General features: G+C 47.2%; 1 protein-coding gene across 2 annotated transcripts; it reads left to right on the top strand.

Annotated features, from left to right (window-relative positions):
* Positions 1–15,202: 15,202 nt before the first annotated feature.
* Positions 15,203–48,224, top strand: LOC100663203 (matrix-remodeling-associated protein 5). Of its 2 annotated transcripts, none has more exons than XM_010602099.3 (7): positions 15,203–15,275; positions 20,676–20,890; positions 27,541–27,670; positions 28,877–29,267; positions 32,275–37,215; positions 40,772–41,672; positions 44,117–48,224. In XM_010602099.3, exons 2-7 carry the CDS (start codon positions 20,703–20,705, stop codon positions 46,020–46,022), a joined length of 8,457 nt encoding a protein of 2,818 aa, XP_010600401.2. In that variant the 5' UTR covers positions 15,203–15,275; positions 20,676–20,702; the 3' UTR covers positions 46,023–48,224. The 2 variants fall into 2 exon arrangements, with proteins under 2 accessions (XP_010600401.2, XP_064133973.1); XM_064277903.1 differs by lacking the exon at positions 15,203–15,275 and adding an exon at positions 17,103–17,185.
* Positions 48,225–72,089: the final 23,865 nt, after the last annotated feature.

Genomic DNA, 72,089 nt, shown 5'->3' with positions numbered 1-72,089 from the left:
TTCCATATAGCTCACAGCTGAGAAAACCCTACGGAGAAGTTCTACTCCACAACACCCAGGGTGGCCATGAGTCATAGTCGACTTGACAGCAGCTGTTTTTTTGTTTGTTTGTTTACTTCATTACAGACATGAAAATTTGAATTTGTTAATTTGTTATGAGGTTACTTATTGCTTACACAGTCGATGTGAAAGTAGTCCACATTACCTCCTGAAAGGACAGATGGGTCACATCCAAGTTGAAAGGCTAATTAGGAATTGTTGCCAAGCCACACAGCTTTTCTGGAAGCTAAATATTTGTTTTGCTTTGTCTTCTTTTTAAGGTTCTCCAAGCAATGTTTCCGAACTTCATTTTCTCATCCATGTTGTCAGTGATTTGTCCCTTCCACTTTATTTATAAGTGAATTCTATTTATGCTTTAAAAGACCACATTCCAAAGCATCTCGGTGTTTGTCTGCCTCCAGTTTGGATGTAGGTGAATCTTGAAGCCCGTCTGCATACCAACGCACACCTGTATTTACACTTGGCTAAGTCTCAATGTTTCCCATGATATACAGGGAGAGTCCAGGTTTACTGGGGAACTTGTTTGCCCCTTGCCTGTCGCTGGAATGATTTAAACATCCTCTGTAAGTCACCTCTGGTCTACGAACCTAGGTCCCTAGGTGGTGCACATGGCTAAGCGCTTGGCTGTTAACTGAAAGGCTGGAGGTTTGAGTCCACCTGGCAATCTACTTTTGAAAAACTAGCCATGGAAAATCCTGTGGAGCACAGTTTTATTCTGACATGCATGGGGTCGCCATGAGTCAGGGTCGACAACTGATGGCAGCTGGTTTTTGGAGACCCTGGGTGATGCTATGAGTCGGAATCGACTCGATGGCACTGGGTTTGGTTTTTTGTTTTTTGGGTGATGCAAATAGTTAATATGCTCAGTTGCTAACTGAAAGGTTGGAGGTTCAAGCCCAACCAGAGGCACCTTGGAAGAAAGGCCTGGCAATCTACTTCCGAAAAATCAGCCATTGAATACCCTGTGGAGCTCAGCTCTACTCTGGCACACATGGGGGTGCCACAAGTTAGAACTGACTTCATGGCAACCGTTTTTTTTTTTTTTTTTTTAATTTAATTTTGGTTGGTTAACTGAAGCCAGTCTTCCTGAATCATGAGAGAGGCATCTTCCCAGAAAGTTTCCAGGAATTCTGAGCATGTCTGCCAGCAGGTAAGAGCAAGACTCTCCAGGATGTTTCCTTACCATGGGACACTACAGGGCACCATCTCTACCAGCTTCCACAGTTAGAAGTGTATTATAAGGAGATTTTTACATTGCTTCTCCCAGCTTCCATATGAAGCCCTCTACAAGCCTCTTTAAGAGGGACTGGCACAGTGGCTGCAATGATAGGCTCAAACATAGCAACGACTGTGAGGATGACGCTGGACAGGGCAACATTTCATTCTGTTGTGCGTGGGGTCACCATGTGCCAGAGCAAACTTGATGGCAACTCATACCCAAAACAAATTCAACGGAGACTTGGACTTGCTTACCATAGACACGGTCATCAGGAAAGACCAATCGCTAGGAAAGAACGTCAAGTTGGTGAAGCAGACAAACCAAAACTAAACCCACTGCCTTCGAGTCGATTCCGACTCATAGCAACCCTACAGGACAGAGTAGAACTGCCCTGTAGAGTTTCCAAGGAGCCCCTGGCAGATTCGAACTGCCGACCTTTTAGTTAGCACCCGTAGCACTTAACCACTACGTGAACAGGGTTTCCTGGTGAAGCAGAGGGTCAGTGAAAATGAGGAAGACGCTCCATGACACGGATTGACACAATTGCTGCAACCATGGGCTCAAACGTACCAACGATCATGAAGATGGCGCAGGACCGGGCAACGTTTCATTCTGCTGTGCGCATTTGTGCGCACGTTTCTGTGGGAGTCAGCCTGCCTTTCTTTTAGCATATGGAAGGGGGGAATGGTGGCTCAGTGGTAGAATTCTCGCCTTCCATGTAGCCATCACTGGTCTGTCGGTGAAGGTGTGCATGTGGCTATGATGCTGAACAGGTTCCAGCAGAGCTCCCAGGTAAAGATAGACTAGGAAGAAAGGCCTGCTGATCTCCTCTGAGCAATTAGTCAATGAAAACCCTGTGGATCACAACAGATCATTGCTTGACTTGCTTGCTTTCAGCACATCATCAGGAGGGATCAATCACGGGAGGACGACATTGTGTTTGGTGAAGCAGAGGGCCGGCGAGGGTGAGGGAGACGCTTGGTGAGATGGATTGAAACAATAACCACAATGATGGACTCCAACCTACCGGTGATGTTTTGTTCTGTTCTACATAAGGTCGTCATGATTTGGAGCTGACTCCATAGTCACTAACAACAGCAACAAAAAGAAGCTTCTTGGTTTCTGTTCCAAGAGGCAGGTTGTCTACATAAAATGGAGGTGGCATAAAAGCAGACCTTTACGGATTGAATTATGTCCCCCCAAAATATGCGTCAATTTGGCTACGCCTTGATCCCCAGTATTGTGTGGTTGTCCACCATTCTGTCATCTGATGTGATTTTCCTATGTGTTGTAAATCCTATCTCTATGATGTTAACGAGGCAGGATTAGAGGCAGCTGTGGAAACCCTGGTGGCACAGTGGTTAAGAGCTATGGCTGCTAACCAGATGGTCAGCAGTTCGAATCCACCAGGTCCTCCTTGGAAACTCTATGGGCCAGTTCTACTTTGTCCTATGGGGTCGCTATAAGTCGGAATTGACTCGACGGCACTGGGTTTGGGTTTTTGTATGTTAATGAGGCAGGACTCAATCCATAGGATTAGGTTTATCTTGAGTCAATCCCTTTTGAGGCATAAAAGAGAGAAGTGAGCAGAGAGGCAAGGGCACCTCATACCACCGAGAAAACAGAACTGGGAGCAGAGTGCGTCCTTTGGACCTGGGATCCCTGCACTGAGGAGCTCCTAGCCCAGGGGAAGATTGATGACGTGGACCTTTCCCCAGAGCCGATAGAGAGAGAAAGTCTTCCCGTGGAGCTGGAGCCCTGAATTTGGACTTCTAGACTGAGACACAGACCCAAATGGGTTGGGGGAGAAAATTCCTAGCAACTTCACCATGTAATTCTGAATATTTGTCCTGTATAGGACATTTTTATGAAGGGAATACATTCATATGGAAATAAGATCATTTACAATTGGTATTTTGGGAAAAGCGAGCCCAATGTTGTTTTTGGCTGACTTGGCGTTCAGAGGTGGGGTCTTTGAAGGGATAAAGCAGTCATTGCTGACATCCCTTGGCCTGGCCCTGTCTGCATGTCATTGGCCTATGTGGTCTGGGGACAGAAGAGTAAATTCCATGACCTCATCCTTCAGCTGGTTTTCCACCAAGAGAAACGTGGAGACTGAGAGTGGAGAAGCCCACGTCTGTGACTTTCTTCATTGCCGATGCTGCTAGCCCTGATAAGGAGCGGTTGTTGTTCGCTGCTGTCACGTTAGCCCTCGACTCATGGTGACCCTGTGCACAATGGAACAAAACGCTGCCCAGTCCTGTGCCATCACTATGATCAGTTGTGAATTGGACCCTTGAGATCCAGAGGGTTTTCACTGGCTGTCTTTGGAAGCGGATCACCAGGCCTTTCTTCCTTGTTCACCTTAGCCAGGAAGCTCTGCTGAAGCTGGTTGAGCGTCACAGCAACACGCAAGCCCCACTGACAGATGAGTGGTGGCTGCGCATGAGGTGAACCAGCCAGGAATTGAACCCGGGTCTCTGGCTCGGAAGGCCAAGAACTCTACCACTGGACCACCACTGTTCCATTAAGGAGCAGGTCCCCGAGTGGCACAAATGATTTGCGCTCCATTATGGAATCGACTTGACGGCACCGGGTTACGAACCCAAAGGTTGGCAGTGGGAACTTACCCAGCACCACGGCGGAAGAAAGGCCTGGAAACCTGCTTCTGAAAAGATCACAGCCAGGAAAAACCGATGGGGCTCAGTTCTGCTCTGAACACATGGGGTCACCATGAGTCGAAGTCAACCTGATGGCAGAGGATTTTTGTTTGTTTGTTTTTTTGAGTGGAGGTTAAACCACTCCCATTTTACCCAGAAATTCCTGGCTGCAACTTCCCTGTGATTGGTCAGACCAAATTCTGTTCTACAGTGAGACCTGTGAGACCGGAAAATTAAATAACATCACATTTATCCAAAATCACAAGTTACCTTGAAGTTTTAGCAAGAAAAGCAAGTGATACAGTGAAAACTCTGAGAGCTGGAACTCGACAGGACTGCCTGGTTTTTCCGTCTCACAAGTTTTCCGCCTTTGACGGGGTGCTGCCTTATCACTTTTGTATTGCTCGTTGGAGTAGAAAATATTTGAGTTTTCCTTCTCCAACAGGTTCCTGCCCTGCTCAGGTTCTGGCTTTCGCAGGTTTTACTGTATATCATATATGCCACAGGCTGCCTGTACCTCACTCTCCAGCTACTTGGGAGGAAGGAATTTCCTTGACGCTATCTTGCAGACACGATGCAACTGTGCTTGGCAGAACTGGGGAGTGTCTTTGATTGTGTACCTTTTTTTTTTAATTCATGGTGCTCTATTTTTAAAATGCAGTGGAGAAAATCTGGAAGCATTTTAGTGAAGGCAACTGAGCAGAATTTTTCTCCCGCGTGGGCTGTGCAGGAAGAAAGCAAAACAAAAACACCCTTCATTTCCAGCGACGTTGCCAGTAGCCTGTATTATCATTTAAGGCTTACCCTCGACCAGGCTGGGGTTGCTTTCACATAGAACATTCCTGAAAATCTGTTTCTGCTCAAATAAAGATCCTGCCCCCACGAGCTATGAGCCTACCCCTGGGATTTCCCAGCTATGCAAGCCCACAACGCTGAAGAGAAATTTCCTGTGCAGACTTTGTTTCTTTGTCCTTTCAGTCATCCCAGACTACTCAGGGGTCAGCATTTCCCTGCTTAAAAAGGCTGAGAAGCCGTGGGGTGTGCAGCCGTGTGCTTCAGACAGCGTATTTGCAGTTAGATGAAGCAAAGACCCACGGGCTACACAGTGGTCCACGTTTATGATATTAAATTCTCCCGTTAAAGTCACAGCCCTGAAGTGTGGCAACTGCTCCAGGAAATAGCCACACAAACCTCCAGTGGCGAGCTTTGGTGTGAAGAGTTGGATACGAGGGTGAAAGACAGAGCGTAAGAACCAACGTCGCGGAACTTTGCCTGAAAGTGTTTATTAAGCACAGATGTGGTACAGGCTCTGTGCTCGTTTCTTTCTGTCCACAATCGCATTGTAGGGGGTCACAAGAACTGCCACTAAAGGGTGGCTGTTACTGGCCTCATTGTACCCACAAGAAGGCTGACCTTAGGGAGGTAGAATAGCATCTTCTAGGCCACCCTGGAGAGAGCCCTGGTAGCTCAGTGGTTAAGCGCTCAGGCTGCTAACCAAAAAGTTCACAGTTCGAATCCTCCAGCCGCTCCTTGGAAACCCTATGGGGCAGTTCTACTCTGTCCTGTAGGGTCACTATGAGTCAGAAACAACTCGATGGCACCTAACAACAACAAGAAGGCCATCCTGGCGGCACAATGGTTGAAGTGCTTGGCTGTTAACCAAAAAGGCAGCAGTTCAAACCCACCCAGCAGCTCCATGGGAGAAAGACCTGGTGATTGGTTCCTGTTAAGATTAACCAAAAAATAAACACAAAAAACTCATTGCCTTCGAGTCGATTCCAACTCAGAGACCCTGCAGGACACAGTAGAACTGCCCCATAGGGCTTTAAAGTCTGTAATCTTTATGGGAGCAGATCACCAGGTCTCTCCCCTGTGGGGCAGCTGTTGGATTCAAATCACCCAGCTTTTTGGTTAGCAGCTGAGCGCTTACCCACTGTGCCACCAGGGCTCCTCAGTGAAGATGAAAACTAAACCAAATCCTTTGCTGTGGAGTCGATTCCAACTCATAGGGGCCCTATAGGACAAGGTAGAATTGCCAAGGAGTGGCTGGTGGATTTGAACAGCCCATCTTTCATTCAGAAGCCAAGTTCTTAACTGCAGTCTAGAAAACCCTATGGGGCAGCTCTACTCTGTCCTACACCCAAGAATAAGAGGCCACCTGCCAGGAAATGGTAAGGAGGGCATGTTGGGCTCAGCCGTTGGACTGCATTACCTATTGGTTTGGGGGTGCTTCCAGGGGCCCCTACACCCGCCATAAGGACAGTAGATTGGAAACATTTTCTGATGGTACAGAGTCCTCCCTGGGTGATGCAAATGGTTAAGTGCTCAGCAGTTAACTGAAAGGTTGGTGGTTCGAGTCTACCCAGATGTGCCTCAGAAGAAAGTCCTGGCAATCTACTTCCTGAAAATCAGCCCTTGGAAAACCCCAGGGAGCACAGCTCTACTCCGTGGCAACCGGCGGTCAATGGTGTAGACGAAGGTGAATGACGATTCCCCCTCTTGTCCCCGCGGGCAAGGTCTGCAGGGACTTCAGAGCTTCGAGTTTTTACTCTTCTGCAGATTTCTAAAAGGAAACATGGTCAAGGGCCACCGGTGTTGGAGGAGAGGAGCTGCCAGGCAAACTGCTAGGATTTCCTTCCGGACAAATGCGTCGAGGTGGCTGAACTGAAAGAGGACAAGCTTCTCGGCTATGCCTTTACCACCTATCTCCCGCCTTAAAAAAGCAGCAAGCTCCCAGCCTGCTCCAGGGCGTTTCAGCAGACACGGTTGACCGCAAACATAAATGGAGCCATTGGGCTTGTAAAAAAAATAATAATAATAGTAATAAAATAGGCTTCCATACTCACAGATATCTTTCGTAGATCAAAGAGCACAATAGGCAAACGTTAACGATGGAGTACACGTTGTTAAAATTCTGGTACAAGCAGAGACATGCTAAAAACAGAAAGATCGAAAATTAATACCTTATAAAACTCCTTGGTACACCAAGCAACAGGCTTGCTCTCAACGGATCAAATTACCTGGTCAGGCTAGCTACCAAGAGGTTAATCATTGCAGTCAACGTTTTTCCTTTGCTCAAGGTAAGTGCTACAATGTAGCCACTCGGGCTGCCTGCACTGCATTTTCTCACCCCTCCGCACATTCCACAGAGTGTGATCCTCGGCTGGTGGGTGAATTTAATGCAACCAATATGGCTTCGAAATCCCCTATCTTCAAAGAGCTGTGTTGGGGCTCCTAAACCAGTTGCTGTTGAGTGGATTCCAACTCATGGCACCCCCATGTGTGTCAGAGTAGAACTGCACTCCATGGACTTTTCCGGGGCTGATTTTTTGAAAGCAGATCACCAGGCCTTTCTTCCAAGGTGCCTCTGAGTGGACTTTGAACCACCAACTTTTCGGTTAGCAGCTGAGCATATTAACTATTTGCACCACCCACCGAAACCAAGACCCAAACCAACCCCATTGCCGTCAAGTAGATTCTGACTCATAGCAACCCTATAGGACAGAGTAAAATTGCCCCATAGGGTTTCCAAGGAGCACCTGGTGGGTTCAAACTGCTGATCTTTTGGTTAGCAGCCATAGCTCTTAACCACTGTGCCAACAGGGCCCCATGGTTTTCCACCCAGGAATTCCTGAAAACCAGTTACCATCAAGTTGACTCTGATTCATGGCAAGCCCACGTGTGTCAGAGTAGAACTGAGCTCCAGGGGCTGATTTCTCAGGAGTTGATCACCAGGATTGTCTTCTGAGGCACCTCTGGGTGGACTTGAACCTCCAAACTTTTGCTTAGCAGCTGGTTGTGTTCACCATTTGTGACACCACCTACAAGCCACATCAGAACGTGTTCACCCTTTGTACCACCCAGGGACCCCACTGGTACTTCTAGGAATTAAATAAATAAATAAATAAACCATGATCCCTATCCAAGGAACTAACCACCTGGGAAGCAGACAAGGCTGGTAAGATACATGTCAAAACAAAAGGACTCCGTACATCAATATATTCATTAAAAAAAATTGAGAATCAGTAATGCATTTTCCACGTAATTTGTCTCATGGTATCTAGTATGACTTTTTTATTCTACACATTTCTTTCTCTTTTTTTTTTTTAATTGTGCTTTAGGTGAAAGGTTACAGCTCAAGTTAATTTCTCATACGAAAATTTATAGACATATTGCTATGTGTCCCTAGCTTCAATCCCTATAGTGTGACAGCACACTCCCCCTTTCCACCCCCAGTTCCCTTGTTTTACACATTTGTTTTCCTAATTAATACTTAATTTTATTTTTGGGTGAATATATAAATGGCAAAACCGACTCCCATTCCAGGGTTTCCGAATATAATGTTCAGTGACATTGGTTACGTTCTCCACGTTGTGTCAGTGTTCTTGTTATTTTTAGTCTAATTGTTTCACTCGGGTTTGCTTTAACTCCCTGCCCCCCAACCTCCTCATCTACGCTTTATAACAGCTGCTGTCCACTTGTTCTTAAACAATGTTTTTAAAAGAACACAATATTCAAGGGTGACAGTCTTTATTCTTTGAGCTAAACTGTTACTCAGCTTAAAGGTGACTTCGGGGGATAGTTTTGATTCAAGGTTTGAAGAATAACTAGAATTGAGCCTCATTCACTCATTCATTCACTCTACTGAACACCACTCGTCGGCTCAGCTCTGTGATAGTTTCTAAGTCTCAAGAAGCCCCCACGATCGATATTGAAGGGGGGAAGTGATTAGCCACAATACAGAAGGAAGAGGACCACATTAGCCATAGGCACCGATGTCGGAGGGCTTTGTGTGATGAAGGTCTAGGAGATTGTCCAGCGAGTGGACCAAAACAAGCACCAGGAGATAAAAGAGTGCAAAAACATTAAAAGGTCTTAAAGGTTTGCAAGCAGCCATCTAAGATATATCTATTGGTCCAGTCCCATCTGGAGCAAAGGAGAACAGAGAAAACCAAAGACCGAAGGAAAAGATTAGCCCAAAGGACTAAAGGGCCACATGAACCACAGCCTCTACCAGTCTGAGTCCAGAAGAATGTGCCCAGCGTCTACTACAGACCGCTCTGACAAGGATCACAACAGAAAGTCCCAGACAGAATGGGAGAAAAATGTAGAACAGAGCTCAAATTCATGAAAAAAGACCAGACTTACTGGTCTGACAGCAACTGGAGGAACCCCCAAGAGTATGGCCCCCAGACATTCTGCTAACTCAGAACTGAAACCACACTTGAAGTCCACTTTTCAGGCAAAGATTAGACAGGCCTGTAAAACAAACAATAACATACGTGAGGAACGTGCTTCTTAGTTCAATCAAATATATGAGACCAAGTAGTAAACTCCTGTCCAAAAGCCACACAAGAAGGCAGGAAGGGACAGGAAAACTGGACGAATGGATACAGGGAACCCTGGGTAGAAAGGAGGCTTCTGCTGTCATATTGTGGGGATTGCAACCAATGTCACGAAACAATATGTGTGTACATTTTTGAATGAGGATTTAACTTGAGCTGCAAACTTTCACCTAAAACACAATAAAAAACAAAACAAAAACGGCAGAGATTTGCCCACCACCCTTCAGAGCAGGGTGTATCAGCAGATGAGAGGTTCCTGGAGTGTGATGGGGAGACCATGACATATAGTATACCAGCAACGGCAAAGTTCAGACTCTGCATTGATAACACTGGCAGCCCCTGAGTTTTAGTGATGGGCTGGGGGTCGTGGCCAGAATCGGTGGAGGAACAGGCTGGCAGAAGCTAAGACAGGATGAGAACGTGTACTAAGGCGGTGAGATTGGGGTGGGAGGAAGACATGGAACCCAAAGATCCTTAGGCGTCAGAATCCACTAGACCTATGGAACAATTGCCCATGGGTTACTCAAGGAGAAGCAAGGATGGCTGCAATTTCTAGTTTGGATGGCTAGGTGGATGCTGCTGCCATTAACAAGGATTAGGAGATTCTAGGAAATGGCAGCATAAATAGACCATTATTCTGACCCTCCTCCACAAATACAACAAAGAAACAGTTCTTGGCTTTGAGGGACTCTGTAACAGGGGGCAGAGGAAAGTAGCAGGGAACTGCAGCCAGGCAAGAATTAGTGAATCAACAAGTTGAATACAGTAGGAAAATTGCTTCTTGCACCATCCCTGCCCCTCACTCCAGCCATGCTGGCTGCTAGCTAAAGTGAACTGGGGTAGTGGCCCCAGAAAAGGAGACTCCTTTCTTAACCACCACAGTCCCTGTCTATACAAAGAGATAGGACCCCAAGCTTCTGCTCTAAAATCAGCCAGGCAGACCTCCCTAGAGATCCGTTTCAAGTGTGCCAGCACCTCCCCCACCAGGACACTGTTGGCTGCAAGCCTACGGTGAATTTTTACAGAAAGCCCATACACTGGAGTCTGCTCTCATAGTCAACACTCTTACCTGCTTCCCCGTGCACCCCATAGCTCAGGCCTCGGAAACCACTAGGACAGGTCTCCTGGGGAGTCAGTTCTGGTCTGTCTGCTCCCCCTTACTGTCAGTGCTGAGGGCTGCTGATTGAGACTGCTGTATGCTAAGAAGCAGGCATCTTTAGTGGAGGCTATACCACAGGGTCAATTTATCAAGAAGATTTAACAATCATAAATATATATGCACCCAACTTTGGGGCACCTAAATATATAAAGCAAACAGTGATAGAATCGAAGGGAGAAATAGGTAGTACTAAAGTAATAGTTGTAGACTTCAATATACCACTTTCAATATTGGAAGGAACATCTAGAAAGAAGATCAACAAGGAAACACAGGACACTATAAACCAAACAGATTTAATAGATATATATAAAACGCTCCACCCCAAAATGGCACAATATACATTCTACTCCACTGCACATGGATCATTCTCCAGGAAAGACCACATGTTAGGTCACAAAGCAAGTCTTGATAGATTTTAAAACATTGCAATCATACAAAGTATTTTCTCTGACCACAACAGAGTGAAGCTAGAAATCAATAACAGAAAAAAAAAAAAACCTGAAAAATACACAGATGTATGGAAATGAAACAACACAGTATTAAACTACCAATGGGTCAAGAAAGAAATCAAAAGAGAAATCACAAATATCGTAGACTCAAAAACGTAACGGGATCCATGCCTCGCACCATACACAAAAACAAATTCAAAATGGATAAAGGACCCAAAGGGGCAAACTAAAACAATAAAATTCTTAGAAGAAAAAGCAGGGGCAATGCTGTCAGACCTAGCTTTTAACAGTGGATTATCTAACATTATAACAAAAGCATATATAGTGAAAAACAAAATAAAGAAATGGGACCTCATAAAAATTAAAATTTTGTTCACCAAAAGACTTTACCAAAAAAGTGAAAAGACAAGCTACAAGCGGGAGAATATCTTTGGTGAAACCATATATTTGACAAGAATCTAATAACGAAAATATATATAAAACTTTGACAATTTAACAACAAAAAGACAAATAACCCAACCATAAAGTAGACAAAGGGACCTGAATAAACATTTCACCAGAGAGGACATTCAAACAGCCACCAAATATGTGAAAAGAAGCTCAGTCGTCATTACCCGTTGTTATTATTGTTTTTAGGTGCTGTCAAGTCGGTTCAACTCATAGCAACCCTATGGCCCTATTAGCCATCAGAGAGATGCAAATCAAAATCACAATGGGATACCTTTACACTCCTACCAGACAGCTAAGATAAAAAACAAAAAAACAAAACAAAACAGAAAATAACAAATGCTGGCGAGGATGTGGGGAAATTGAAACCGTTATCCATTGCTAGCGAGAATGCAAACTGGTACAGCCATTGTGGAAAACAGTGTGGCGCTTCCTCCAAAAACAAAAACAGAACTACCATGTGACCCAACAACTCCTCTCCTAGGTATATACCCAAAAGATTTCAAAGCAGAAACTCAAACAGAAACTTGTACACCGATGTTCACGCAACACTATTCGAAATAGACAAAAGTTGGAAACAACCTAAATAAATCCCCATCAGCAGAGGGATGGGTAAACAAAATATGGCACATACATACAATGAAACACTACTCAGCCAGCAGGAGAAATGAAGTCTTGATTCATGTCACAATATGAATGGAGATGGAAAACATTATGCTGAGCAAAATAAGTCAATCAGGAAAGGACAAATATTGTATGACCTCAATTTTTTGTATAAAAAGGCAAGAAAAGGCAAACGTATAGAGAAAAAAGCTTATTAGTGGTTACCAGGAGCAGGTGGAAGGGGAAAAGGGTGGTTGATGGTGATAGAAATATCCCATTGATTAAGGGTAGGGTTACACAGCCGATTACTGTAATTGCTGTCAGTTAATTGTACACCTGTAAAAAGTTGAGTTGGCAAAAGTTGTGTGATAGACATATTTACAATGATGAGAAAAAAGGGGGGAGAGGTAGCTGCTTCTGTATAACCAAAATCCTTACGGGATGTCTGGTTTCTTGGTTTGGAGGTTTAGGGTCACAGTTTCATGGGACATCCCAGTTAACTGGCCTAGTGACTGATTTCGTGCTTCTGTTCTACCTCTTTTCATTTGTTGCATAGGGCCCGGGGTTTTAAAAGCTTGCAAGTGGCCATCCAAGGCACAACAATGGTTTCCTTTCGCCTGCAGCAACAGAGGAAGAAGGAGACTCAGGAATAGGAGGATACGGAATGTGTGGGTGATTCCCTCCATGAACAGCTGCCTCCTTTGCCATGAGACCAGAACTGGATGGTGCCCGGCTACCATTACTGAACATCTTGATCAAAGAGTCTGTAGAAGAATTCTAATCAAAAGGGGGGAAATGCAGAACAGGATTTCAATTTCTCATTGACTCCAGACTTCCTGGAGCTATGAAGGTTGGATGAACCCCTGAAACTAGTGCCCTGAGATAATCTTCAAATCATAAACAAAAAATAGTCCTCGAAGTCTTCTTAAAACAATAGTTTAGCTTAACTAATACAGAATATCTGCCTTGAGCATCGTGCTCTTTCAAGATCTATCTATATGGGATCAAACTGACAACAGCAACTTGAAAGATTAGATAGGAACCTTAGGGGCCAGTTAATTTATGTTAATGAGGGAGGAACAACTCGGAAAAGGCCCGTGAGAATGGTTCACAACTCAAAGAATGTAATCAGTGTCACTAAATGGTATATGTATAAATGCGGCACAGTGGTTAAGAACTCAGCTGCTAAACAAAAGGCTGGCAGTTCAAATCCACCAGATGCTCCTTGGAAACCCTATGAAGCAGTTCTACTCTGTCCTATAGGCTCACTATGAGTTGGAATTGACTCTATGGTGAATAGGTTTGGTTTTTTATAAACTGTAGAATTGGTGTATGTTTTGCTGTGTATATTCAACAAACTAAATAAAAATAAAAAAAAAAGTTTCACAATATTAAAAAAGAAGGAGGATCAGGAGAAGTTCTGAGGAGTAGTTTTTTGTTTTCTTTTGTTTTAATCAATGGATTTTGGACATGCTGAGAAATACATACCATAATGCATTGTTTGACTAGTTCCTGGAAATTTTATGTCAACACACATTATTAAAAAATAAAGCTACAGACCCTCGTGTCTGCCAGTGTGTGTGCTGTAGTGGCTTGCATGTTCCTGGGATGCTGGAAGCTATGCCAACGGTATTTCAAATACCAGCACGCTCTCCCATGGTGGACAGGTTTCAGCAAAGCTTCCAGGCTATGACAGACTAGGAAGAAAGGCCCGGCAATCTACTTCTGAAAATCAGCCAAGGAAAACCCTATGGATCACAAGAGCACATTGTCCGATATTGTGCTTGAGACAAGCCTCCTAGGTTGGAATAACCAGTTGCCCTTGAGTCGAATCCAACTCATAGCGACCCCACAGTACAGAGTAGAACTGCCCCATAGAGTTTCCAAGGAGTGCCTGGTGGATTCGAACTGTCGACCTCTTGGTTAGCAGCTGTAACTCTTAACCACCAGCCACCACGGCTTCCTCAAAGGTACTCAAAATACACAGTAGTCCTAACAGTGGACTGGGGCATACCAACAATCCTGAAGATGAGGCAGGACCCGGCAACGTTTCATTCTGTTCTATGAGCGGTTGCCGCGAGTGGAATGACACTACGGCAACAAGAGCTAAGCTGTAGAAGTGAATCAGCACCCTTATCAACAGTGTGTATTGGTGATCTTCTCTGTGGAAGCCACGTGTAGGTGCAGCCAGGAATTCTGCAATTCCTAGAGACCATGTTCCTTAAGAGAAACTCCAGGACGACAAGAAATTAGCGCGGAGTGGACTTCAGCTCGTGGCAACACCACGAATGTCAGAGCAGGACTGGGCTCCCTAGGATTTTCAATGGCTGATTTTTGGGAGTAGATCACCAGGTCTTTCTTCCGCGGAGCCTCTGGGTGGACTCAAACCTCCAACCTTTTGACTGGCAGCCAAGTGCAATCACCATTTGCGCCACCCAGGGACTCCCTTGGAGAAGTTAAGGCATTCATCAGAAGGGACTGTCAGGCTCATTTCTTGTTAGGTCCTGGCGGTCCCTGGTCACGGGCCGTTGCACAGCCAGCTCCATCAGGACCGCTGGACTGGGGAGTGTCCTGCGCGCTGCCGTTCTTCCTCCCATGGAAACCTCTGCTTCTCCCCTTCCCAGTGGGGGCCCCATGGGGTCTTTGGCTCTGCCGTTTCAACTGCCCACATCATCCTTTCCAGCCCGTCTCAGGTCCTTTTCTCCTGGAAGCCAGTCCACTAACTCCTCCTACCTCCGCCCCAGAGCAGAGACACACGGTCCTCTCCAGCCTCCCTTTGGTACCCCTCCCCAGGTCATCCCCACGCCCCGGCTGTACCACCGGGCTACCCATGTTCCCACTCCGGGAGCCGCCGGGCGAAAGGAGGCAAGGCTTCCACCTTGGGCCACGGGGCCGGGCGGGGGGCGTGGCTGGCTCACGGGGCCGGGGGCGCAGCCAGCTCCCCTGCACACCGGAGCGCAGCCTGGTTCCCGCCGTCGTCCACGAGAAGAGCAAGGCTTCTCGCTCGGCCGGGCAGGGTGCCCGGCGCCGATTTGCAGAGACCTGAACGCTCCCGCGGCGCCCCCTTCGCCCTGGGTCCCCCTACTTTCACCGGCTCCGCGCGCCCCGCCCCGGCCGCCTGCGCTCGGCCCCGCGGGAGCGGACGAGGATGCCCGCCCGGGCCGGGTCCCGTGGCCGCCCGCCGGCTCCCGGGGTGGGGCGGGGGTGGGCCGAGGCGTGGACTCGGGGATAAAAGGGCGCCGCGCGGGCCCGCTGGAGCCACGCTCTGCCCGCCCGGGAAGGGCATGGCGCCCCGGCCGTGACGCGCCCGTGCCTGGAGGCTCCGAAGAACAGGTGAGGACCGGACGGCCGGGGCTCTGCCCCCGCAGGGGTTGGGCGCGGGGAGCCAGAGGGACAGGCAGGGCGAGGGCAGAGGTGCGCACAGACAGTCTCCAGGGGCAATTTCAGGTCGCAAAGGGGTCCGCTGCCACCCAGGAGAGCAGCGGGTAGAGTCTGGAGGCCGAGGGCGGCTGCTGGGAGCCGGACTGCCGGCGCCGGGACTCTCTCCTCCTTCGCGTATCCATCCCAGCCTCTTGAGCTCTCCAGCCGCCTCCCCTCTGTCCACCCGGTCCTCCAGCGCTGCCAACCGGCTTCCCAAGCGCAGCGTCCTGTCTGCTCTTGGACGCGGTGGGGAAGAACAGTGCGTGGCCGCCTCCCAAGTCCCGGCTCCAGTATCAAGTCTCCTCCCGCCCAGACTCCCCTGGAAGGGGCGGCGAACGCCCAGCCGGGGCTGCAGCGCGCAAGCTGGGGAAGCCATCACCGGGAGAGACGGGCTCGGTGGCCGGGTCACAGGCGGCGGGGGCTCGCAGGCAACACAAGCCGCGCTCTGGGACCCTGCCGAAGCCCCTGAGCCGCCGCCCGGCGCGGCCGAGCAGCAGCTGGAAGTCGGCCAGGGCGCAGAACCGCCCGCCCGCAGCGCCAGGTCGTCTGCCCCGGCGGGGAGGGTAGAGGGCGGCCTCGCGCCCTGGCGCCGCTTGCATCCAGGGTTCGCGGACCGTCCCGAGAGGGCGGGGGTTTGCAGGCACAGAGCGCCTTCCCCGGCCGGGTGTGCCCGGAGCTAGGGTTCCCTGGGGGGACGGGGTCTCCTGGGAGGACCACGGGGAGAGGGAGGAGGGAGCGCCAAGGCTGGGGACGCATAGAGGGCATAGGGCTCAGGGCTGGGCCTGAGATGCCCTGGAGGATACCCAGTAGGGCCCAGGGTAAACGCGCAGCCAGGGGCGGGGAAAGCCCGGCTGGGGCAAGCTAGGGGACTCCTCCCCGCAAGCTGTTGGAGCAAGTTCTTTCCAGCGCTGAGAGGTGGAGCGCCGACTTGGTTTTTGCAAAGCTCTCTGCACCGTCAGCACTTCGTGGGTAACTGAAAGGGGGAGACGCACAGGGGTTCAGGAAAATGCATACTTCCAGGTCTTTTAAAAGGTGGAAAAGCGACGGATTTTGGGTGCCCAACCCTGGTGGCTTAGTCGTTAAGAGCTACAGCTGCTAACCACAAGGGCGACAGTTCGAATCCATCAGGCACTCCTTGGAAACCCTATGGGGGCGGTTCTACTCTGCCCTCTAGGGTCGCTATGTTTCCTATGGCAACAAGTTCCCCTGGATGGGAGTCCCTGGGTGGGGCAAACAGTTAAGGAGCTCGGCTGCTAGCGGCAAGATTGGCGTTTCATAGTCCACCCAGAGTCAACTCAGAAGAAACGCCTGGCGATCTGCTTCTGAAAAATCAGCCATTGAAAACCCATGAAGCACAGTTCTACTCTGACACACATGGGGCCGCCATGAGCCAGAGTCACTAGGACAACTTCCCCCCAGCTGGGAAGGCTGGCTAGAGCAGAGGATAAACGGGGCCCTCAGTGGTGCTCTGTCGAGTGGTTTACCTTCCGCGTGTATGGCTATTTTTACGCACACGTCCTTTAAGAGAAGACAAAATACATGATGATGAAGGTACGGCCAATGGGCGAAAAATAAATTAACCTCTGACATTCCAGACCACGCAGCTGGTGTAAGCTAATTAAGAATGTCCAATATTTCTGTGACCTCACTGATTTTTTTTTTCTCTTTGCCTGAACATATCTTATGGAGCAATTCTTTTACTCTTTATTTATAGATTGTGCAGTGGCTCCCCCCACCCCCACCCCATCCACACATTTCCTCTGAGAAACCATGGCATTGAACCATCAAAACCCTTTGGCTGTTCCAAGAGAAGAATAAAGATGGTAAACAAACAACTCACTCAGAATGGATGGAGAAGCCTCTAGGGAGGGCTTCCTCAAGCCCTTTAAGGAGTTATAGCTAAACTTTGATGACTATCACTAAAGAAAGGAAACACTCCTGATAACAATGACTTTCCTGAGAAATATTTTTGATTCAAATATATTCAGTATATAATGACCCAGTCTTATCATTTGCAGGCAGAAATCTTAGCATTTATTATGGGATGAGCCTTATCTGCACAGTGGTTAAGCGCTCTCCTGCGAACCAAAAGGTCAATGGTTTGAACCCACCAGCCACTCCTGGGGAGAAAGATGTGGCAGCCTGCTTCCATAAGGATTATAGCCCTGGAAACCATAGGGCAGTTGTACTCTCTCCTGCAGGGTTTCTATGCATAGGAATTGACTTGATGGCAGTGGGTTTTTTTATATAATTAAAATTAAACCTCATGCAATCTCTTTCTATATGCATATATATAGTTTTAGTTATCTAGTGCTGCTATAACAGAAATACCGCAAATGGCTAGCTTTCACAAACAGAAATCTATTTTCCTAGAGGCTAGAAATCCAAATTCAGGGTGCTGGGTCTAGGGGAAGTCTTTCTTTCTGTTGGCTCTGAATGAAGGTCTTTGTTTCTTTGAGCTTCTGCTCTTGAGCAGTCTTCATGCAGCTTGCCATCTCTCTTCCCCCATTTCTGCCTCTCCTGATTGCTTGTCTAATTTCTTTTATATCTCCAAGGACACTAACTTAAGACACACTCTACACTAATCCTATTTTATTAACACAACAAAGACAACCCATTCTGAAATGGGATTATAATCACAGATACAGGGGTTAAGATTTACAAGACATATTTTTGGGGGACACAACCGAATCGATAATATTCGACCCTTTGGCACTCCAAAATTTGTGTCCTTCCCACATGCAAAACACATTCACCCCATCATATCATCCCAAAAGACTTAAATCAATTCCCAAAATCTCATCTTCTGAATCCTGTAAATCAAATATGGGTGAGACATTAGGTGTGTCACATCCTGGGGCAAAATTTTCTTTTATCTGTGAACCAGTGAAATCTAGAATACAAGTTATCTCTTTCCAAAGTACAATGGTGGAACAGGCATTTCCATTACAAATGGAAGAAATTGGAGGGAAAGAAGGGATAACAGACATCAAGCAAATCTAAAACCCAGCAGAACAATTTACATTAGCTCTCAAGGCTTGAAAATAACCCTCTCTGTTTTTTTTTTCTGGGTGGAGGCCTCCTCAATCCTGGGCTTCAGCTCTGCCTTCTAGGCCCACGGGGATGGCAACTCTGCTCTCTCAGCTTTGGGCAGCCCCATTTTCTAGCCAATCTAAGCAGTGACCTCACCCCCTTGGTCCCAGCAGTCCCCATTCTTCTGGCCCTTGGGCATGGTAGCCCTACTTCCTCAGTTTGGGCCATGGCACCATTCCCCTGGCATACCTTAATAGCAGCTCCAGCGCTGAGTTGGTGAAGATATGATTCTATTAAGCCTAAGAGGCTGTGGCCCCACCCTTTGAAATCCAGGAGACCGTGGTCCCACCCTTTGAAACCGATACAGCCCTGCTTCCTGTATTCCTTCCAACAGTTCTTCTGATCCCTGAGCTGCTCCGGGGATGGTTCTTTTCTTTTCTTAGAGGACAACAGATATAGCCCCTTTGGCCTGTTTCCTGTCTATATAACCCCAAGAGGCAGACAGTGTTCTCGCCTTTTGTTTTTTCTTCATTCCGGTCAGTCTAAGCTGATGAGTTTTCTGCTATAGTGGTTGGTTAGATTCATCAGTCACTGGCTTAATCTTCAACAAAAGATTGTGTAGCCATGTCCTTGGTGAACATCCTAGGACAAATGTCCTCAGTTTGTAGAGCAGAATTTTCCAAATCTTTAAGTTTTGTTTTCATTTTGCATAGTTCATTTTTAAGTCCGTCTCTTTCCTCTCCCATTTTACTACAAGTGGCAAGGAGAAATCATGCAGACTCTTTAAGATCTTGCTTAGAATTCTCCTCAGCGAGATATCCAAGTTCATCATTTACAAGTTCTACCTTCCACCAAACATTCAAAGGTAATTCAAACAAGTTCTTTGCCACTGCATAAAAAGCATCGCCCTTCCTCCAATCACACGTTCATCATTTTGTTTTAAAGCCTCACCAGAAGCACGTTTAATGTTAACATTTCTAGCAACTTTCTGTTGCTGACACCATATGTATTCTCTAAGATGATAGAGACTTTCTCTGTAGCTCTCCTCACTCCCTTCTGAGCCCTCACCTGAGTTGCCTTCGATGTCCATAATTCTGCCAACAAGTCTCTTCAAGGCAATCCAGGCTTTTACTATTAGGCACCTTAAAACTCTTCCAGCCTCTACCCATTACCCAATTCCAAAACCACTTCCATATTTTAGGCATCTGTTAGAGTAGCACCCCACTCTCAGTACAAAATGGCTTAGGCTAGGTTCCACAGAGGAGCAAAACCAGTGAAGCAGATATATGTAAATATATACAGAGAGAGATTTATTTCAAGGAAATGGCTCATGCCGTTGCGGAGGCTGGCAAGTCTCAGATTCATGGGTCTGGCATCAGGCTGGAGGCTTCTCCTCACTCACGTGGTTGCAGGGACTGACAAACCCCAAATCAGCAGGTCAGGCAGCAGGCTCCTGGTTCATGTCCCAAGAATGGGAGGTCAGAGGATGACAAGTTAGTTGCAGGATTGAGAGAGAGAGACCGAGCTTTGCCAGAGCATCCATATATATTGGAAGCAGGCCACACCCTTAAGGAAACTCCCTTTTCAACTGATTGGCTGCTCACATTAGATCACAAAATGGAGGACGATTACATCAGATCACAAAATGGAGGATGATTACACATCATACCTGCCAAGCCTCTGAGAATCATGGCCTAGCCAAGTTGAGACAGAACCTTGACCATCATAATGTTGTTGTCAAGTTGCTATTGAGTCAACTCTGATTCATGGTGACCCCGTGTGTGCAGAGTAGAACTGCTCCATAAGATTTTCAAGGGTGTGACCTTTCAGAGGTGGATCACTAGGCCTGTCTTCCGAAGCACCTCTGGGTGGATTAGAACCACTAACGTTTCAGCTAGTAATCAAGTGCTTAACTGTTTTGCCCAGGGACTTATGATATATCTATATATCTCTATATAGATATATAAAAATATATATATATGCACACACACACACGTGTGTCTTATTCCAAATCCACAGCTTCTAGAGAAAAACAGAGTGAACTATCCAAATAATAATATCGAAGTCGAGAATTAAGAATCTGTTCCATAGTTATGATTAATGGAAGAAGATAAAAAAATACGTTTCGTGTATCTTTACCCAAATATTTTAAGTGTCACTACAATGTATCATTTGGAGGCTTAGGAAGCTTGAAACCATACGTAATTTAAAGGCAGAATTACTAAGAACGAGTAACGCAACCTGGCAACAACCGCGTCTCCTTTCCTCGTTCCACTCCAGGTAGCCAGAGCAAGCGCACCGGACAAGATGCCCACGCGTGCGCGCTGGGGGGCGCTCTCCGTGGTGCTGATCCTACTCTGGGGACACTCGTGCACTGCCCAGGCCTGCCCTCATCCCTGCGCCTGCTACGTTCCTAGTGAGGTTCATTGCACGTTCCGCTCCCTGGCTTCCGTGCCCGCTGGGATTTCTAAACACGTGGAAAGAATCAATTTGGGGTTTGTATATATGGCATTCTCACTGAACAACTCCAGCATCTTTGTGTACATGTTTATTTGGTTTTGCATACACGTATGGAAACCCTGGTGGCATAGTGATTAAGAGCTACGGCTGCTAACCAAAAGGTCGGCAGTTCAAAGCCACCAGCCGCTCCTTGGAAACTATATAGGGCAGTTCTACCCTGTCCTGTAGGATCAGTATAAGTTGGAATCAACCTGACTGCAGTGGATTTTTTGTTTGTTTGTTTGTTTGTTTTAATGCAGATCAAAAGGATACCTGGTGGTGTAATGGTTAAGCACTCGGCTGCTAACCAAAAGGCTGGAGGTTCTAACCCACCCAGCAGCTCCACAGAAGAAAGACCTGGCAATCTGCTCCCATAAATAATACAGCCTAGGAAACCCTATGGGGCAGTTCTACTCTGTCACACCAGTTGCTATGAGTCAGAATGGACTCGATGGCACCTAACAACAACGACAGGGCAGATGACACACAGAGAAATATATGAGGATTATTTACATAGACTTCAGAAATGATTTAAGGATAATAAAAAGAAAATGTTCAATACTTATGACATTTTATAAGTGATCTAGATGATGATACTGTGACATTGAGGAAATAGAAGAATTCTGTCAGGTTCTGCCTTTTTAAATATTCATGTATTTTTTCAAAGAGAAAGAGATTACGGTCAGCATTTCAGATAGAATTTTATATCCTTCATTTCCTCTCGTACACATAACAATTTTATATATATAAATGCTGCTGTTGTTAGGTGCCATCGAGTCGATTTTGACTCTTGGTGACTCCAGGTGACAGAGTAGAACTGCCCCACGGGGTTTTCTAGGCGAACAGATCTCCAGGCCTTTCTTCCGTGGAGCTGCTGGGTGAGTTCAAACTGCTAACCTTTAGGTTAGCAGCCAAGTGCTTAACCATGGCACCACCAGGGCTCCTTACACAAATACGTGTTGCTATGAATTGCAGATACTAATAATTGCAGCCTTAATAGTGAATAATCGTTTGGACTTCATCAAAATACATGAGCTGTCTCCTAACTTTGAGAAAACAGCAAAATAATTTAGACTTTGATGAATACCCACTGTGAAGAAGTTTTAATAAAATGAAATGGCAAACTTAAGCCAATGAACAAATAATGGCAAATTATCTTTAGAGTATTTATTTCTCATGGAGTTGATCGCACCCCGTGACAACCCCACGTGTGTTAGAGTAGAGCTGTGCCCCATAGGGTTTTCCATGGCTGTGATCTTTTGGAAGGTCACCAGGTCTTCTTCCAGTGCATCTCTGGGTGGGCTTGAACCTCAAACCTTTCATTTACCAGCCAAGCCCCTAACTGTTTGCACTGTGCAGGGCCTCCGTTTAGAGTATAGAGTTTAAAAACAAATTCTTGCATCTGTTGAAGCCCAGTAGTAGAATAAGAGAGAACAGAAAGTTAAGACAATAAGATAAAAACTTCCCTAATCTAAGGCAATTGACCATTAAGTAGCTTTCTCGATAAAATCTTGGAAAGCCTTATGCTTGGAGAATCTGCAAATCCAGTAACAATGATGAAAACCCAGTGGGGAAAACAACTGAGTTTTGCCAGAAGGAATATTAACAGCTACACAGTTCCATTTTTACAATCTGACAATTTATTGGGAGACTTCACTTATTTCATGGGAGTAAGAGAAAAGGAAGAAGAGATAAATCCCACTTGAACCAGGGTAGGATGAGCTGATTGCACATGGGTTAAGCAGTCCGCTCTACCCGAAAAGTCAGTGGTTCGAACCCACTAGCTGCTCCACCGGAGAAAGATGTGGCAGTCTGCTTCCGTAAAGATGACAGCCTTGGAAACCCTATGGGGCAGTTCTGCTCTTTCCTACAGGGTTGCTAAGAGTCAGAATTGACTCGATGGCCATAGGTTTGATTTTTTTTTTTTTTTTCTGTTTGGGATGAGCTGAGCTGGTTTTTGTCAAGGGGGAAAAGCTGAGTTTTATCTACAATTTCTCTTCTTTCTTATACTTCCTGGCATGAAAAATGGTTCAGTCCAGTGATTGTTCCTTTCACGAGCCACATTTGAGTACATTGTTCAAAAAAAAGCCCCTGGGTGGTGCGAATAGTTAACGTGCTCGGCTGCTAATGGAAAGATTGGAAGTTCGAGTCCACTCTGAGGCACCTCAAAAGAAAAGTTCTGGCAACCCACTTCCTATAAATCAGCCATTGAAAACACTATGGAGTGCAGTTCTACTCTGACACACATAGGGCCACCAGGCGTCAGAGTCAACTCGACGGCAATTGGTTTTTGGTTTGTTTTTTCTTCAAAAAGAGAAGAGATGTAACACGTGCATGGATTGACCATTTTTCTCTGAAACCCAGCCCCTTGGTTGAGGACGTAGTCGGGGATCAGGGTACTGTCAGGAGTTATTAGAGTCTCCAAGAGAGATCTTGGGGGTGGCAGGTGGGGCAGAACTGTGCCCTGTCCACCATATGTGGTGTGTTGGGGGCAAGGGAGTCAGGTCGGATGTAGGGGAGAGAAAGATACAGTGTGTAGCCTTCCAAAAGAGGAGGTTAACTACATGATGAGTTTAGACTTGCAACATCAATAACTGTTTACATTTTCTTTTTCTTACATATGTTTCTTTGCACACATCTTCCAAGTGTTTTCTAAGTGGGAAACTTTACTAACCTCTAAATTACAGTACAGCTTCTGGGGGTTTCCTTTTAAATAACAAGCAGCAAAGACAACACCTACTGGTGTCTTAAAAACCCTTACCAGTAGCATAAAGCAGAGATACTGGCTTGCCCCCTTTTCTCCTGTTGCCAATGATATTTTGAGATGGTTTTGTGTGACATTAAAGGTAAAAGAAAATGACGTCAGGAATTCCTTTGTTGCCTCAACATACAGGACTCCTGTGTCCCTTAATTTGTAAAATGAATTAAATTGCCACTTTTTTCATCCTTGCTCTTTATAACATCATCACAGCCATGTCTCTGAAGCGGAGTCTCAGAGTAAACCATGGAGCTGGCATCACGAATTCTGATGGGAAATAAAAAAGCAAGATGAATATCGAATACAGATAAAATCTGAGGGCTGATTTGTCATTTAGCAATTTGGAGAGAATATGAAACTCTCAAGGAATGAAGTATTACTGGGAGAACTCTGATGTAACTTCGTGTTGCCACACAGCTGTCTCTGGGATTCTCAGCCAGCCTTTAAAGAGAGGTCTGCTGCTTCCCCTAGGACAGCCTCACAGCTGTTCCAGAAATTACTTGCCAAATGTTTTTTGAGTAAACAAAAATCGCCTATCTCATGGCAGATAACAACGATGGTGAGGATGGTGCAGGACCAGACAGTGTTTCGTTCTGTTGAGCATAGGGTGGCTATGGGTTGGAACTGACTCCATGGCACCTAACGACAGTGTCTGATGTACAGATTTTTTAAAGACATTTTTTTTTCTTGATTAAAAGAAATAGTTTTGATGACATCTTTCTGGAACTTTACAAATACCCATACTTGTCTTTCCCATGTTAAATATTGCTTTGCAACACTACCTGGTGTCTGTGTAGCAGTTTTACCCACATTGTCTGATAGAAACATCTCATTTAGTGTGTTAAGACGAGTCCCCGTGCCCTGACAGGGAACACAACAGAGAACCCCTGAGGGAGCAGGAGAGCAGTGGGGGGGGGGGGGAAGACCCCAAATTCTCATAAGTGCAGACTTAATGGTCTGACTGAGACTGGAAGGACCCCGGTGTTCATGGCCCCCAGACCTTCTGCTGGCCCAGGATAGGAACCATTCCCAAAGCCAACTCTTCAGACACGGATTGGACTGGACAACAGGATGGAGAGGGATGGTGGTGAGGAGTGAGCTTCTTGGATCAGGTGGACACTTAAGACTATGTTGGCATCTCCTCCCTGGAGGGGAGATGAGAGGGTAGAGGGGGAATGGACATGAAAAGAGAGAGTGGAGGGAGGGAGTGGGCTGTCTCATTAGAGGGAGAGCAATTGGGAGTGTGTAGCAAGGTGTATATAAGTTTTTGTGTGAGAGACTGACTTGATTTGTAAACTTTCACTTAAAGCACATTAAAAAAATTAAAAAAAAAAAAAAACCCAGTCACCATGGAGTCGACTCCGACTCATGGCAGCCCCATGTGTGTCAGAGTAAAACCGTGCTCCATTGGGTTTTCAGTGGCTGATTTTTTGGACGTAGATTGCCGGGCCTTTCTTCCACAGCACCTCCAGGTGGACTCAAACCACTAACTTCTCAGTTAGCAGCTGAGAGCAGTAACTGTTTGCACAGCCCAGGGAGTTGGTTATTTCCAATCAACAGGTGAGGAAGATAATTTGGGGAGGAGGCAAAGAGACCAGGAAGTTGGAGAAATGGGCTGATTCCAAGGTCATCTGAGTTTCTGGTCAGGTTCTGTTCCCTGAATCCAACCTGCTTTCCTGCAGCTCTTTGCTGAGTCTTAGGACAACACAAAGAGGATCGGTCCACATCCTGGGGTGCTGGAGGGAAGAAAATTCCTCCTTGACTTGACTCTCTAGGGCAGGGGTGATTCAGTGGTAGAATCCTTGCCTTCCATGAGGGAGACCTGGGTTCAGTTCCTGGTTGGTGCACTTCATAGGCAGCTACCACCCATCTGTCATGTTGCTATGATACTGAACAGGTTTCAGCGGAGCTTCCGGGCTAAGAGTAGGAAGAAAGGCCTGGCAACCTACTTCTGAAAATCAGTCAATAAAAACCCTATGGATCCCAATGATCCAATCTGTAGCCAGTCTTGCGGTTGGCACAGGACTAAAGCAACACGTGGTTTTCTTGTGCATGAGTTTGCCGTAAGTTGGGGCGAACTCCATGGCAACTCAGCCACCAGCAAGAGATTGGTTAGACTTCGTATGTAAGCTACGTGCCCTCTGTAAGGCAACGTGCAAAATTCTCCATTCAGTTTAAAATTGGTCGTCTAAGGATTAAGTTTGAGGGTTCCCATGCGCTACACTCAACATAAGGAGCCCCGGTGGTGCAACGGTTCATTGCTCAGCTGCTAGCCAAAAGGTTAATGATTCAAACCCACCCAGTGGTTTCGAGGAAGAAAGACCTGGAGATCTGCTCCCATATAGATTAGAGCCTAGAAAGCCTATGGGGCAGTTGTGCTGTGTCACACAGGGTTGCTGTGAGTCAGCATCCACTCGCTGGTACCCAATACCAACAGCATTCCCCAGAGAACAATGAGGAATGTCTAAACAGGTCAAGATTGCATCTTTACTAATGCTTGGGCAAAAATAAAAATATAATACTCTCCCCCCTAAATATGCAAAAAATGGAATGTTTACAAATAACTTTGACGATTAACCAGAAGTAGTGACGTGACCTTGGGAAATAAGCTTGACTATGTTGAGAGTCAAGGAGCCTTGGTGGCATGGTGGTTAACGTGCTCAGCTGCTAACTACAGGGTCAGGAGTTTGAATCCACCAGCCACTCCACAGGAGAAAGATGTGGCAGTCTGCTTCCATAAACATTTACAGCCTTGGAAACTTTATGGGACAGTTCTGCTCTGCCCTGTAGGGTCTCTATGAGTCAGAATCAACTCGATGGCAATTGTTTTTTTAATGTTGGCTGTCAACACTTTAACTTGGCTCCTTCAGTGCTCCGTAGTGTTCTCTTTCTCCTGTTATTACCCATTGCTGTCAAGTCAATTCCAACTCCTGGGGACCCCATAGGACAGAGCAGAACTGTCCTTTAGGCTTTCCAAGGCCGTAATCTTTACGGAAGGAGACTGCCATATCTTTCTCCCACAGAGCAGCTGCTGGGTTCAAGCTGCAGACCTTTTGGTTAACAGCTGAGTGCTTAACCACTGCACCACCAGGGCTCCTTTTGTTAAATGCACAACTATTTCCGCTGCTCCTGGTCGTCACTCATGGGGACCAGGTATCACTGATCCCTGCCACTTAGGAGCTGCATCTTCAACCAGGAGCCACGTGAACCAGCTTCATTAGAATTCTCAGTCCTGTTTATCAGCCTGAAACAACCTCTAATGAATGACATTAGCGTATCCTGAGGCAAAATCCCTAGCAAAGTGTCCTGAATTGAATGAAGGTTAATAAAACCATGTCAGCTTCCCCTTGACCAAGAACACAAGGGAATGAAGGTACCTTAGCCACGGTACCAACGTGGACTCAGAACAGCCATGTTGCTGACTTGCTTATGGCGGGGTTGGAGAGGCTGTTCCGTGTGGCATTTCTGGAAGTCCTTAAGTGGTGCAAATGATTAACAGTTGGTTCCACTGCTAACTAAATGATTGGAGGCTTGAGTCCACCCTGAGTCACCTCGGAAGAAAGGCCTGACAATTGGCTCCCAAAAAGATTTAAAAAAACAAAAAACCAAACCCGTGACTGTTGATTGTGACTCATAGCAACCCTTTAGGACAGTTTAGAACTGCCCCATAGGGTTTCCAAGGAGCGCCGGTGAATTTGAACTGCTGACCTTTTGGATAGCAGCTGAGCTCTTAAGCACTGTACCACCAGGGCTCCCCATAAAGATTACAGCCTGTGAAACCCTACGGGGCCATTCTGCTCTGTCACACGGGGTCACCATAAGTCGGAATTGATTCAACAGCACCCAACAACAAGGATTCTAATTCACTCCCTCCCTCTCTCTTTTAAGGTTTAATAGTATCCAGGCCGTATCAGAAACCTCATTCGCGGGACTGACGAAGTTGGAGCTGCTTATGGTACATGGAAACGAAATCCCAAGCATCCCTGATGGGGCGTTACGAGACCTCAGCTCTTTGCAGGTGAGCTGGGCTCTCCTGGTGTCCCTACTTGCAGCCTCTAAGACGGTAATAAAGAATGGAAACTATGCGCCACTCCCAGTGCCCAAGTAGGGGCCCTTGGTGGCACCGTGGTTAAGAGCTCAGCTTCTAACCAAAAGGTCGACAGTTCAAATCCACCAGCCACTCTTTGGAAACCCCGTGGGGCAGTTCTCCTCTGTCCTATCGGGTCGCTATGAGTCGGAATCAACTCGACTGGCAACGTGTTTTTGTTGATTTATTTGTTTTTAAATGCTTAGTTGAGGACAGCAGTGGTTCAGTGGTAGAATTCTCACCTTCCGTGCAGGAGACCCGGGTAGATCCAAGTTCGAATCTCAGCACCTCGTTCAAAACCACCACCCGTCTGTCAGTGCAGGTTTGCCATGTTGTTGTGATGCTGAACAAGGAGCCCCGGAGGGGCAACGGTTAAGCACTTGGCTACTAACTGGAAGGTTGGTAGTTCGAACCCAGCCAGCAGCTCTGAGGGAGAAAGACCTGGCAGTCTGCTTCCGTAAAGATTAGAAAAGCCTAGGAAACCCTATGGGGGCAGTTCTACTCTGTCGAATGGTGTCATTTTTGAATCAGAGCTGACTTGATAGCACAAAACAACAGTAACACGATGCTGAACAGGTTTCAGCATTACTTCCAGACTAAGACTAGGAAGAAAGGCCTGGCAATCTACAAAAATCAGGCAACGAAAACCAAATGGATGATTGCAATCTGATTTGCAGCCGATCGTGGGGATGGTACAGGAGTGGGCATGATCTCATTCCATTGTGTGTGGGGTCGCTATGAGTCGGGGCGGCCTGTGTGGCAGCTAGCAACAAGAAAGATGGATTTCTGAGGCACCTCTGGGTAGTCTTGAATCTCCAACGTTTTAGTTAGCAGCCGAGCCCATTAACCATTTGCGTCTTGGAAGAAAATTCCGGTGGTCTGCTTCTGAAAAATCAGCCATCGAAAGCCCCGTGGAGCACAGTTCTAGTCTGACACATGTGGAGTTGCCATGAGTCAGAATCAACTCAATGGCAACCCTTTTTTTTTTTTAAATGATCAATAAAGTTTACTTAAAAAAAAAAAACACAATAAAAACAAGCTTAGTGTCATGACTGTCATGCATTTTGAGCCAGTCTCTGTCCTCGACTGTGGCTTTCTTTCTCCGTAAGCACCATCATGACTTCCTTCTCTTTGTAGGTCTTCAAGTTCAGCTACAACAAGCTTCGTGTGATCACGGGACAGACCCTCCGGGGCCTCTCGAGCTTGGTGAGGCTGCACGTGGACCACAACAAGATTGAGTTCATCCACCCGCAAGCTTTCCACGGCTTGATGTCCCTGAGACTCCTTCATCTGGAAGGGAACCTTCTCCGGCAGCTGCATCCCGGCACCTTCTCCACGTTCTCCTTTCTGGACTATTTCCGGCTCTCCACCGTGAGGCACCTCTATTTAGCGGAGAACAAGATCAGCTCTCTTCCTACCGGGATGCTTCAGAACATGCCACTTCTGGAGAACCTCTACCTGCACGGGAACCCCTGGGCCTGTAGCTGCGAGATGAAGTGGTTTCTGGAATGGGAGGCGAGATCCAGAGGTAAGGAGAAAGGAGAGCAGAGGGAACAGGACGCCTGCTAGCAAAGGCTCTTACCTTTCTTTGAGATGTTGGAGCCCCAGGGCGGTGCAAACCGTGAATGCACTCGGCTGCAAACTGAAAGGTTGGGGCTCGACTCTGCTCATAGGCAGCTCGGAAGAAAGGCCTGGCAATCTACTTCCGAAAAACCAGCCACTGGAAGTCCTATGGAGCACAGTTCTACTCTGACACACACAGGTAGCCATGAGCTGGAGTCAAAAATGGCAACTGGTTTGGTTCTTGTTATAGAGATCCAAGTTTATTAGTGGTTACCAGGGGCAGGTGGAGAGAGGTCGTAAAGGGTTTTGAGCTTCTGTCAGGGGTGATGGAATAATTCGGAAGTGGATGGCGGTGATGGCTGTACAATACGATGAATGTAATTAATATCACTGCACCGTACACATATAAAGAAAGCTGAAATGGCCAAAGTTTTGTTATATATACTTGTAGCACAATTAAGAGAGTCCCTGGGTGGTGCACATGGTTAAGGGCTCGATTACTAGCAGAGATTGGCAGTTCAAGTCCACCCAGAGGTGCCTCGGAAGAAAAGCCTGGTGACTTGTTTCTGACAAATCAGCCACTGAAAACCCTGTAGAGCTCAGGTCTACTCTGACACACCTGGGGCTGCCGTGAGCCGGAGTCAATGCGATGGCTAATGGTTCTGGTGGTCCTGAGGTGCAGGGCGCCCCCTGGGAAAGGGAGCGGTGGACGTGCAGTGGATGGAGGGCCCGCTCTGGAGTCCTCTGTGTGTGTGTGCATGAGTTTGTGAGCATGTCTCTGTGTGCACGTGTGTGTGCATGCTCGTGTGTGCCTGTGTGTGCTATGTCTGTGTGCGTTTGTGTGTGTGTGTGTATGTCTCTACGTGTGTGTGCATATTTATGTGTAAATGTGTATAGTGTATGTGTGTGTGCTTGAGTGTGTCTGCGCGTGTATATGTGTACGTCTGCGTGTGTTTATGTCTGTGTATGTATGTTTATGTGTTATGTGTGAATTTGTGTGTGTTTGTGTGTTGTGTGTGTATGTTATGTGTGTGTATGTTTGTATGTCTGTGTGTGTCTCTGTGTATGTTTGAGCATTTTTGTGTATATGTGTGTAGTGTATGTGTATGTGTGTGTGCCTGTGTCTGTGTGTATATATGTGTGTGTCTGTGTGTGTTTATGTCTGTGCGTATGTGTCTATATGTGTGTATCTCTGTGTATATTTGGGTATGTTTGTGTATGTATGTTAAGAGATATCAGTGACACAAACATTTTTGCACTTTGGGGTATTTACTCTGAGAGTCCCACAGAAAACGGGGTGTGTGTGTATTTGGGTGTTTGTGTGTGCGTGTATATTTGTGTGTTTGAGTGTGTGTGTCGGGGAAGGTATATGGCATGACCATATTTGCATTTTGAGATGTTTACTGAGGGTCACATAGAAAATGGTGTGTGTGTGTATATTTGTGTGGGTGTGTGTATTTGTGTGTGTTTCTGTGTGTTGGGGGAGGCGTGTGGCATGACCCTATCTGTGTTTTGAGGCATGGACTCTGAGAGTCACAAGAAAACAATGTGTGTATTTGTATATGTGTGTGTGCTTGTATGTCTGTGTGTGCTGGGGGAGGTATGTGATGATCATGTTTGCATTTTGAGGTGTGTACTCTGAGGGTCACAGTGAAAACTGTGTGTGTGTGTGTGTAATTGTGTTTGTATGTATATTTGTGTGTGTGTGTGTGTATGTGTTGCTGGGGGAGGTGTGAGATGTGACCACGTTTGCATTTTGAGGCATAGACTCTGAGGGTCACATAGGAAACAGTGTGTGCGTGTGGAGGGGAGAAGAAAAGTAAACATGGCAACACCAGTCAAGAGGCCACGTAGACTCCGAGTCCAGCCGATGGCTGTCTGACTGACATTCACAGAGAAGAGGAAAGAAGTGGGTAGACTCAAAGAGGACCGACATGGGGGACTCCTGGTCTTCCAGCTTTCCCAGCTGGGGAAACGGTAGCCCCGTGTATAGACACAGAGGAGGTGTGCAGAGACTGGGCTGGGGGCAGAGCGAGAACATGGTTGCTGTGTTCACCTCAGCATTGGGAGCTTCCGTGGCATCTACCTGGAGATGTGAGGCTGGCTGCTGGGTGAGGACCCAGAGGTGCATTGGGGCTGGAGAAGCACAGGTCGGCATCATGTTGCTGTAACAGAAATACTACCAGGGGGTGGCTTTAACAAGCAGAAATTAATTTTCTCACAGTTTAGGAGGCTGGAAGTCTGAATTCAGGGTGCCGGCTCTAGGCGAAGGCTCTCTCTGTCTGCTGTAATAAAAAAAAAAAAAAATTTTTTTTTTTTTTTTTTTTTTAGAAGGTCCTTATTTCTTCTGTTCCTCAGACAGCTTTGTGTGGCTTGGCATCTGTCTTTCATTTCTCCACCCTTCCTTAATCTGCTTCTTTTATATCTCGAAAGAGGTGGACTCAAGACACACCCTATACCAATACTGCCTGGTTAACTTCACAAACAAAACCCATTCCCAGATGGGATTATAACCACAGGTATCCCATTGCCACTGGGTTGAGTCCAACTCATAGCGACCCTATAAGGCAGCACAGAACTGCCCCCCATGGGGTTTCCAAGGCTGTAATCTTTATAGAAGCAGACTGCCATATCTTCCTCTCATGAAGTGGCTGGTGGGTTTGAACTGCTGACCTTTCAGTTAGCAGCCGAGAGCTTTAACCACTGTGCCACCGGGGCTCCTTTTAATCACAAGTATAGAGGTAAGGTGATTACATGACATTGCATTGCATTACATTATCGGAAGTGATTACATTACATACATTAGGGAGGGTGATTACATTATGTTATATTACATTATGGAATGTGAGCACATACATTACATACATTATGGAAGAGCAACTAGGCTAGTATTTGGCCAAACCCCTGAGAATCATAGACTAGCCAAGTAGACACACGAAAGTAACCATCACACTGTGTTTTTGTCATTTTAGGAATCCTAAAATGTAAAAAGGACAAAGCCTACGAGGGCGGTCAGCTGTGCGCCGTGTGCTCCAGTCCCAAGAAGTTGCACAAACAAGAGATTCACAAGCTCAAGGACATCGCTTGCTCGAAGCCGCTCATCGAGTCTCCTCTGAGGCAGAACCGGAGCGGGAGCAGCGAGGAGGAGCAGGGACAAGAGGAGGAAGACGGCGATGACCAGCTTTCCCTGGACAGCTTCCACCTCCCCACATGGAATGTCTCCTTGAACATGACGGACGAGCATGGAAATACGGTGGATTTGGTCTGCAGCATCAAGAAACCCACAGATGTGTACAAAATCCTCTTGAACCAGACGGATCCTCTTGAGATTGAAGTCAACGCGACGGTCGCCTTAGATTTTGAGTGTCCCATGACCAGGGAGAACTACGAGAAGCTGTGGAAACTGATAGCGTATTATAGCGAGGTCCCGCTGAAGCTGCACCGAGCAGTCAAGCTCAGCAAAGACCCCGGCGTCCACTATGAGTACAGACAGGATGCTGACGACGACGCGCTCTACTACACAGGCGTCAAAGCCCACATCCTTGCGGAGCCAGGTTGGGTCATGCAGCCATCCGTGGACATCCAACTGAACCGGCGCCAGAGCACTGCTAGAAAGGTGCTGCTCTCCTATTACACGTGGTTTTCGCAAACGATGTCCGCCAAGGATGTGAGGCGGACGCGGAGCAGAAGCTGGGTGATGGTCGAGACGAGCGAAGCCATGCAAAGGGCTCAGACGGTCCTGGAAGGAAGCTCCTTCCAGCTGGGCTGCAATGTGAGGGCTTCTGAGAGTCCTGCCATCTTCTGGGTGTTGCCAGATGGCTCTGTCCTGAAAGCCCCCATGGAGGACTCAGAGAGCAGGTTCTCTGTCCTCAGTGGTGGTCAGCTGAGGATCAAGTCAGCAGAGTACTCGGACTCGGGATTGTACCATTGTGTAGCTCAGGTGACAGATGAAATGGACCGGATAGTGTACAGGGTTGCTGTGCAGACGCTGGTCACTCAGCCACCTGGAGGACACACAGTGACCATCACCAAGAGCCCTGGGGAGCCAGTGGTATTGCCCTGCAGTGCCCTGGCAATTCCCGAAGCCCAGCTGAGCTGGGTTCTTCCAAGCAAAAGGATAATGAGCCATCTGGCTAACACATCCCATGCATACATGCTGGGTAATGGAACACTCTCCATCCCAAAGGTTCAAGCCAGCGACGGTGGCTACTACAGATGTGTGGCTGTCAACCTGCAAGGGGCAGACCACTTCACTGTGGGGGTCACCGTGAATAAGAAAGGACCCAGCAGGACCTCAAAAAGAGGCAGACGCCCAGGCTCGAAGACCCTTTCCAGAATAAGAGGAGATGTCATAGAGGATGAAGGGGGCTCAGGCATTGGAAGTGAAGACAAGACTCCAAGGAGGGTCCTACATCCAATGGACCAAGAGGTGTTTATCAAAACGAAGGACGAAGCCAGTGTTGGAGGTAAAAAGACTAAGAAAGGCCGACGAAAATGGAAACTCTGGAAGAATCCTGAAAAGGAACCAGAGACGAACGTTGCGGAAGGTCGCCGAGCGTTTGAGTCCAGGAGAAGGATCAATGTGGCAAACAAACAGATTAATCCTGAGCGCTGGGCAGATATCTTAGCCAGAGTCCGTGGGAGGAATCTCCCCAAGGGCACAGAAGTCACCCAGGTCATACAAACCACGACTCCTCCATCAGTGGGCGTAGAGGTCTCCCCTCTTTCTCCTGCTGTTCCTCCACCCTCGGTATCTCCTGAACAGACAACAACCAGTGCAGAGGACTCCTCAGCAGATACTTCCATATTCAATGAGGAGGAGGAGGTTTTGAATACCATTTCTTCAGCCAGGATTGCACTAGAACACGACCGCGATGGGGGCGTTCTTGCTGAACCCACGGTAACAAGCACGCAGCTGGAAGATGTTCTCGATCAGGAGATTTCTGAGAAGACAGAAGACTCGGCTCCCACCGAAGCTGACTCTTCAGTCCCTACACAGATGTCTTTGCCTCATGAATCCTCTTCCCCTCTGCAGATCCTGGACACGTCCTATGAAGAGCCTACCTATGAAGAGGTAGCAACAGAGGGCTGGTCCACAGTACCAAGCATTGCATCTGTGCCCCCACCCACGTCCAAAGTGGATGAGCTGCCATTGGATGCCATCTCTTTGGCGGAGGCTGAGACGGAAACATATCTTTACCCAGATCCGAAGACTGATTCTCAACCAGCTGAGGATAAGATGGAAGATCTGACCTCCACAGGCTTCACTCCAACCCCTACCTGGTGGGCTGTGGACCCCAGGACATCTGAGCCGTTAGGGGAACCAGATGTACCAGCACAAACAAATCTACAAGGACAAACAGATGGCATGAAGCCTATGCAAGGGGGCTTAGGCACTCAAGGCAACTCACTGATGAAAAAAGACGTGGTGGAGAGCTCTCAGATACCTGGGGAAGGGAACGTCCTGGAGAGAGACCCCACAGGCTCCAGACGTCCCGAGAGTGAGGAGCTACGAGGGATGGGCAGCCTTGCTCCATTTACGCTGCCCAGAGAAAGCACACCTGATACTCTACTTGCCAGGGACAGCATTACAGTATCAATGATGACGTTAGAACCAAAGACCGCTTCACCAACCGAGCTGACCACTCACCCTTTTCGAAAAAAGCCCAACGGGAGGAAAAAGTTACGACCTCACAGGTTCCGCCACCGGCACAAGCAAACTCCGCCGACAACGTCTGCCCCCACGGAGACTTTTTCTACCCGACCCACTCAGGTGCCAGAGATGAAGGTTCCAAGCAAAGTGGAGGGTTTGCTTGTCTTGACATCTGAGGTTGATAACCTAGTTGGTATCACCAAACAGTTAGAAATGGGGAAACCTGCAGAACCAGTGACCAAGGGAACCCCAAGAAGGAAACACTCAAAGAAACAAAACAAACATCGGTATACCACGTCCACCGTGAGCTCAACGGACTCTTTGCCCAAGACCATCTATCTCCCACAAAATAAACATAAATACGTGACTACTCCCAGCTCTGAAACTCTACTTTTATCTGCAACCATTTCTCTGAAAACCGGGGACCCAAGTGAGACAAGGAGAGCAGAAGATGATATGACAACCACCTCAAAAGTACGTCTGTCTCTCAGTAAAGTCCAAGAGGCTACCACAGTCACATATAAGTCCGCATCAGATAGGAAGGAAATTAAGAAGCATTACGATGTCACAAACATCCATGACCATGAAACTAGCACTCCAGCCCCCACTGAGTCAGGAATTAACATCGCATCACCTTCTGGCTCGGTGGTCTCCCCTGTGGAAGGATTTATGGAAGAATCTTACCTGTTAGCGTTTCCAGGAACTCCAGGCTGGACTTCTCCCACGACAGCCCAGCCTCAGAGGGTGGAGACAGGCAGACCTCCTAGCAGTGCTTGGGAAACCCGGACAGACCCACCCCTTTGGAAAGAGTTGGAAAACACATATTTTCCTTCTGAGTTTTCACCTTCTGCGGCAATCTCTACACTCTCTCAGCAGGGGGAAGACGCTGCTTCTGCTACCGTCTCAAGCGTGAGACTAGAGTCACCCTCAAGCCAGGCAGAAACCACCACTCGTGGTCAGGATCAGCAAAAACCCACCCTAGCGACTACCCATCCTGAAATTAGACCACAAGATCACGCCTCTACACCTGGCTCCCTGAAGGAACCAGCATTCCCATTCCCACCCACAATGTCAATGCCTTTAGTACAAACCACCACTAAGTTCACACCTCTTAGTACAACAACATCTCAAACACAAACAGAGTCCAAAGAAAATGTTTTGCTTAATTATGGGGGTGTCTCAGAAACCGAAGCACCCCAATTGAACAATGAGGGAACGCGGTATATATTGAAGCCAAAGGAGGTATCCACTCCCTCTTCCAAGCAGGATAACGTGAACTTCTCTCCAAAGCAGGAGTTCGTAAAGGAGGTGTTTGATGGTAAGACCTCAAGCACTCTACCTCAAGGTCCAGACATTCACCACCATGATGGAAGAGCACAGATTTACCACCAACCAGGTATGGTTCCCACCAAATTTACACCACCAAGAGGGACAGGGAGGCCACCACCTATGGCCACTCAAAGCTCCTTTAGATACTTGGTGACGTTCCAGCCGCCTCGTCAGGTGACCAGCAAACCAGAAATAAGAGTGTATCCTTCACAGGATTTTCCAGAGAGCAAGCCCTTTGTGACTCCAAAATTAACCACCACGACAACTCCCCTTCCACTTCACAGACCCAAACCCAGCACTCCCAGGAAATTTGATGACCGTGGAACCAACCAGTTCAATGCCAACCCCAAAGTATTTGGGAGCAACAACATCCCTGATCAAAGAAGCCCCGCTGGAAAGCCACCGAGCTCAAGACTTCCTCATCATTCCAATGGCAGGTTCCCATTCTTCTTTAACAGGACTTTTGTGTTCCCACAGTTAGGATCCACCCTGAAGCCTCAGACACCCACCACTCCTGCCTCAGTGACAAGAGAGAGAAAAGTCAACCCAGATTCCTACAACAGGATACTTTCCCAGAGCGTCAACCACATGGATTTTGGTCCTCCTGCACCTCCTTTGTTGCACCCTCCCCGGGCCACCGTGCCACCCTCAACTAATGCACACAATATCCCCCCAGTCCATTCCACCCAGAGCTCCATCCCTTTCACTATGTCTTCTGGCCAGCCTTCCAGAAACTTTCATCAGAGCAGCTCCAAACTCTTCTCCATTGGAGGACTGCCTGCATCCAAATTCTGGACGCTTGGGGAAAAACCCCAAATCATCACCAAATCCCCACAATCCGTATTTGTCACTGCGGAGACAGATGCTGTATTTCCATGTGAGGCAACAGGGAAACCCACGCCTTTCGTTACCTGGACAAAGGTGTCCACAGGTAGGGTGTTTACACATCTGCATTTTAACCAGGGCTGGTGTAGCAGAAGTTTACGAGAGTCTGCAACTCCAGGTACCATTAGGGAGCCTTGGAGAAAGGATGGGTTGACGGGTTGAGAGAAGAAGTCTGAGAACTTGGATCCAAGAACATTTCCTTTACAGGGAAATGGAAGAGGGAGATAGATTGGATGCTGGATTTTAATGGGGCTGTGGAATCATGGAATAGGTCTTTTGGATAAGGCATAACCTAGAATTTGGGATAGTCCTTAAAGGGACCTTTTGCCTTCTCCAAGTGTGACCCAGTACTAAATCCTTCAAACCACCCACTGTAGGGATGGTGTGGGATGGGGGAGTCTGCAAACTCAACCTCGTCCTTCTACTGTTGTTGTTAAATGCTTTCCAGTCAGCCTTGACTCATGGCAACCCCGTGCACAACAGAACAAAACGCTGCCCGGTCCTGAGCCATCACTGTGATTGTTTGCAGATCCGACCATTGTGGTCCATAAAGTTTTCACTGGTTGATTTTCAGAAGCTGATCACCAGGCCTTTCTTCCTAGTCTGTCTTAGTCTGGAAGCTCCACTGAACCTGTTCAGTATCCTAGCAACACGCAAGCCTCCACTGACAGACAGGTGGTGGCTGTGCGTGAGATGCACCGGTCGGGAATCAAACCTGGGTCTCTCACACGCAAGGTGAGAATTCTATCACTGAACCACCACTGACCTGGAGGACACTGCGTCTCTGCTGCTGTCAAGTCAATGCTGACTCATAGTGACTCTATAGGACAGAGTAGAACTGCCCCATAGGGTTTCCAAGGCTGTAGTCTTTATAGAAGCAGACCGTCACATCTTTCTCCCCTGGAGTGGCTGGTGGGTTTGAACGGCTGACCTTTTGGTTAGCAGCCTAGCGCTTAACCACTGTGCCACCAGGGCTCCTTGGACACTGAGTAGCAGCCCTAACTTAGGAAGTGTCTGTAACTGAAGGATCCCATCCAAGGTGGAGAACATTGTCACAGGAAAAACAGTGCCTTGCCTGGGGGTGTAATCACTGTGGGGGCAGGGTCTGGAGGGGAGATCTCCAAGGATCCCAAAACCCCATCCAAGGGCAGGTCTTTGGTCTTGGAAAAGGTTATTAGCAAATGAAGGCAGAGAAGCTTGTCAGAATGAAAGCAAATGGCCCTTGGATAAAGTCTAGACCTTCTCCCTTGGGAGAGGAGAAGACCCTAAGACTCGGTGTCTCCAGGGCCTGGGTAATGGGGTGGGAAACATGGACAACTGGGAGAAATGGGCACACAGCCCCCAGCTGTTGGGCAGTATGCCAGACGCCATCTAGAAGCATCACTTAGCGCTCAACCTGACCACACAGGGGAGAGAATGACCCACTAAAGCTACCTCTTCCCTGATGGCTCAGGAGCCTGGAGGGGCAGGGGGACTGTGGCTGCATGCCCTCGGGTCTGTGCAGCTGGCCCAGAGCTCAGGAAGACACAGCAGCAGAAACAAGGCTGGGTTGAATGGGTGGTAAGTGTGTCTCCAGTAACTGCAGTGACAGAGGTGACCACCTTGGGGGACCTAGGGCTCAGGCCAGCTTCTGAAGTCTGTCTTCAAGCCATGCCAGCTGCTGTGGGCATCAACGTGGCATAAGAGTCGATGGAGGGGGTCAAACTAGGCTTACCGTCCTACATATTGGGGGCATGGGCAGGTCTTTGCCTTTGTTGTTTTGGACATTGCATTAGTCACGATTCTCCAGAGAGAGAGAGCAAATAGAATGAGGGGGTAGGTAGGCAGACAGATTTAGAGATAGATAGAAAATAGATTTGGAGATAGATATAGAGATAGGTACGTGATAGACAGACAGACAGACATATGGTAGATAGATATAGATAAACAGACACAGTAGACTGATAGATGACAGAAAGACAGAGATAATAGATGATAGAGAAGATAATAGATTTAGAGAGAAATTCAGACATAGATAATAGGCAGACAGAAAGACAGACATATGATGGATGAATGGATGGATGGATGGATGGATGGATGGATGGATGGATGGATGGATGGATGGATGGATGGGTAGATAGGACAGATGACAGAGAAGATAAAAATATGAATACATGGATGAAGGTATATAAAACAAACAAAACCAAACCCGTTGCCATCAAGTCAATTCTGACTCACGGTGACCCTATAGGACAGAGTAGAACTTCCCCATAGGGATTCCAAGGAGGGCCTGGTGGATTTGAACTGCTGACTTTTGGTTAGCAGTCATAGCTCTCCATATATAAACACATGTTTATATACATGTTTTTGTTGTTAGTTGCTATCAAGTCAGCTCTGAATTGTTACCACTTCAAATAGCTTCCACTGCTCGCCTGTCAGTTTGTCATACCGTGGGGGCTTGAAGCTCTGCCACTGGTATGTCAAATACCAGCAGGATCACCCAAGGTGGACAGGTTTCTGCAGAGCTTCCAGACTGAGACGGACTGGGAAGAAAGGCCTGGCAATGTACCTCTGAAAATCAACCAGTGGAAACCCAATGTATGTGTATATACATACATATATATCTACATATAGAGAGAGAGAGAGAGATTTATTTTAAGGACTTGCCCCTCGCAGGCCAGCAGGCAGAAAACAGCACAAGTTACTGCTGAAGTCTTGAGTGTAAAATTGGTAGGTCAGACACTGGGCTGAAATTCAGGCAAGAGTTGACGATGAAGGCGTGAGCTGAATTCTCCCTTCTCCGAAAAACCTCAATTCTGCTTTTAAGGCCTTCAATTGATTGGGTCAGGCCCACCCACGTTATCAAGGATAGTCTCCCTTACTTAATGTTAATCGCATCTACAAAATACCTTCACAGCAACATCTAGACCCCTGTTTGACCAAACAGCACCACAGACATAAAGGGAGCAATCCAACCAACTAATTGCTGATGTGAGTCCCCGACAAGTGGATTCTGAATCAAGGCGCCCCCATGTGTGTGTGCAGAGTACAAGTGCCCCATAGCATTTTCAAGGCTGTGACTTTTCAGAAGCAGATCACCAAGCCTGTCTTCCGAGGTGCTGCTGGGTGCGTTTGAACTGCCAACTTTCCGCTAGTACTTGAGCTGAGCGCCTAACCATTTGACCCCCAGGGACTCCAGTCAGGTAATTGTTGTGTGCCCTCAAGTCGATTCCAGTTTACAGCAACCTTACACTGCAGAGTGGGACTGGCCCATGGGATTTCCAGTGCGGAAACCCTGGTGGTGTAGTGGTTAAGTGCTACAGCTGCTAACCAAAGGGTCAGCAGTTCAAATCCGCCAGGCGCTCCTTGGAAACCCTGTGGGGCAGTTCTACTCTGTCCTATAGGGTTGGAATTGATTCGAGGGCACTGGGGTTTTCGGAATCTTTATGGGAGCAGATTGCCAGGTCTTTCTCCCATGGAGTTACTGGGTAGGTTCGAGCTGCCAACCTTTTGTTAGCGGCTGAATGCTTTAACCATTGCACCACCACGACTCCTTAATCAGGTAGTCATACTAACCTGGGTTCATTTATATGGAACCTGATTTTATGTACTGCTCACCCCAGGGGCTCTCATGACTCCCAGCACGCGGACACAGCGGTTTGAAGTCCTGAACAATGGCACCCTCGTGATCCGGAAGGTCCAGGTGCAGGACCACGGCCAGTACCTGTGTACTGCCAAGAATTTGCACGGTGTGGACACCATGCCGGTCCTGCTCACGGTGACCACGCAGCAGCCCCAGATCCTTGCCTCGCACTACCAGGACGTCACCGTCTACCTCGGAGACACCATCGCCATGGAGTGCCTGGCCAAGGGCACCCCCGTACCCCAAATCTCCTGGATCTTCCCCGACAGGAGGGTGTGGCACACTGTGTCCCCCGTGGAGGGCAGGGTCACGCTGCATGAGAACCGCACCCTGTCCATCAAGGAGGCCTCTTTCTCTGACAGAGGCGTCTACAAGTGCGTGGCCAGCAATGCTGCGGGCGCCGACAGCCTGGCCATCCGCCTACACGTGGCGGCCCTGCCCCCGGTCATCCACCAGGAGAAGCAGGAGAACATCTCTCTGCCCCCCGGACTTAGCATCCACATCCACTGCACCGCCAAGGCCGCACCACTGCCCAGCGTGCGCTGGGTGCTGGGCGACGGTACCCAGGTGCGCCCTTCACAGTTCATCCGCGGGAACCTCTTTGTCTTCCCCAACGGCACGCTCTACATCCGGAACCTATCGCCCAAGGACAGCGGGCGTTACGAGTGCGTAGCCGCCAACCTGGTGGGCTCGGCGCGCAGGACAGTGCAGCTGACGGTGCAGCGCACCGCCGCGAACGCGCGCATCACCGGCACGTCCCCGCGGAGGACCGACGTGCGGTACGGCGGGACCCTGCGCCTTGACTGCAGCGCTTCGGGGGACCCCTGGCCGCGCACCCAGTGGAGGCTGCCGTCCCAGCGGATGGTAGATGCGCTGTTCAGGTAGGGGCTCCCCCTCTGGCTGCACCCGCTGCGGGCTCCTGCGCTCCTTGCTCCTGGGATGCGGGAGACAGCCCTGGGGCACCTTTCTTTGTGGTCAGGCGGCCCCGGACGGCTACAAATGCAAAGATTCTTGCATGCCTTGTGCCTTGAATGCGGCAGAAACCCCGGGCGCCTTTCCAACTAGTCAGGTGGCTTCCAGCTTGCTGTAAATGCGTGGGGTCTGCGCTCCTCCGCTCCTTGGGTGGTGGAGACACCCCTGGGGCAACTTTCCATGTGGTCAGGCCAAAAAAGGCAGCCTCCTGAGCCAAAATGAGTAGGCACAGAGTTTGCCTCGTATGTGCCAGACTGTGGAGGCCCTGGGTGGTGCAAACGTTAAGGTGTGTGGGCTAGTTACTGAGGGTTGGAGGTTCAAGTCTGCCCAGAGGCACTACCCAGGGACTCCAAATTCAATTATAGGTAGACCAAGATCTATGGCACAGTTCTAAAAATACTATTAGTAAAACACAGTGTTTAGGGAATTTTTAATAAAAATACCATTTTTAAACAAAATTTTTAACAAAAATACCTGGCTGCACAGTGGTTAACCTCTTGGCTGCTAACTGAAAAGTTGGCGATTCAAATCTACCCAGCTGCTCTGTGGAGGAAAAGATGTGGCTGTCTGCTTCCGTAAAAATTAGGAAACCCTATGGGGCAGTTGTACTCTGTCCTATAGGGTCACTATGAGTGGAAATGGACTGGATGGCACCTAACAACAACCTAAAAACTGGGAATATTTAGGGATTAAAATACAAGGGCCCCATAATGCTGCCATTAAGATTGACGTGTAATGGATAGTTTTGATGCAGACACTTTGGAACTCTCAGCCTCCCAAATCTTTTCACCGAGTTATCCAAGACGTGGAAACCCTGGTGGCTTAGTGGTTAAGTGCTATGGCTGCTAACCAAGGAGTCGGCAGTTCGAATCTGCCAGACGTTCCTTGGAAACTTTATTGTACAGTTCTACCCTGTGACTATGAGTCGATGACAGTGTGTTTTTTGGTTTATCCAAGATGTTAGTCCCGACTTGCTCAAGGACACAACAGTGTTTATAACCACATCGCCTACGTACTGAAGAACCTTTCCATCCTTCTTTTCCTGTTGCCCCTTTTAACCAAACATCTTTCATAAATATTAACTCCGAGAGGCCTGGGTTAATGTCCAATTTTTTTTTTTTTTGAAATGGTGGTCTGTATATATGTAACAAAATATTTGCCATCTGAACATATCTTGCATGTAGAATTTCGTGACGTAGTTAAGGTCATCATGTTGGGCAACCATCGCCCCTCTCGGTTTCCAAATTTTTTCCATCATTAGGTCCATCTTTTATCATTTCAGATGGAACGACGGAACACCAGCATCAAGGTTTTCACTGGTCCGTGTCATTTAGCTTTTTCGTAACAGATTCTGTGGTGGAAGGTGCCAGCCAAGTTCTGGAGAATCCAATTCTAGCACTGAACCTCTGGGCATGATCACTGTTACACAATGAATATTGCAGCCGCTTTGCTGCTTCTTGAGATCGCTGGGTGGTGCAAGAGGTTACCATGCTCGGTTGCTAACCAAAAGCTTGGAGGCTCGAGTCTGCCTAGATGTGCCATGGAAGAAAGACCTGGCGATCTACTTACAAAAATCAGCCATTGAAAACCCTACGGAGCACAGTCATACTTGAGCCCACACGGGGTCACCATGAGTAGAAAGTGACTCAAGGCCAACTGGTTTTGCTGCTTGTCACCTGCTGATGAGATGAAATGTCATAAGAAATTGTCATGAGTAGAGGAGTACCTGAAGTATTTTCTTCCAGAAGAACTGAACCTCTTTATAAGGTTATTTCAGATTCACCGTTTCCATGCCTGTAGCGTTTTCCTGATTCCGTCATTATAATTAGCTCTACAAACCAAGAAAACAAACAAGCTGTTGCCGTCCAGTCGGCTCCCAATCATAATGGCCCTGTGTGTCAGAGTAGAACTGTGCTCCATAGGGTTCCCAAGGCTGATTTTTCAGAAGCAGGTCGCCAGGCCTTTCTTCCAGGGCACCTCTGGGTGGACTCGAGCCACAAGCCTTTTGGTTAGCAGCTGAGCGCAAACCATTTGCGCCGCTGACCATCAGATACTCGACCACACACACTCTTGTTTACAGGGCTGAAGTCTTTGATTGCCTTTCAGACCCTCAAATTAATGCCTGGGCCAGCCGAGGTCAGACAGAATCCAGCAGGGAATTCTTCCGTGTTGTAAATGATTTTAGCATTTGGACGCAACTTGCTCCAAGTCTCCGAAAGCTTTTGACAATCTGTAGCAGCAGTCGTGTGTGCTGGTATTTCTCAGCGCGTCTTAGTTCTGTCCCTGTGACTCGAAGCCAGGGCGAGCATCTGGGAGACTTACATTGTATTCTTTGTCTTTTTTTCTCCCTTAGCTTTGACCCCAGAATCAAAGTGTTTGCCAACGGGACTCTGTTGGTGAAGTCTGTCACCGACAAAGACGCGGGGGATTACCTGTGCGTCGCCCGCAACAAGATTGGCGACGACTACGTGGTGCTGAAGGTGAACGTGGTGATGAAGCCGGCGAAGATTGAGCACAAGGAGAACGACCACAAGGTCTTCTATGGAGGTGATCTGAAAGTGGACTGCGTAGCCACAGGGCTCCCCAACCCCGAGATCTCCTGGAGTCTCCCTGATGGGAGCCTGGTCAACTCCTTCATGCAGTCGGACGACAGTGGTGGACGGACCAAGCGCTACGTGGTCTTCAATAATGGCACGCTCTACTTCAATGAGGTGGGGATGAGAGAAGAGGGTGATTACACCTGCTTTGCCGAGAACCAGGTTGGCAAGGATGAAATGACGGTGCGCGTCAAGGTGGTGGCGGAGCCCGCAGCAATCCGAAACAAGACGTACTCTGTCATCCAGGTCCCCTATGGGGATGTGGTCACTGTGACATGCGAGGCCAAAGGGGAACCCACCCCAAGGGTGACCTGGTTGTCTCCCACCAACAGGCTGATCCCGGCCTCCTCGGATAAGTACCAAGTCTACCAAGATGGCACTCTTCTGATTCACAAGGCTCAGAGGTCTGACAGCGGTAACTATACCTGTGTGGTCCGGAACAGTGCCGGAGAGGACAGGAAGGTCGTCTGGATCCAGGTCCAAGTCCAGCCACCCAAGATCAATGGGAACCGCAATGCCATCACCACAGTTCGGGAGATTGCAGCTGGAGGGAGTCGGAAGCTGATTGACTGCAGAGCGGAAGGCATCCCGGCTCCAAAGGCACTGTGGGCATTTCCCGAGGGTGTGGTCTTGCCTGCCCCATACTACGGGAACCGGATCACCGTCCACCGCAACGGCACGCTGGACATCCGCAACCTGAGAAAGAGCGACTCTGTCCAGTTCGTGTGCATCGCCCGCAACGAAGGCGGGGAGGCCAGGCTCATTGTCCAGCTTACAGTTTTGGACCCCGTGGAGAAGCCCGTCTTCCATGACCCGGTGAGCGAGAAGATCATAGCCATGGCTGGGCACACCATCAGCCTCAACTGTTCTGCTGCGGGGACCCCAGCGCCCACGCTGGTGTGGGTCCTTCCCAACGGGACGGAGCTCCAGGGCGGCAGACAGCTGCAGCGGTTCTACCACAAGAGCGACGGCAGGTTGCACATCAGTAGCCTCTCCTCTGCAGACGCCGGGGCTTACCGCTGCGTAGCAAGGAACTCTGCGGGCTACTCGGAGAGGCTGGTGTCGCTCAAGGTGGGACTCCGGCCCGGGGCAAGCAGCCAGCACCAACACGTGGTGACCATCATCAATGGAGAGACGTTGCAGCTCCCCTGCCTCATCCAAGCCAGCCGGCCGGCTCGATTCTCCTGGACACTCCCCAACGGCATGGTCCTGGAGGTCCCCCAAGAAGTGGGGCGCTTTGCCCTCTTGGAAAACGGCACGCTGACGGTGCATGAGGCCTCGGTGTTTGACAGAGGGACCTACACGTGCAAGGCAGACACCGAGTACGGCCCTTCCGTCATGAGCGTCCCGGTTATCGTCATTGCCTATCCGCCGCGCATCACCAGCGAGGCCACACCGGTCATCTACGCCCGTCCCGGGAGCACCGTGAAGATCAACTGCTTGGCCATGGGCATTCCCAAAGCCCAGATAACGTGGGAGCTACCAGACAAGTCCCATCTGACTGCCGGCACCCAGGCTCGCATCTACGGGAACAAATTCCTCCAGCCGCAGGGCTCCCTGACGATCCAGCAGGCGTCTCCACGAGACGCAGGTTTCTACAAGTGCACAGCAAAGAACATCCTGGGCAGGGACTCAAAGACCACTTACATCCATGTCTTCTGAGAGACCGGCCGGAGTCACGGCTTGGGAAGTGAGAACAAGGCAGTCATTTGTAAAGGGAGCCTGCTCGGGGAGATGGAGCCCTTCGAAGGATTTTTCATGGTGCCTGGTGGTCCTCGGGTGGCTTTCAAGCTGAGGGTGACCTTGACCTTTGATTTGTTGCTTGAAAGAAGTAACACAGGCGGGCTAACAGGAGTCAGCCTCCCTGGAGACATCCTTTCCTGGTTACCGGATGTCTTGTGTTCTCGTCCGGCATTCCATGGCACCCAAGACTCGAACTGCCATCTCTGTTTCTCAGATACTGCTCCATGCCTTCAGTCACACGGGAAGGACACCTCTGAGAAGCTGTCACTAAACAGAAACTGTAGAGATTAAAAGCGTCTTGCTGCCACACTGAAGTTAACCTACTGCCACTCTGACACGATACAACACCCTACCACGAGTCCTGATATTTCATTTATTCCCTCGTCCCTTCAAAACTCCCCCTGACCAAAGAAGGCCTTTAAAACCAGAGCTATCAGTTTTTTGAAAACAGTTTTTATCGTGGTGAAATATAGACCACAAGGCATTTGTCAGTTCAACACTTTCTGACGTTCCTGTGTGAGCCCGAACTCGACGAGACTGCTTTGTTTTTCCAGGTCTCAAAACTCTTCCGCCTTTCACAGGGTACCATCTTACTGCTTTTCTACAGCGCATTTTAGTGGAAAATGTTTGTGTTTTCCTTCTCTGACAGCTCTCCGCCTTACACAGGTTCAGCTTTTGCACGCTTTAACTGTGTAACTCGGTGATGTTGAGTACATTCTACATGTTGTACGTTTACTCTCACTGCCTTTTTTTAAATTAAGGGGCCCTGGTGGCACAGTGGTTAAGTGCTCAGCTGTGAACCAGAAGGTCAACGGTTCCAGCCCACCAGCGGCTCTTCTGGAGAAAGGTGTGGCAGTCTGCTTCTGTAAAGATTACGACCTTGGAAACCCTATGGGCCAGTTCTACTTTGTCCTATAAGGTCACTACGAGTTGGATTTTCCTTTGTTTTGTTTCATTTTTAACTATTTCACCAGTATTAAAATAAACTCAGTGCTCCCAAAGCAAAAACTTACCCTCACGCCCTCCTCAAAAAACCAAAAAAACAAACCTGTTGCTGTGTTGTCCATTCCGACTCACAGCGACCCTACAGGACAGAGTAGAACTGCCCCATAGTGTTTCCAAGGAGCGCCTGGTGGATTCGAACTGCTGACCTTTTGGTTAGCAGTATGCTCTTAATCACCACTATTTATCTCCTCCTAGGGATTGATTTTTTTTTTCTTTTTAATTGTGGTGAAAATACACACAACAGAACCCTCACTAATTCATCAATTTCCACGTATACAATTCAGTGACGTGGATTAAATTCTTCAGGTTGTACGACCTTGGCCTGTGATTGATTTTTTTTTTTTTTTTTAATACACAGTCTCGTTGTGCAGTAAAACCTGTGAAAATGGAAACCCACGTACGGCATAAACTCGTCTGAGAAGGAAAACTCGAATATTTTCCAGTAAAACGAGCGATAGAAAAATGATAAGACTGCACCCTGTCAAAGGCGGAAAACTTGCGAGACCCAGAAAAACAAGGCAGTCCCGTTGAGTCCCAGCTCTGACAAGTTTCACTGTATAGCAAAGAACTCTTTTTCCCCAGAGGTCACTTTTTATATAGTGTTTTATATATATATATATATATTTTTTTTTCTTTCTAATCAGACTATGAGACTCGAAAGAGAAAAAAATACTTTGTCTCATTAAACGTAATAAATTATTGGTCTTTACAAGACTTGCATACATTACAGCAGGTATGGAAACACTCTATTTTCTTTAGGTCCCTCCCCGTCCTCCTTCAAATTCCGGAACCACTCTTAGATTACTTTCCCAGTGGCAGGGGAGGCTGGGATATAGACTTTCCTTGTGTGCAAAATTTATCTTGGGAGCTGTGGTCGGGGGAGGCGGAGGGCGGGGAAGCAGAGAGAGCTAAGCCGTGACCCTACAAAAAAAAACGGAATCCAGACTTTTTTTTCTCTGCGGTGGTGAAACTATAGCTGTGGACCTTCAACCTCCCCCCATCGTGGGTCACTCTGTGGTCCTGGATTTGGGAGACTCCCTATTTCCACGTCTGCTTTACTGTATTTTTAAGGTCAATATACTGTACATTTGATAATAAAATAATATTTTCCAAATATCCTGGCGATGATGACAATGAATTTTTCAGCAACGAAAGAAGGTCAGATGAGTTTGGGCTTCATTCAGAGTGCTTGGTAAACCCCTTTTGCCCACCATGTTTCAATTATTCTATTCTCTACAGTTCTTTTTTGTTTTTCTTTTCTTAAGATAATAAAATTGGGTCAAAGGCGGTGGCTCCAGTGATGTATTTAACAGACAGGAAGGCAGGGGCTGCCGCTGCCACGCATGGTGACCATTCCAGTATAAAACATCCCTGGAGAAAGAGCCAAGGCAATTTGAGGATTGAGGAGCCAGGGCCTCAGAATATCCTTCCGGGAATTGTCTTTGGCGAGAAGACCTCTGAGGGTGCAAGCAGTAGCGTTCCTGAAATATGCAAAACTGTGATTCTTGTGCTTCCCCCCACCCCCCGCCCCCAGAGGAAGAGAAATGAGGAATGTAGGAAAGCTGTTTGGCAAGAACGTGACAGTCTGCACTGACGAGAAGCACAGAGCCAAGGCAGTTGAAGTGTCAGCCACAGAAGCGGAAGAACCCTAACTTTTGCATGTCTAGGGGAGAAGCCCTTCACGACTCCATTTATTTACTTTCTAGTATCTGCATGGAGCTCTGGTGGCACAGTAGTTAAGAGCTCGGCTGCTAACCAAAAGCTCGGTAGTTTGAATCCACCAGCTGCTCCTTAGAAACCCTATGGGGCAGTTCTACTCTGTCCTGTTGGGTCTCTATGAGCCGGAATCGACTCGATAGCAATGGGTTTGGTTTGAGTTTGGTGTTAGCATAGCCTTTACCATGTGCCAGGAGCCCATATCAATCCCAGGAATTCTGAGACATGTTGGAACAAGTCCTGCTTGAGCAGCAAACATTCCACAGACAGGTTAGAGCAGGAATCCCCTATCTTAGTGCCATGCACACTTAGGCTAACACATTCTATGGGGTGGGGGCTGTCTTGCGCACTGTAAGGTGCTGAGCAGAATCCCTGGTCTCTACTCACCAGATGCCGGTAGCACCTACCTTGCTAGTTATGATAGAGGAAACTCTCTCCAGACATTGCCAAGGGTTCCCTGGGGGCAGAATCGCCTCACCTGAGAACCACTGCCGTAGATACAGATCAATGATAGATAGATAGATAGATAGATAGATAGATAGATAGATAGATAGATAGATAGATAGATAGATAGATAGATAGATAGATAGATAGATAGATAGATAGATGATAAGTAGATACTTGATACATAGTAGATAGATACATAGAGAATAGACAGATAATAGGTAGATGACAGGTACATACATGATAGATACTAGCTAGATGATAAGCAGATAATGTCGAGTGTCCCCTGGGGGTTAGAGTCAGCCCTGGGTGGGAGCTGCTGTGGTCAATAAATAGAAGCAGCAGGAAATTTTAGAGACCAGCTCCTTTGGACTGTTGCCTAACTGCTTGAATACGGAAGGTAAAGCTACCTGGTGTGAAAAAACCCCCACCAGGCACAGCTTGGAGCTGCTTCACCTGGAAGAAAGAAAACTAGTAAAACAGACCATTGACTTGTTGCTCTGTGCTCTCAAGAGGTGACTGACGGATGACAAAACTTCTTTGCACAAACTGAACATACATTTTGAAGACTTGCCTCATTCTGTTACACTGTTGTTGTTGTTGATTGCCGTCAAATTGATTCCAACTCAAAGCCACCTTCGGGAAAGAGTAGAACTGCCCCATAGTGTTTCCCAGGCTGGAATCTTTACAGGAGCAGATGGCCTGGTCTTTCTCCCTCAGAGTCGCTGGGTGGGTTTGAACTGCCAATCTTTTGGTTAACAGCCAAGCTCTTGACCATTGTGCTGTCAGGCCTTTTTCTGTAGGCATCCTAAACCCAACCAAACCAGTGGCCATTGAGTCAGCTCTGACTCATGGCGCCCCCATGTGTGTCAGAGTAGAACTGAGCCCCGTAGTGTTTTCAGTGGCTCGTTTTTCTGAAGTAGATAGCCAGGCATTTCGAACTGAGGCACCTCTGGTTGTACAGGAATCTCTAACTTTTTGGTTAGCAGCCAAGAGCCTTAACTGCACCACCCAGGGACTCAGATGACATAAATAGGCATTCTATCCGTACTTAGAGTCTTCTAAAAAGATGTAAAACATGGATACAGTAAGGTTAATACAAGGCTGAGGCACAGAGAAGTGTTAAAGGCGGTTCAGCCTGCACTGGGTTTCAGGGGACTCGAAAATATCGCCAAAGTGGGAGGATGACAGATGTTTTTAAGGCCGAGACGCTATTTCTGCCAGGTGGCTGGACAGCACAAGGACGGTAGGGGGTGAAGAATTTTCTAAGCAGCAAAAACATCATAAAGTAAGTTACAGCTCCGGGCAAGGAGACCTGGGGTCTACTGACAGATGAAAATGGTAGGAGTATTTGGACTAGAATCTAAAATGTACTGCTTTTTTTGTTGTTGTTGTTGAAAATGCTAAAATATTTAAAAATTTCAAGCAGGAACGATCATAGTTAGAGGCAATGGTGATTTACTTACACTGAACCAGATGCAGAGATTCTGACTTATCGTGACCCTGTGTGTGTCAGGGTAGAACTGTGCTCCACAGGGTTTTCAATAGATGACTTTTCAGAAGGAGATCACCAGGCCTTTCTTCCGAGGCACCGTGGGGTGGACTGGAACTTCCAATCTTTCAGTTAGCAGCTGAGCGCTTAACCGTTTGCACCACCAAGGAGCTCAGAACCAGTTGCCGTTGAGACTCATGGTGTCCCCATGTGTGTCAGAGTAGAACTGTGCTCCATAGGGTTTGCGATGGATTTTCAGAAGCAGTTGCCAGGCCTTTCTTGTGCATGCCTGGGTCAACTTGAACCTCCCAGCTTTCAGTGAACAGTTGAACACTTAACCTTTTTGCCACCCAGAGACGCTTTCCAATGACACTAAGAAGCATTTAAACCAGTTTGCCCGAAGCAGGAACCTGTGGGACTGGACCAGACAGATCAGTAATTGAAATCACATATCCCACTATCACGAGCTGTAAATAATTTCCTCACTAAAAGAGAGAGTTTTTCCACATGGCAGACTTTTCTCATCTGGTGTATGTACTTGTAGATTTGTGTGCTCAAAAGCAAAATCCTCAGCTCACAGGCAACTGTCCTCTCTGATTGCTCCCTGGTCGTCCTTGTGGAAAAACAAAACCCAAACCAGGTGGTCCGCTTTAAAATTCGGCTTGCAATTGCAAATGCTGCTGTAATTCTGAAGTGGGGCTGGATGCTAGATGCTAGCAAGGTCCGCCGCGCCACCGAATTCAAACTGGAAGATGCTGGTCCCTGCGACAGCCGTTTCTGCATCTTTACTGTGTTAGATTCAAGTCTCCTGCAGGTGAGAACAGGGTGAGCTTCATAATGGACTGCAGGCTATTTCCTGAGTGACCAGCAGGACCTGACCCGCTGTGGGGAAAACCCAACACCAACTTACCTCCTTCCTGACAGAATCTGCTTTTTAGCCACGTCGGTGGTTCCCCACCTTAGCTTCATGTCATAACCACCTGACGAGATTGCAAGTCTTCAGTGGATAGGTGTCTCAGTTTCCAGTGACAGGATAGAATCTCTAGGTCTTTATGATGCTTGTCGACTGGCAAAGGAGCCCCGCTAAGCAAAAGGTTGCATGTTCCAGGTCACCCAGAGATGCCTCGGAAGAAAGGCCTGGCAATCGATTTCTGAAAAAACAGGCATCGAAAACTCTGTAGAACACGGTTCTACTCTGACACATATGGGGTGCCATGAGTCAGGGTCGAGTCGAGGCAACTAGTAGTGGTGGCAGTAGATTGGCTGGAGGACAGGAAAAAATCCACTACTTCCCATCTTTTCTTCCCTCCCCTACACCCACACAAGCCCATGAGGCCACGGAAGAAAAGCAAGGATGGTGTTCATATGAATTTTCACGGCGGCTCAGTTCTGTGCATGTGGAAGAAAGGAGCCAATCCATAACGCAAACACCCATGTTGCTCTCTAAGCGTTTTCTGACCAAGGAATCGGAACACCGTGCATGGTCTTGTTGTCAGTTGCCATTGAGTCTGCTCCAACTCATGGTGACCCCATCCACAGCAGAACAAAACGCTGCCCAGTTCTGCACCATCTTCACTGTCGTTTGTATGCTCAAGTCCACTGTGTGTTTTGAGTGACTTCCAACCTAGGCGCTCATCTTCCAACACTACATCAAAGTTCTGTTGTGATCCACAGAGTTTTCATGGGCTGGTTTTTCAGAAGTAGATTGCCAGGCCTTTCTTCCTAGTCTGTCATAGTCTGGAAGCTCCACTAAAACCTATCCAGCATGGGTGACCCTGCTGGCATTTGAATACCGGTGGCATAGCTTCCAGTATCAATCAGAGCAACACGCAAGCCATCGCAGTACCGCACATGGACAGATGGGAGCACCCAGGGTAAGTGCTACAAATTCCTTTGTTCTCTGTGTGTCCTAACATGGTGTCCCGTCATAACCATTATGTGTGATTTTATTTAAACCTTCATGTCTTCTTCCCCCCTCCAATTTTGCTTACCCCTTTGTCGTTGCTACTGTGCGCCATCAAGTCTATTCCGACTCATGGCGCCCCCATGTGACAGAGTAGAACTGCTCCATAGGGTTTCCTAGGCTGTCATCTTTACGGGAGCAGATCACCAGGTCTTTCTCCCTCGGAGACACTGGGCGAGTTCCAACCGCTGGCCTTTTGGTTAGCCGCTGAGTGCTTACCTTTTGTGCCCCCAGGGCTCCCTCACCCCATTACCCCACCATTCTTCATGCATTCTCTTCTCTCTTGACTTCATCCAGCACACTTGTATAACAGGGCTTTATTTATCATTCTAACCCTGACCTCTTTCCCAAACCCAGCCCCTTCTTTTCAGTAATATGCTGATTATCTTTCTCTTTCTAAGGAAACTCTCTCCAGGATCTTCAACTCCAAACTACATTCACCACCTCAGATAAGTGAGATGATGGCTCTCAGTGATCTGCCCCCTACCCATAGGATGGCATTATACCTCTCCACATATGGTCTCGCGATGCGCTCTGGCCAACGGAACACGAGTAGACATGATGTAAGAAACATCCAAGAAGTCTTGAGGTATCCTCAATCCTCAAAGTCCTGCCCTCCACCATGACAGCAGTATTAACCAGAAGACTGTTGTTGTTGTTGTTAGGTGCTCTCACGTTCGTTCCGACTCAGAGCGACCCCATGCATGACAGCGACCCCATGCCTGGTCCTGCACCATCCTCACAACCGTTGCTATGTGTGAGCCCATTGTTGCAGCCACTGTGTCAATCCACCTCATTGAGGGTCTTCTCTTTTTCGCTGACCCTCTACTTTACCAAGCATGATGTCCTTCTCCGGGGACTGGTCCCTCCTGATAACATGTCCCAAGTATGTGAGATGTAGTCTCGCCAGCCTTGCTTCTAAGGACCATTCTGGCTGTACTTCTTCCAAGACGGATTTGTTCATCATTTTGGCAGTCCATGGTATGCATATTCAATATTCTTTGCCAAAACCGCAAATCAAAGGCATCAATTCTTCTCTGGTCTTCCTGATTCATTGTCCAGCTTTCACAAGCATAGGAGCCGATTGAAAAGACCATGGCTAAGCCATAGTAACCGGAGGATAGCTGCTCCTTTAGCCTGTGTTCTGGAATAAGAACTATGTGAAGTGAAGCTCTATGAAGTAAGCAGAGCCCTTCTGAGCTCAGCTGACCTGCTGCTGCTGTTGTTGTTGTTGTTGTTAGTTCCTGTTGAGTTACCTACAGCTCCTGCCGACCTTATGTACAGCAGAACAAAACTCTGCCTGGTCCCGCACCATCTTCATGAACACTGGTACATTTGAGTCCACGTTGAGGCCGTTGTGTCAATCCATCTCATTGAGGCTCTCCCTTGTTTTTGCTGACCCTCTCCTTCACCAAACAGGACATCCTTCTCTAGCAATTGGTCTTTCCTGATGAGATGTCCAAAGTCAGCAAGATGAAGTCTTGCCATCCTCACTTCTCAGGAGCGTTCCGGTTGCATTTCTTCTAAGACTGTTATTTTAATGATACTAACTATGTTTATTCTTCGATAAAACAATATAATGGAATTCAAGTTTCAGGGCTTGTTATTCAAGCCTATGGCTGAAACCATTTTAAAACCAATTGTAGTTAAATCATGTGTTACAAAAATTACTCACTGAGTTCTCATATTCTGGATACACTGATGGGACCCAAAACCCATTGCCGTCAAGTTGATTCCAACTCATAGTGACTCCACAGGACAGAGTAGAACTGCCCCACAGAGTTTCCAAGGAGCTCCTGGTGGGTGTGAACTGCCAGCCTTTTGGTAAGCAGCCGTGGCACGTAACCACTACGCCACCATCCCACCCCGGAAATCTTCAAGCTCCATTCGCCCCAGTGCAACCATTTCACCCGAGCATGTAGCTGGCATGCTTTCATGAAACACCTTCCACCCCTAAGAGAATGCTGCCACCATCTTGAACATCATCCTACCCTTTTCACACATCTTAATGTAGTCCTCATAGTTATTTCTTATTTTTTTTTTAAATATTCTATTGTGCTTTCAGAGAAACTTTACAAACAAATTATGTTCCCGTTTAAGTTATTTATTATTTTAAGGGGAAATCACTGACTAGATAGTAGTCAAGTGTCAACTTTGGTGAAGGGAAAGACAACACGCAATATAGGAGAAGTCAGTACAACTTGACCAAGGCAAGGTCATGAAAGCTTCCTAAACACACCCAAACAGCTTAAAGGACTGAGTTACTGGGGCAGAGGCCTGGGGACCATGGTTTTGGGGGACATCTGGGCCAATTGGCCCAACACAGTTCATAAAGAAAATGTTCTACATCTTACTTTTTGGTGAGTAGCATCTGGGGTCTTCAAGGCTTGTGAGCGACCATCTAAGATGCATTAATTGGTCCTATTCCACACAGAGCAAAGGAGAATGAAGAAAACCAAACTCACAAGGAAAATATTAGCCCAAAGGACTAAAGGACCACATGAACCACAGCCTCCACCAGCCTGAGCCCAGAAGAACTAGATAGCGCCTGGCTACCACCACCGACCGCTCTGACACGGATCACAACAGACAGTCCCAGACAGAGCCAGAGAAAAATGTACAACAAAATCCAAATGTGCAAAAAAAGACCAGACTTACTGGTCAGAGACTGGAGGAACCCCCGAGATTATGGACCCCACTAACTCAGAACTGAAGTGTGTGTGCAAACACATACATGAATATAATTTGATTTTGGTTAATAAAGTCAACATATATATTTTTTCACAGCACAATATATGACTTGCGTATTTCAACAACCTTAAATATTCTACTTGATACCCATTTCTTTGTATGTGCCATAAAATGTTTAATCCTACGTTGGTGGACATGGAGATGGTTTCCTATTTTGGCCATCTCTGAAAAGAATCTCTTATCTATAAGCCAGAAAACCAAAACAGTTGCCGTTAAGTTGACTCCGACTCATAGCGACCCCACGTGTGTCAGAGTAGAACTGTGCTCCACAGGGTTTTCAACAGCCAGGGAGAACCTCATGGATCACAAAAGAACATTGTCAGATATAGTCCTGGAAGATGAGCTCCCTAGGTTGGAAGGCACTACACAACACCCACAACAATGGACTCAAGGATACCAACAATCAACAAGATGGTGCAGGACTGGGCAGCCTTTTGTTCTGTTGTACACGGGGCCGCCATGAGTCAGAGCTGACTCGATGATAACCAACAACACACAAAAACCCGCTGCGGTCAAGTCGATTCCAACTCATAGTGATCCCATAGGGTTTCCAAGGCTGTAAATCTCTACAGAAGCAGACTGCCACATCTTTCTCCCAGGGAGCCACTGCTGGTTTTGAACCACTAACCTTTCAGTTAGCAGTCTATCTTTTTAACCACTGCGCCACCAGGGTTCCTTAACAACACACAAGAGATATTGAAACCCGTTACTTCTTCTGAAAGATTTTCCTGAGAAGCTGCCTCAGTTTCATTTCCTCACAACTAAATCCACGGATCTTTTGGTTTCCGTATAAATAATTATCTTTGTGTAGCAGAGGGCCCCATGGAACAGACAGCTAATAAGTTTCACATGATTAAAAAAAGAAACATGTTAAAAGCGCAGCTTGGAATATTCGTATCCTCAAATTTTCCACCCAAGTTCTGCATGTGTGTATGTTTTGGTTCTTGGAAAAACACAGTGTTTTCCTGCCTCTTTGCCTTCTGTTTGTAAGCAGTCCGAGGTAGCTGCAAATTTCACTTTATCAAGTGTTATTGACGTTGGCCTTCTATCACACGAGAGCCATTTTTACTGCAGTTACTACTTAGGTTGCTGGTGAAATGTCGAGCCAAAAATTTAAAGAGTTGGGCTCCCTTTCACTGAGATCAAGCCTTTATTCTTCACTGCAGAGTTTCAAGGGCGGTCAAGCCTGTGTAGAATTCTTAACAGACAGAGAGAATTCCATGTGATTCCTTGGATGTCGGCTTCGTTTGTTTATACCTTCCACACGATTTAGTGAATGCCTGCTATGGAAAATGATTACAATCTGGAGAGGCACATGAGACAGATACAGGAATGGCTGTTTGACACAGACGTTGTTGACCTTAGTTGCTATGGCGTCAATTCAACTCATGGGGACCTTACGTAACAGTAGAACAAAACGTTGCCCAGTCTGGCGCCATATTCATGATCGTCGGTATGTTTGAGTCCACTGTTGCAGCCACTGTGTCATTCCATCTCATGGAGGGTTTCCCTCGTTTTTGCTGACCCTCTACTTTACCAACCACGATGCCCTTTTCTAACGACTGGTCTTTCCTGATAACGTGTTATGAGGAGGGACCGGTCCCTGGAGAAGGACATCATACTTGGTGAAGTAGAGGGTCAGTGAAAGAGAGGAAGATGCTCAATGAGATGCATTGACACAGCGGCTGCAACAACGGGCTAAACCATAACAACAATTGTGAAGATGGTGCAGGACTGGGCAGTGCTTCATTCTGTCGTACTTCGGGTTGCTATGAGTTGGAACTGACTCAATGGCACCTAACAACAAGGAGTCTCTGTGCCAGCCAAGCCACTACGAGTTCCCATCCACCTTGCCCGTGTATATAAAGCAAGAGGGGCCCCCAGGCTTGAGAAGGGGCTATGGCACCTGGGCAGAGTGCGTGCCATCTTTCACGTAGACCAAAGCTCACTGGAGCGCTCCCCACATACCTAGAGGATAAGTCACCCCGCAGCTCAGCTCAGTCAGCCATAAACATACCAGAACAGCCTCACGCAAGATGGCTCTTCAGTGTGTGCCCATGAGATCTGTCGGAATTATATTTTATTTTTTGAGACCGTAACCATGGTAGCATCAAGTTAAGTGTAAGGTGGAGCAAGAAGTACTGCTGTGGTTTTTGGAAAACCCTCCACTATCATTTTCTTATTTTATTAAGTTAGTAAAATGATGTGTAATAACTTAAGTCACATACGCCAAGGACCTAGGGGCATTTGAAACAAGCCACGCGAGAGAACGGGAAGAGATTAAGTCAGGATAAGGGCGACATTTGGGATGACAGACATGAATTCTGTCATTAGAGTGATAAACAGATGCATGAATAGATAGGTAGTGACGTCGTTGTTTGGTGCTGCCAAGTCAATTTTGTGCCATAGCGACCCCATGTGACAGAGTAGAGCTGCCCCGTAGGGTTTTCTAAGCTGTAATCTTTATAGGAGCAGATCGCCAGGTCTTTCTCCTGCAGAGGTGCTGGGTGAGTTCAAACCACTGACCTTTCGGTTAGCAGCCCATTGCTTAACCATTGTGCAGATAGATGTTGGATGGATAGATAGATAGATGGATGGATGGATGGACGGACGGATGGATGGACGGACGGATGGATGGACGGACGGACGGACAGACGGAGAGATAGGCACATACATAAATACATAGGGATAGATAGATGATTGATAGATAAGGATGGATGGATATATTATTGACAGATACATAGATGGATAGACAGAATGAAAGATAATAGATAGATGGTAGATAGATAGATAGGGATTGATAGAAGATTGGTCGATAGATAGATAGAATGAATGAACAGATTACTGATAGATACATAGATAGATGATAGATGGTGTCTTGGGTTGGGTTCTCTAGAGAAGCAAAACCGGTAAAGCATATGAATATGTATTTGGAACCCCCCATATCTGTGGGTCAGGTTAGAGGCTTCTCCTAATTGGTGTAGCCACAGGGGCTGGCAAACCCAAGATCGGCTGGTCAGACAGCAAGGCTCTTACTCACAGGCTTTGAAGATCAATGAATTCCAAGATCTGCAGGCAAGACAGCAGGTAAGTTGCTAGCTCAAGTCCCAAGAACCGGAGATCAGATGAACAGGAGCACAAAGCCCCCCAAGACTTACCAGAATGTCCACCTATATTTGGATACAGGCCGTACGCCCAAGGAAAGTCCCTTTCAACTGACTAACTAATCACAGCAGATCCCACCATGGGGGGTGATCACATATTAAATCTCAACAGAAATGATCACAACATTGAACAACTGCCAAAATGCTGAAAACCATGGCCCAGCCAAGCTGACACACAACCTCAACCATTATGGAGAGATAGATGCTGTTGTCGTTAGGTGCTGTAGGGTCAAGTCCGACTCGTAGCAACCCTATAGGACAGATTAGAACTGGCCCATATGGCTTCCAAGTAACAGCTGATAGATGAAATATACGTAGCTAGATAGACAGACAGATGACAGATGGACAGATACATGGCACATAGACAGAGATGATAGGTAGATAGATACGACTGATAGATAATAAAAATAGGTGGATAAATAATAGATAGGTGTAGATAGATACACATACACACTAATGTGTGTGTGTCGTGTATGTGGTGTGTCATATGTGGTGTGTGTCATGTATGTGGGGTGTGTGTCGTGTGTGTTGTATATGTGGTGTGTCCTGTATGTGGTGTGTGTCCTGTATGTGTGTGTGTCTTGTGTGTGGTGTATGTGGTGTGTCATGTATGTGGTGTGTGTCTTGTATGTGGTGTGTGTGTCCTGTATGTGGTGTGGGTGTCATGTATGTGGTGTGTGTCCTGTATGTGGTGTGTGTCATGTATGTCGTGTGTGTCCTGTATGTGGTGTGTGTCATGTATGTGGGGTGTGTCCTGTATGTGGTGTGTCATGTGTGTGGTATGTATGTCATGTGTGTTGTACATGTGGTGTGTCACATATGTGGTGTGTGTCCTGTATGTGGTGTGTGTCATGTGTGTTGTGTACGTGGTGTGTGTACATGTGTATGTTGCATATGTGATGTGTGTGTGCATGTATGCGTGTGTGTCTGTGTGCCCACACACGTACTCATGAAGGATTTACAATCTAGAATGTCACTCTGACAGCTCCCAGCTGCCCACTTCCTGCCCACACACACTGCTGCTAACTGAGGAGGATATGCCCGGGTGTTGGTATTAACAAATAGGAACAAGTATATGAGCGCCCACTGTGGGGCGAAATACTCAGTGCCCAGAAGTGGGGGTTCCTTTGGGCACAAAGCCGCACTTCAACATTCGACAGCCAGAACAATGAAACAGCAGTTTATGACTCACAGGTCCGGGGAGGGACCACGCTGGGGGCCACACACAGCGTTCACGGGGGCACCCACAAAGGGGAGAATCAGAGAGAGCAGATGGACCTGGACTCAGCCTTTCCTAGGGTCCCAGCGTGGGGACGGGTTTTCCACTTGATTTTATCAGCTTAGGGACTACTGGCTGATTTACAGCAAGTGTCTAGAAACTGGAGTCTGGGGGTGCAAACAAATTTGGCAAGGAGGGTTGGGGGTCCTTACCTAGGTTGGCAGATATGACGTGTGGGTGGAGACGGACAAAGGACAACAGGGGGAACTGCCTCTGGACTGTTACCTAGGATTTTGCAGGCGACTGCCAGCTGCTTAGAAGGGCCAGGAGGCCTGCTATTTTGAAATAAGTAATGTTGAAGCAAGGAGCCCTGGGGGCGCAGTGGTTAAGCGCTCGGCTGCTAACCAAAAGGTGGGCAGTTCAAACCTACCAGCGGCTCCGTGGGAGAAACACCTGGCAGTCTGCTCCCGTGAAGATCACAGCCTTGGAAACCCTATGGGGCAGTTGTCCTCCATCACATGGGGCTGCTGTGAGTCAGAATGGACTGAATAGCACCCATCAACAGCAACATGCTAAGTTCTTAGCACAGTGTTCAACATTTTAAAAAGCGTTTTCACTAGGGAAGACCACTACTTTATGAGTTTTTAGTAATTATTTCAAGTGCTTTTACTGTCAAAATAGCTCTGGTGGCACAGTGGTGAAGTGGTTGGCTGATAACCGAAGTGTCGCGGTTCGAACCCACCAGCAGCTCCTCAGGAGACAGACCTGGCAGTCTGCCTCCCCAAAGATTACAGCCTTGGAAACTCTATGGGGCAGTTCTACTCTGTCCTATAGGGTCACTATGAGTCAGAATCAACTCAACAACACACACCAACAACAACATGGTTTATTGAAGGCGTCCCTGGGTGGTGTAAATGGGTAAGAGCTTGACTAATAGCCAAAAGGCTGGCTGTTCAAACCTGCCCAGCCGTGCCATGGAAGAAAGGCCTGGCAATCTACTTCTGTAAAGATTACAGCCAAGAAATCCCTATGGGGTGATTCTATTCTGTCACATGGGGTTGCTATGAGTCTGAATCGACTCATGGCACCCAACAACCACCACGACAGCCTTTGATATAATGAGATAAGAAAGGCATTTCACCTCTGTGTTTTCCCCCTCAAAAACACTTAGGCTAGCTCAGCACTGAAGCCGCTCCTGAAGCTCACTTTTCAGACAAAGATTAGACAGGCCTACAAAACAAACTGGTGGCACAGTGGTTAAGAGCTGGGCCGCTAACCAAAAGGCCAGCAGTTGGAATCTACCAGGTACTCCTTGGAAGCCCTATGGGGCAGTTGTACTCTGTCCTATAGAGTCACTATTGGTCACAATCAGCTCAACGGCAAAGGGTTTTAACATTTAAGCAGAGGCTGGAGGAGAAGGATGCTGACACATCAGGAAATGGAGTTTGGGGTTCTTAGGACAGCCTGCATCTGGGGTATCTCCGGGCGGTCCCGGGGAGCCTCGCAGGCGTTCCCTACTGCTCTCAATGTTGCCTTCTCATTGTCAGCGTTGACTTTTCCCTGCCAGCAGCGGGACAAATGGCTGTGACTCACAGACTCTGCAGCTCCCCACAGGTAGAACTGCTCAGTGAGACTCGTTCCTCGAATCTCATTGAACCTCTCCTTCCTCGGGAGGTGCAAACACCGGGCTCCCTCACGGAGATGGTGCGGATGGCACACTTTGACCCTCAGGTGTGACCAAGTCAGCACAGAAACCTGTCGTGTTTGAGTTGGCTTTGGTGGCACAGCAGGCATGGGACTCCCCTTGGGAGGAAAACCCTGCCAGGACTAGCTGGGTAACTCCCCCTCGGGAAGGAATATCAGCTCATGGAGGATCCTGGCTTCCATGTGTTGGGGATTGAATGGTGTCCCCCCAAAATACGTGCTGTAAATCCTAACCCCTATAGCCCTGGTGGTGCTGTGGTTAAGAGCTTGGTGGCTAACCAAAAGATTGGTGGTTCGAATCCACCTGGCATTCCTTGGAAACCCTATGTGGCAGTTCTACTCTGTTCTATAGGGTTTCTATCAGGCAGAATCAACCGACAGCAACGGGTTTGGTTTATACCTGTGGATGGAATTGCATTTAGGAATAGAGTTTTCTTTGCTATGTCAAGGAGACCATATCAATGTAGGGTGTATCTTAAACCTAACCACTTTTGAGATATGCAGAGGGCGAACTAGACAATGTTACCAATTGCATTTTGCCCCATCCAAATAGGTGTTGTGAACCCTAACCCCTATACCTGTGATTATAATCCCACTTGGGAACGGATTTTCTTTGTTACGTTAATGAAACAATATCATTGTGGAGTGTGTCTTGAGTCCATCTATCCTGAGGTACAGGCAGGCCCTGATTTACAACATATTCGAGTTATGACAAAACGCGCTGACACCTGTCTTTTTTTTTTGTACGTCTTATCGTTAGTAATACACGCTACATACAATGTTACAGCACGTAACTTGCTGTTATCATTCTCAGATGTTCACTCGCAGAGGTGTATACGTAATGTTTCTAACCCCCAAGAAGCCCTGGTGGTACAGTGGTTAAGAGCTCGGCTGCTAACCAAAAGGTGGGCAGTTCAAATTCACCAGCTGCTCCTTGGAAACCCTGTTGGAACCAACTCAATGGTAATTGCCTTTTTTTTTAATTTTTTGGTTCCAACCCTCAAAGATAAAATAAGATCAGATTTATAAAGATACTGATAATTAAAAGGCAATAATAATTAAAACTAAAAAAAAAATAATGATAAGGTGTGTGACTTACATCAGTACCGACTTCCAACGAAGTCGTGGGTACCCTGTCTTCAGTCAGCGACTACCTGTATAAAAGCAGCAGATTGGGCTCAGAAGCAAGTAGAGATGGGGGAAGATAGATGTCACACCACGTGGAGATAGCCAAAGAACCAAAGAACAGAAGCTGAAAAGAGACAAGGACCTTCCCCAGAGCCAGCAGAGAGAGAGAGACTTCCGGCACAGCAGGCGCCCAGAATTCAGACTTCCAGCCTCCTACACAACAAGAAAATCATTTTCTGTTTAAGAAAGCCACCCCCTTGTGGTGTTTCTGTTACAGCAGCACTACATAACTAAGACAGAGGCTTTTTCTCCCATTGCTCTGCTCTGAGTTTTCCTGCTTACCTCCAAGCCCTCACTCGGAGGCCACTTGGAAATGCTGGGAACAGCCAGCTTGGCGTGGGAGAACTCAGGCTCCACCAGCATAGCTGAAGGGACTGTAAATTAAAGACACTGCCGCAAACATTGGAAAAGACCACAAGGAGAAGCAGATCTACCAATGTGACGGATGACTGCAGGCACGAGTCAGTGTCAGCCTTCCACACCCTCCGACCACACGGGGGCATGGAACGGAGGCTTGATACTGGATACAAATTCACCCCAGGGTTTTACTGTTTTACTCAAGCAGATTCCAAGTGACAAGGACAACTTCAACACCCACTGTCCAATTACAGATGGGATCGTGCTGGCTTCCCCTGGAAGTCCACTGAGTTGTCTTGCTAGTGGTATGGCATCCAGACCTAATGAAAAGGTGGTCCACTTTTAATACATAATACATGCTACGACATGGGTGAGCCTTGAGGACCAGGATGTTGCAACTCCTTAAAGCGTTGAGCAGCTAACTGAAAGGTTAGAGGTTTCAGTTCACCCAGAGGTGCCTCGGAAGAAAGGCCTGGTGAACTGCTTCCCCCCAAAATTAGCCATTGGAAACCCTGCGGAGCACAGTTCTACTCTGATGCACATGGGGTCGCGATGAATCATAGCTGACTGATGGCAGCTGTTTTTCGATTCATTTATGTATCAATAGTCTCTGTATCTATATATCTATGGAGTCCCTGGGTGGTGGAAATGGTTACATGCTCGGCTGCTAACTGACAGGTTAGAGGTTTGAGTCCACCCACAGTCACCCCGGAAGAAAGGCCTGGCAATTTACTTCCAAAAAATCAGTCATTGAAAACCCTGTGGAGTACAGTTCTACTCTGACACACACGGGGTTGCCATGAGTTGGAACCAACTAGATGGCAACCGGTTTTTTAAAACATTATGCTGAGTGAAATAAAGCCAGACATATGATTTCGTTTATATGAAATATACCCAACAGGCAAATACATGTAGAGAGAAAGTAGATTAAGGGTTACCCTGGTATGTGGGGAGGCAAGCAGGGGTAGTTATTACTCAGTGGGTACACAGTTTCTATTTGGGGTTATGGAAAAAAGTAAACTTGGAAATGAAAAGCAGTGACGGTTGCCCAGTGTTGTGAATGTGATGAAGGCCACATGAAAATGGTGAAAATGGAAATTTTTATGTGGTGTTGGCATCACATGGACCGTGCACAGCTGTGGAGGAAGCAGCCCCGTGAGCCCTCTTCACTATTAGGACCGTACTATGCTCCGGTGATAGGAGCCCTGGTAGGGCAGCGGTTAAACGCCAGCCGCTAACCAAAAGGCTGGTGGTTCAAATCCACCAGCCGTTCTGCCAGAGAAAGATGTGCCAGTCTGCTTCGGTAAAAATTGCTGTTGTTAGGTGTCGTGGAGTCAGTTCTGACTCACAGACAGCAACCCTAAGTACAGCAAAACGTAACACTGCCTGGTCCTGAACCATCCTCGCAATCATTGAGCCCGTTGCGGCAGCCACTGTGTCAATCCCTCTCACTGAGGGCCTTTTTCCTTTTCACTGACGCTCTGTGATGCCCTTCTCCAGGGACTGATCCCTCCTGATAACATATCCAAAGTATATAAGACACAGTCTCGCCATCCTAGCTTCTAAGGAGCATTCTGGCTGTACTTCCAGAAACAGATTTGTTCGTTATTTGGCAGTCCGTGGTATATTCAGGATTCTTCGCCAACACCACAATTCAAAGGCGTCACTTCTCCTGTCTTCTTTATTCATTGTCCAGCTTTCACATGCATATGATGTGATTGAAAACACCATGGCTTGGGTCAGGCACACATTAGTCCTCAAAGTGACATCTTTGCCTTTCAACACTTTCAGGCAGTTTTTTGCAACAGATTTGCCCAGTGCAATGCGTCATTTGATTTCCTGACTGCTGCTTCCATGGGTGTTGATTGTGGATCCAAGTAAAATGAAACCCTTGGCAACTGCAATCTTTTCTCTGTTTTTCATGATGTTGCTTACTGGTCCCGTTGTGAGAATTTTTATAAAGATTACAGCCTTGGAAACCCTGTGGGGCAATTCTACTCTGTCCTATACGGTCATTATGGGTTGGAATCGACTTGACGGCAAGGGGTTTGGTTAGGGTTTTGAATCAGTGCACGCAAAGTCAGAAGCCTTCTGCCTGATCACATGTCTATTGGATAGAGGTTTGCTGGTTGCCAGGGGCTGGTGGATTTGAACCGCCAGCCTTCTGGTTAACAGCCGAGCTCTTAACCGTGACACCACTATGGCTCCACATACAGCATATATGTGACATTTTACATGAAATTTCAAGGAAGTCACGGATCTTCTGAAACCTACCACCATCATCTCTAGAGCATAGCCCTGCTTACACCTTTTGTGATTCTGTGGCATAAACTATAACATTAAAACTTTGGTTGACTCCCTTGTTAATAAAATATACATCCCCAAATCCTTAACCCAGGGGCTGCAGAAGAAAGGACTGGCTACCTGCTTCCATAAAATCAGCCACTGAAAGCCCTGTGGGGCACAGTTCTACTCTGACCCACGTGGGGTCACTGGGAGTCAGGGCTGACAGAACAGAAACTGGTTCTCATTGGGGATCGAGTATAAAGTACAAGTCACAGATGTTGGTTTCCAATCTCTGAGCCTGAGGGAATATCCACAACATCGTCCCAGCAAGGACGGAAATACAGTATTATGGTACCACGCCAATTTTTACACGATCATCAAAGGAGACGAGGCCTTTTGGAAGACGTATAAAATGATACAGACTTGTAAGGGGGGACCAGGAAAAAGGACTGCATCGTGAAAACATATCAAATGAAAGTTAACGTGAAACAGCTGGATTCTAAAAGTGTAGGTACCTTAAGGAACTCGAAATGCCTCGGGTTTATTTTATGTTAGCCTTCGGTGGGATCAAGCATGATCGCAAGTGTTAAATAATCCTGACCTAGCGAATGGATTACCGACGCCGTCAGGAAATTGATCTATTGATATTTGAAATGCAGAAAAGGGAGCAAAATTTGGCAGTCTCATGGTGTGTTATTTTTCAGGCTCCAAAGTGGCCTTCCTGGACATGACTTTTTTCCCCCGCAGGGGACCACCGTAGCAAAGATCGTCTTCACTAACTAGCTAAAATGATTACGTTCAGAGTTGGGGAGGGTAATCAAAGAACAGATTCTGTATTTGCGGTTATTTTATACTAAACACGAGCACACTTGCTTCTTTAAAAGCTGGTATAAAAACACTTGGAACCCTATTCTACAGTGTTTGAATTTGTTGAACAACGGATTTCATAGCAGTTTTAATGGAGCCCTCGTGGCGCAGTGGTTAAAAGCTTGGCTGCTAACTCAAAGGCCCGTAGTTTGAATCCACCAGCTGCTCATTGGAAACCTGGGGTAGTTCTACTCTGTCTTATCGGGTCGCTGTGAGTCAGAATCCACTCAATGGCAATGGGTTTTTTTAGAAAATTTAAGGCAGGCATTTAATACTCTATCCCATTCACCTACCTGATCCAACGCAATCGGTATTTTGTAGTTTTCATCGTAAAAACCCTGTACATGTTTTGTTAGATTTACTCCTGCCTATTTCTCCTTTTTTTTTTTTAGGGATCTTTCAATACTATTTAATTTTGATATCCGCATATTTATTCCTACTGTATTGATTTTTCACGTTTATCTTTTATCCTGCAGCTTTGTAGAATTCAGCCTTAGTTCACGGAGGGTTTTTTGTTTGATTGATTTCTTGGGATTTTCTACATGGAAAATCCTGTCATCTGCCAGTAGGGAGTTTTATTTCTTCCTTTCCAATCTGTGTCTTTTATTTCTTTGTCCTGCCTTGTTACACTGGTTAGTACTTCTAGTACTGTGTTGACTAGGTATGGTGAGACAAGACAGTCTTGCTTTATTCTTGATTTTGGAGGAAAGCATCCAGCGTTTCACCATTAAATATGGACTTAGCTACAGGGTTTTTGTAGGTCTTCTTTATTCATTTGAGGAAGTTATCCTCTATTCCTATTTCTGACAGCTTTTATCATGAATAGGTTTGACTTTTCTAAAAAAAATTATTTTTGTTTCTAATATCATTTGAAATGCTTGTGTGATTTTTCTTATTTAGGCTTTTTATAGGGTGGATAAACTGATTGACTTTCAGACTTTGAACTAGCCTTGCATCGCTGGACTAAAGCCCACTTGATCATGGTGTATAATTCTTTATACATGTTTTTAGATTATCAAGAATATTAGCCCTAGCTTCCACTGAGAGCTTGCAAACTACCACCAAGCTTGAAGAGTTTAAACAAGCACCTAGATTTTTTTTTCTCTCCACCAAAGCAGAGTGGTATGCCTGTTTTAGGTCATTCTAGGTGGAAGTTGGAAACCCTGGTGACGTGGTGGTAAAGAGCTTCAGCTACTAACCATAAAGGTTGGCAGTTCAAATCCACCAGTCACTCCTTGGAAACCCTGTGGGGCAGTTCTACTCTGTCCTATAGGTTCGCTGGGTCAGAATTGGCTTAACAGGGGGAAGTTAGTAATATTTCCTTAACTTCGGCTAAATTAAGGAAAAAAGTTAGGCCAGGGTGATCAGCTAGGAGACCAGAAGAATGGATATAAAGATTTTCACATTGGTAATTATTAGGCCAAGAGACAGAAAGGGCCACATAAGCCAGAGACTCCATCAGCCTGAGACCAGAAGAACTAGATGGTACCTGGCTACAACCAATGACTGCCCTGACAGAGGACACAACAGAGAACCCGTGAGGGAACCCCAGGAGAGCAGTGGGATGCAGACCCTGAATTCTTATAAAAAGACCAGACTTAATGATCTGACTGAGACTAGAAGGACGCCAGAGGTCATTGTCCCCAGACCTTCTGTTAGCCCAAGACAGGAACCATTCCCAAAGCCAACTCTTCAGACAAGGATTAGACTGGACTATGGGATAGAAAACGACACTGGTGAGGAGTGAGCTTCTTGGATCAAGTAGACACATGAGGCTATGTGGGCAGCTCCTGTCAGGAGGGGAGATGAGAGGGCAGAGGGGGGCAGAAGCTGGGTGAATGGACATGAAAATACAGGGTGGAGAGGAGGAGCGTGCTGTCTCATTGGGGGAGAGCAACTAGGAGTATATAACAAGGTATATATAAATTTTGTATGAGAGACTGACTAGATTTGTAAACTTTCACTTAAAGCACAATAAAAATTTAAAAAATAAAAGAAAAAGGATTTTCACAATGAAGTATGTAGACCCAGATCAATTAAGTGAATATGATTTATTACTAGGATCCAACCCTACTGTAACATATTAAATTGTGTCCCCCCAAAATATGTGTTGTAAATCCTAATCCCTATACCTGTGGTTAAGGAGCCCTGGTGGCACAGTAGCTAAAGGGCTAGGCTGCTAACCAAAAGGTCATCAGTTTAAATCCACCAGCCGCTCTGCGGGAGAAAGATGTAGCCGTCTGCTTCTGTAAAGATTTACAGCCTTGTCCCTCGGACACGCTGCTAACTCAGAACTGAAGCCCTTCCCAAAGCCCACTTTTCAGCCAAAGATTACACAGGCCTATAAAGCAAACCAAACCAAATCTGTTGCTACTGAGTCGATTCCGACTCATAGCCACCATATAGCCACCCCATAGGACAGAGTAGAACTATCTTATAGGGCTTCCAAGGAGCAGCTTTGGATTACAGTTGCTGACTTTTTGGTTAGCAGTTGTAGCTCATAACCGCTGTGCCACCAGGGCTCCAGACAGGCCCATAAGATAAACAAAAACACGTGATGAACGTGCTTCTTAGTTCAATCATGAATACAAGACCAAACGGGCAACTCCTGCCCAAAAGCAAAGATGAGAAGGCAGTAAGGGACCGGTAACGTGGGTGAGCGGACACAGGGAAACCGGGATGGAAAGGGAAAGAGGGAGAGTGCTGACACATTTTAGGCATTGCAACCAATGTCACGAAACAATTTGTGTATAAATTTTTGAATGAGAAACTAATTTTCAGTGTAAACTTTCACCTAAAACAAAAAAAAGATTTACAGCCTTGGAAACCCAATGGGGCATTTCTACCCTGTCCTATGGTGTCACTGGAAGTCGGAACAACAAAATGGCAGTGGGTTTTTTTGTTTTTGGGTGAGGGGAGGGTTTATATCTGTAGTTATGATCCCATATGGGAACTGCTTTTTTTGTTATGCTAAAGAAGCCCTATCAGTGTAGGGTGTGTTTTAAACCCATCAGTTTTGAGATATAGAAAGAGCAGTTTAGGATATAGGAACAAGCAGACATGAGGGAAGGATAGGCACCATGCCACATGAAGATCACCAAGGAGCCAGGGAACAAGGACCTTCCCCCAGAGTTGACAGAGAAAGAAAGCCCTTCCCTGGAGCGGTGCCCTCAATTCAGACTTGTAGCCTCCTGAACTGAGAAAACAAACTTGTTTGTTAAAGCCACCCACATGTGGTGGTATTTCCATTTGAGCAGCACTTGATAACCACGACACCTACGTTTCTCCTTCCTCTATGCTTCTGTCTTAGTTACCTAGGGCTGCTGAAACAGAAATACCGCACATGGGGGGCTCTAAACAACAGACATTTTATTCTCTCACAGCTCAGGAGGCTAGAAGTCCAAAGTCAGGGCTCTGGTTGTAGGGGAAGGCTCTCTCTCTGTCAGCTCTGGGGGAAGGCCTTTGTCTCTTTTCAGCTTCTGCTGCTGGGTTCCTGGGTGATCTCCACGTGCCATCTCTCTTCCTGCCTCTGTGTTTGCTTCTCTCTGTGTCTACTCTGCTCCGTTTACATCTCAAAGTGGTTAATTTAAGACACACCCTACACTTACAGGAAACCCTGGTGGTGTAGTGGTTAAAAATTCAGCTGCTAACCAAAAGGTGGGCAGTTCAAACCTACTAGGTGCTCCTCAGAAACCCTATGGGACAGTTCTACTCTGTCCTACAGGGTCGCTATGAGTCGGAATCAACTCAATGGCAATGGGTTTTAGTTTTCTACGTTGATATGGCCTCATGACCATAACAAAGAAAACCCTATTCCCAAACTGGATGACATCCACAGGTATAAAGGTCAGCATTCCAACACGTATTTTGGGGGACACAGTTCAATCCGTAACAGCTTCCGTAACTCTGCTTCTGTCTTGGCAATGACCATATCCTCCTTATATCAGAGAGTCATGAGTAGGGTCAGCCATTCCTTAGATCTCAAATACCCAGCTCTCCGCATGATGGGGGTGACCTGCCATCTTCTATTTCTGAGCCTTTGTGAAATTTCACACATAAGCAAGACTCGCACTTTTAACAGAATCCTGTGTGTGTGTGTGACCTTGAGGTATTTTACACCACTAATAGAAAGAACACATCCATATTTATACTATTAAATGACCATATTGCATTTCAAAGGATAAAAGCATTCCTTTCAGAAAACTTGAGATGTTTTTGCACTTTTTCAGTGTCAGCTAATTTAAAAATAAATGGTGTATTATAAAATAAATAAAACGCCCCCCCCCCCGGAAAATAATAGCAGACATGTGTTGCTGTATACATTTGGCTCTGAAGTCCTTTGCCATGTGGCTCAACCAAACCTTTCAAGCCCCTCCTCCTGGATGAATGAGAAGCAGAGAAAGCCACAACAAGACTGTGTCAGAACACAGAGGTTGCTGATGATGGTGGATTACCACCCCAGGCCAGCCGAGCAGAGAGGGGCACCTGGGTCTCATTTTCCTGTCCACGGAGACATTCTATGTAAAGGACTACAGCAAAAAAGCGATTTTTTTAAACGATGCTTGTTTTTTTAACCTAGCCATTCAAATCAAAGCAGCACTGCTCACAACAAGAGAGCTTTAAGACACGGTCCCCAAGGCAAGCAACCACTTGATAGGTACCAATTACACTCAGCCACACGTACAGAGAGCTCATCACGTTAAGGCGGTGTTGGAATATGTTGACATGTTCCCATGTCATCCCCAACAACACTGTTAAGAGAGGGGGGCTATTATCTGCTGTTGCTCATTGTTAGCTGCTATGGAATTGGCTCTGATGCTTACCGACTTGGAAACCCTGGTGGTGTAGTGGTTAAGTGCTACGGCTGCTAACCAAGGGGCTGGCAGTTTGAATCTGCCAGACGCTCCTTGGAAACTCTATGGGGCAGTTCTACTCTGTCCTATAGGGTCGCTATAGGGCCGCTATGAGTCAGAATCATTGCGACAGCCCTGGGTTTGGTTTTAGTTTTGGTCTTAGCGACTTTATGTAAAACAGAACCACAACATGTTGCCTGGCACTGTGCCGTCTTTACCATCATTGGTATGTTTGAGTCCGTTGTTGTGGCCACTGTGTATCCTGAGTGCCTTCCAACCCAGGGGCTCATCTTCCAGCACTGTATCGGACAACTTTCTGTTGTGATCCAGAGGGTTTCCATTGGCTGGTTGCCAGGCCTTTCTTCCTAGTCTGTCTTAGTCTGGAAGGTCCATTGAAACCTGTCCACCATAGGCAACCCTGCTGGTGTTTGAAACACTGGTGGGAAAGGTTCCAGCATCCCAGCAACATGCAAGCCACCCCAGTAGGACAGACTGACAGACGGGGAGTGGATTACCAGCTGACAGCTGAGGAAATTGAGAGGTGAAATGAGCAACCCACCATCATGGAGTTAGAAACTGTGCAACCAGGATTCGAACCCAGGCAGCTGGCCTCCGAATTCTCTAGAAAGTCTTGCCGGCATCCTGACCTTCATGTCTATCGGTGGCAAATGGTCCTTTCTTGATGTTTTCACAGGGTTTAAAATCGCACTCTTTTTCCTAACAGGCCATTTCATGCTCATGGGACTTGTAATTAACTATGTTGATACAATGTTGCATAGTTCTGTGTTCACAGTATTAAATGTAAACCAACCGAACAAATACATATGGACTCTATGTTGCAGCGCGTGCTGAAATCTATAAAAGTGTAGACCAAGCAGTCACACCTTTTGTAGGCACCACTCTTGTTGGTCAAAAAGAAAAAAAAAAAAACCCAAACCCGATGCCATTGAGTTGATTCCAACTTATAGCAGCCCTCT

Source organism: Loxodonta africana, chromosome X (genome assembly GCF_030014295.1).
Source record: "Loxodonta africana isolate mLoxAfr1 chromosome X, mLoxAfr1.hap2, whole genome shotgun sequence".
NCBI classification, from domain to species: Eukaryota; Metazoa; Chordata; class Mammalia; order Proboscidea; family Elephantidae; genus Loxodonta; species Loxodonta africana.
The sequence above is the reverse complement of the archived record's forward strand: the minus strand, read 5'-3'. Positions and strand labels throughout refer to the sequence as shown.

What these genes read in the sequence shown, in the direction of transcription:
- LOC100663203 (XM_064277903.1), top strand. An exon ending in CTGGACAAAGGTGTCCACAG is followed by an intron (nt 37,216 to 40,771) that starts GTAGGGTGTTTA and finishes TGCTCACCCCAG; the next exon opens with GGGCTCTCATGACTCCCAGC. An exon ending in ATGGTAGATGCGCTGTTCAG is followed by an intron (nt 41,673 to 44,116) that starts GTAGGGGCTCCC and finishes TTTCTCCCTTAG; the next exon opens with CTTTGACCCCAGAATCAAAG.